General features: G+C 42.5%; 1 protein-coding gene and 1 non-coding gene across 2 annotated transcripts; one reads left to right on the forward strand and one right to left on the reverse strand.

The window, feature by feature from the left end:
• The first annotated feature begins 204 nt into the window (after positions 1-204).
• Ly96 (lymphocyte antigen 96) lies at positions 205-21,203 on the forward strand. The gene is made up of 5 exons (XM_021171107.3): positions 205-413; positions 3,670-3,759; positions 12,873-13,001; positions 17,703-17,755; positions 20,885-21,203. Exons 1-5 carry the CDS (start codon positions 302-304, stop codon positions 20,981-20,983), a joined length of 483 nt encoding a protein of 160 aa, XP_021026766.1. The 5' UTR covers positions 205-301; the 3' UTR covers positions 20,984-21,203.
• Positions 21,204-52,193: 30,990 nt separating this feature from the next.
• On the reverse strand, positions 52,194-52,300 carry LOC147006008 (U6 spliceosomal RNA). Its single transcript, XR_015048944.1, has one exon. It is a non-coding gene; the product is annotated as a U6 spliceosomal RNA (small nuclear RNA).
• Positions 52,301-72,089: the final 19,789 nt, after the last annotated feature.

Consider the following 72,089-nt stretch of genomic DNA (forward strand, 5'->3'; position numbering starts at 1 on the left):
AGACAGCTACAGTGTACTTACATATAATAAATAAATAAATCTTTAAAAAAAAAGTGCTGGATACTTTAGTTTACATTGAGTATAAAGAAACAGTATATTCTAAGTCATTTTTTTCTTCTCTTGCCTTACAGGAAGTGCTCAGATATTAAAACAAATGCACAGTCACATATGCAAATAAAAAGAGGAAACAGTTGGATGGGACCTTCTAAATCACATGACTGGTGACTAAGTTAAATCTGTCCTCCTTACTGTGGAGTCCGATGGTCTTCTGGCGAGTTTAAAGTATCGGAGATATTAAATCATGTTGCCATTTATTTTCTTTTCGACGCTGCTTTCTCCCATATTTACTGAATCTGAGAAGCAACAGTGGATCTGCAACTCCTCCGATGCAATTATTTCCTACAGTTATTGTGGTAAGTGGCCCGGCAACAAAGAGCTGCGGCGCCAACTATTTCCGAGAGAAAGTTTTCACTGAACCTGAAGCTGGAGGGCTGGCAGGAATGCTGCTCCAGCAGTGAGCCCGCTGCGGTGTGGGGTGGGGGTGGAGCAATGCCGACCACTTCCGGGTGCGGATCATCCCCTCTCCCAACCCCCCCGCCCCCCCCCCCGCGCACCCAACCTCCCCTCGCCCCCCCCCTACCCCCCCACCCCCGTTTCCCCAGGACCTCTGAATTGCTTTTTACCTCTGTTGCTGTCTTGTGGTTAAGCTCTCTCCACTCGGAGCTCAGTTTCAGGTTCTTCTGAGTTCTAGTTTGTTTCTGAGTACCATCCCCGACGCAAACTGGTTCCTCTTGACGAGGCTAACCCACAGTGCTTCCTGGTGGGGTTTCAGCTCCAGCCTGTGGTCCTAGAGTGCTCTTGGAAGCATCCTTCTTCCTTCCCAACTGTGTGACCTTGAGCAAAATACTTAGACATTCTCAACCTCACTTTTCTTTTTTTAATTTGCAAAATGAAAGTTATTTTAGAATTCACTGTATGAGTCACTTGACAAATAATGATTTTATTTGATTTCGAATAGTGATTTTAGATTTATGCAGTAATTATTACTCTATTGAAATCTGTTTTGAGACAGGGTCTTTCTATATAGCTGTAACTACCTGGAATTCACTACATAGGGCAGGCTGGGTTGGAAATTATAGAGATCTGCCTGCCTCTACCTCCTGGAATTAAAGGCATACGTTGCCACGCCCAGCTTATTTTATTATTTTTTTCAGTCAAAGTATTACTATATAACATTGGCTGGCCGGCAACTCATAGAGATAGATACACATGCCTCTGCCTTTTGAGTTATTTGCTTATTTTTTTGAGACAGTGTCTTACTCTGTAGCACAGGCTGCCTAGAACTGACTATATAGCCTATGCTAGCCTCCAACTCATGCTCCCCGTTGCCTCGACCTCTCCAGTGCTAGACTTGCAGATAATTTTCAGCTGAGCTAAATAAACTCTGGTGCCATTGGATCATAGTTAATGCTATTGCCACATTACAACTTTTCATTAACAAATGCCTGGGACAGAAGACCTAGTACAGGGCTTGAGAGTTGTTTCAATCTGTTTCCTCTTTCTGCTGCTCGCTCCGTTAGTTGTCCATTTTCTGCCCCTTCTAGGAATGTCTGCATGGTTGGAAGGTGGTGCCTTCCAAAATGACAGTTCTAGGAAAAGCAAGATCATAACCTAATTGTCTGAAAGTGGAGCAGGGAATTTACAAATGTACTTTGAGAACTCCTGCATTGCAAATTGGTTATTTTGGGGGACTGGCTTGTCCCCAAACATTCTGACTAGAGCTAATAACTATTCATCTCTGGGGCATTAGGAAGGTCCTCAGTCTGCTAACCCCTGTTTTCCTCTTCTTTTGGGCCCCCAGCTTTGTCAATTTATTTATTTACTTACTTACTTATGTGTGTGTGTGTGTTTTCCTGGGTGTATATATGTGTATATGCTGATGCCCTCAGAAGCCAGAAGAGGGCATCATATTTCCTGGAACTGCAATTATAGGCTCTTTTGAGCTGCCTGATGTGGCTGGTAAGAGTTGAATCTGAGTCCTCTGCCAGTGCTCTTAACCATGGAGCCCCCTACATGGTGACTCTTCATATGCTTAATTAGTAATATATAATAAATATTATTCTGTTTTACTCTTTTAAAAAAAGAATTATTTATTTTATGTATATAAGGACACTATAGTAGCCATGGCTGCTGGGAACTGAACTCGGGACTTCTAGAAAAGCAGTCAGTGCTTTTAACTGCTGAGCCATCTCTCCAACCCCTCACCTTTATTCTTTTAGTAACAATTTAGATGTCTTTGTTAAGGCCTAGGTAAAATGTTCAGGCCTAGGTAACTGTTACCTGTCTAGCCTGCCATGTTGTGCCTTTACTAATATTATAAGGAAACTTTCTTACATGCTGTTATTGCTGTTAATCGGTTGTTCTGTGCTTTGGTGTTCTTAGAAACGAATCACAATAGAAGTTAGTTAGAACTGTTTTGTATAATTAGCCACAATAAACTTGGAACCGAACCAACTACCCAGCAGCACTTCCTGAACAGGGGTATAAGCTTTTCTAGTATTTGCCTTTACAAGGTACCCTGGGATAGATTTCAGCGTGAGAGACGCCTGCACCTATTCCCATTTTGAATAAGCTTCAAATAAAGTTTAAGTTCCCAAGACCTCCCTGGGAACTGACATCCTACTTGGCAGAAGGAGACATGTACGTGGGTAGCTGACATCCTGGTTGGGAAGTTAAGACATGGATGTTAGATAAGGTAAGTCCCTTGCCACAGAATACCCCCAACAAAGAGGAGCAGGGCAAGTATGCAACAAAGACATGTTCCTAAGGAAATTTCCTGAATCCTGATTGGTGGAACAACTTGGCACAGATGTCTGTAGATCTCAGGCTTAAGAAACCCTATAGGATCTTGACCAGATGTTGCTGTCAGCTCCCAAGTCTGACCTGTGGTCCTGATTGATCAGTCCTGAGTTGTATGCTCAATAAACTATCTCTGTCTGACTGAGATCAGTGTTCATGTGGTTTGTGAGGCAACTCCTGGAGCCCAACATTTGTCTTTGTTTGTTTGGTTATTTTTTGCGATAGAGTTTCTGTATGTAGCCCTGGCTGTTCTGGAATTTGGTATGTAGACCAGGCTTGCCTCAGAGACCTGTCTACCTCTGCCTCCTGAGTGCTGGGACTAAAGACATGGGCTACCACACCTGGACTATATTTGGCTTCCTTTGTGTTTTTTTTTTTTTCTTTTTTTTTTTTTTTTCCTTTTTTTGGTTTTTTCGAGACAGGGTTTCTCTGTATAGCCCTGGCTGTCCTGGAACTCACTTTGAAGACCAGGCTGGCCTCGAACTCAGAAATCCGCCTGCCTCTGCCTCCCGGGTGCTGGGATTAAAGGCGTGCGCCACCACGCCCGGCTCCTTTGTTTTTTGATGAGATTTTTCAGAGGTAGAATCTGACCCTTAGCTCAGTAACACCAATAAATCCTGTGAACCTTCCCAAGAATCCGCTGACCCCAGGTCAGAAGAAAGCAACAACCCTATGACCCTGCATGTGACCAGAACAGAGTGTACCGGTCCTTATACAATTTTAATAAAAAGCATCTTTTTGTGCTGATATTCAGAATGCTATATTTATTGAAAGTTTTTTATATACTTGTATTTTCTTTATTCCTTTTAGATCACATGAAATTCCCTATTTCAATTAGTTCTGAACCCTGTATAAGATTGAGGGGAACCAATGGATTTGTGCATGTTGAGTTCATTCCAAGTAAGTACAAACTTTCACTCTTGTAGTCGGCTACAAAGGACTCTAGAGATTCAGAATAATTCTAGTCCACATATGTTTGTTATCTATTGCTATAAGTTACCACACTCTTAGATATATGTTTAACATAGCACATATCTATTGTGAAATGGTAGTCTGGACATGGCTTACCCATGTCATTCAGGGTCCCTTATAAAGATATGATGAAGATTGTGACCATGTTGTAGAAGTTGCTGCTTCTCAGTGCACGTGGTGGTCGGCAGTATTCAGTTTCTGGATTCTGGCTGTTGGATACATGGGCCTTATTACTTTAGCTGCTTGCTTCATCAAAGCTGGCAAAGGGTAATGATGAAAGGCTTGGACAAGGAAGTGGTACTGTCATTTTTTAAAAAAAAATATTTATTTATTTAATGTATGTGAGTACACTGTTGCTGTCTTCACACACACCAGAAGAGAGTATCTGATTCCATTACAGATGGTTGTGAGCCACCATGTGGTTGCTGGAAGTTGAACTTAGGACCTCTGAAAGAGCAGTCAGTGCCACTGAGCCATCTTTCCAGCCCAGTACTGTCTTTTTTTCTGTATTCTACAACTCAATCATATGGAGGGTTTTACAAAGATATAGGCTAGAAATGGGAATGACTTGAGCCTGCTAATAATGGGAGGTCTTTGTCAACTATTAGTTATTCAGCTGGTGAGAAGTAATTGAGTTTCCATTGGAGAATCTGTATATAAGCAAGCCAGTATTTTATTATTATTATTATTTAAAATTTTTATTCCCCCTCACTTCTTCTCTCCTTCTCTCCCTCCTAGCGCCTGTGTGTGTGTGTGCACATGAGTGTGCTCATGTGAGTATGAGTGCCTGAGGAAGCGAGAAGATGGTCTTGGCTCTCTTAGAATTGGAGTTACAGGTAGTGATGAGTTGCCTGGTATGGGTTCTGGGAAGCTAACCCCAGTCCTCCTAAGAGCAGCAAGCACTGCTACACACTGAACTGTCTTTCCAGTCCCAGAACTCTTTACTATTAAAGTTGACCTTTTGGGGGATGTGGTCTTGCATGTATGTGTGATGCCTTCCACTCAATCTCTAACATGAGGGAGGATATTTCTAGAAAACATATAGTGGTGATGACATGAGAGAAGGCACCGTGCTTGCTTTGTGTTCTAGTCTGTATTTCATTACTTCTCAGCGTGTGAAGGCCAACGATGGGAGCTCTGTGAAAATGCAAAGGCCCATCCTCTCCCATTAGCCAGCCAGTGCTGCTCTGCTTGCTTCCTCTAAGCCCTGGGGTTCAGAAAATGAATTCTTAGGATTTTGTTTGTTTTTTTTTAATTTGAGAAGAGCGTCTCATTTTGTAGCACTGACAGTCCTGGAACTCACTATGTAGACCAGGCTGGCCTCATACACACAGATCAGCCTGTTCTGCCTCCTGAGTGCTAGGTTTAAAGGCATGAACCACCACATCTGGCTCTCAGGAAAGGAATTCTAGTCTTTAGCACCATGGTCTCCATTTTCAGCACAGACTTGGAGCATGTTTTATATTTTACAAAGTGCTGTCATGTAAATAACAGGCTTTCATAAAGGACATGTTTTTATTATTTTACTTACGTGGATATGTGTATATCTCTTTGTGTGTTTGCCCTATGTGTGGATGACTGTGGAGACCAGAGTGTAGTGTTAGGTTGGTGTGAGCTGCCCAATATGGATGGATGCTGGGCACTGAACTTGGATCTTAGAAGAGCACTCTTAACTACTGGGTCATCTCTCGAGCCCCTAATGCTAATAATTTGTCCTTGTTCTCCTCTTTCCTTCTGCCTTAAGAGAAGGTTGCCACTAGGTAACCCGAACTACATAAAAATGACTACATAGCCCGAATTGCCCTTAGACTTGTGGAAAATTTCCTGTCTCTGCTTCTAAGTCCTTCATATATACATTTGTGTCATTTGAAACTGCCCTGTTAGCCTGAGTTGTATGTCTAAGTCCTGGGTTATATGTCTATTCCACTATGCTCAGTATCATGTTGATAAGCTTAAAGAAACATTCCTTCTTCCTCAGATTGTAGACCTCCATCTTATAAGAAAAAAAAAAAAAAGCAGTTAAGAATTTGAGAAAGAAGCTGAGTTGGTGGCACATGCCTTTAATCCCAACTCTTGGCCAGAAGTAGGTGGATGTCTGTGAGTTCAAGGACAACCCATGCTACATAGTAAAACCCTGTCTCAGTGAGAGAGAAAGAGAGAGAGAGAGAGAGAGAGAGAGAGAGAGAGAGAGAGAGAGAGAGAGAGAGAGAGAGAGAGAGAGAGAGAGAGAGAACTTAAGAATTGCCCTGACCTCCCTCCAGGGCAAGGGAGTGAGAGAGTGGGAGGGACAAGAAACACAAAGAATGAGAGCAAGTCAATTTCCTGATCAAGATCTGAAAAACTTTATTCAGGAGTGGCAATATAAACATAAGCAAGAGGAGGCTTCAAGGGAGCAGGGAAGAGCCCGGGGGCTTTCCAAAGGTCAGGTGGCAATCTTCAGCTCCTGGAACCAACAGTCACAGTGTCTTCTTTTCCCACAAACTTTCTTACTGTTATGAGAATGATTGTTCTCTCAGAATTGTTTATGTAAGCTGGAAAATTTCCACAAGGCCAGGGCTGAGGCCATGGCTCCTGGCATCTCCTTCCTTTTAATTATTTTCACTATGGAACTGAGGTGATCAATAGTCATCTCATCCTTGGATGAGTGGGAGTTAATCAGCAGGAGGGAGCATTGACCTGATTCCTCCCATGGGTACCATCACAACCCATAGTCATGGCTCTTGGTATCTTTTGGAGAGGAGAGGCAGAGCCTTAGAAAAATCCTTAGGATAAGGTTGAAAACAGATACCAACCTCCTTGCAAACCAGGTTTGTCTCATGGGGAATTTAGAGATGGTCCATGGGAGACCTTCCCCTGAAGTGCTTAGCCTCGCAACCCACGCTGGTGCCCATACTGGATTCATTTTATCAAGAACCGGTATGCACAGGTCTGAATCCTATGCAGCTTCTGAAGGGGAATTATCAACCTCAGGTTCAGCAAGGCCTCTGTCAGCCAAATCAAGTCTATGAATTTGCAAGGATCTCGATGCCAAGGAATCGATCTGCTATTTTATAAAACCAATAATTCTGTTAAAAATAAAAGGCCCCAAAGTTACTAATAATAAAATGCTTATTGGGTTTGTTTTGGTTGGCACCAGCCCTGCGTCAGCTTGGGTGCAAACTTGGCGGACAGTCCCACGGTCCCCTGAAGACTTTCCATGCCACGGGCGCCCTAGCACACCCAGGATCTTGGGATCACTGGTGAGTGGAATGCAACATCTGTTCCAAAACAGCTGGGAGTGGCCTGTTCGAGCAGGAACAGGGACACAGGAAACCCGCCAGACCAGCATCTGGAGATCATTCACACCTAGGATCTAAGGACCAATGAGGAGAGTTGGCCTCTAGAGAGGGCTATGACCCCAGGTCTCAGGTGAGAGCGTCATCTGGTATCCCGGGTCTCTCAGAGACCAATCAAAGCAGGAGAGCACATGCGGCACAGAAGCAACAGAGCTTCTTGGACAGGGTCCCTTTGGGCCTTCATCCTCAGCCAGGAGGTGGAGCTGAGACCCAGACCTCTGGGCACCTTCCCTGCAACAGGAGAGCTTGCCTGCAGAGAGAGAGAGCTCTGACCCACTGGGACTCAGGAGAGAGTTGGACTCCCAGGAGTGCTGACAGAGGCTAACAGAATCACAGGAGGAACAAGCTCCAGCCAGAGACAGCTAGAACATCTAACACCAGAGATTACCACATGGTGAAAGGCAAACATAAGAATCTTACTAACAGAAACCAAGACCATTCGGCATCATCAGAACCCAGTACGCCCACCACAGCGAGTCCTGGATACCCCAACACACCCAAAAAGCAAGATTCAAATTTAAAATCATATCTCATGATGGTGGTAGAGGATTTTAAGAAGGGCATTAATAACTCACTTAAAGAAATACAGAGAACACTGCTAAGCAGGTAGAAGACCTTAAAGAGGAAGCACAAAAATCTCTCAAAGAATTACAGGAAAACACTGCTAAACAGGTAGAGGCCATGGCTCCTGGCAAAAAATGACAAACAAGATTTGTTAGTTTCCTTGAATCTAATTGTAGATTTTTTTTTCTTTTTTGATTCACTGTCCTTGTACTTGTTCAGTCATTAGGAGGAATCTGTCAGGTTGTAGGACAACTAAAAAAAAAAAAATGTGGTAGTGTCAGTCATAAAGAGGGGCATGGGGAAGGGTCTAGAGGTTCTATGAAGTAGAACTACGTACAAGTCATGGGGCTGGGGTGTAGCTTAGTGGTAAAGTCTTGCCTAATATGTGAACCACCCTGCAAGAATCTGCCAGTTCAGCAGAAGAAACAAATCTTTTTTTTAATTAGATATTTTCTTCATTTACATTTCAAATGCTATCCCTAAAGCCCCCTATACCCTCCCCCTGCCCAGCTCCCTAACTCACCCACTCCCGCTTCCTGGCCCTGGAATTCCTCTGTACTGGGGCATATGATCTTAACAATACCAAGGGCCTCTCCTCCCATTGATAGCCGACTAGGCCATCCTCTGCTACATATGCAACTAGAGACACAGCTCTGGGGGTTACTGGTTAGTTCATATTGTTGTTCCACCTATAGGGTTGCTGACCCCTTTAGCTCCTTGGATACTTTCTCTAGCTCCTTCATTGGGGGCCCTGTGTTCCATCCAATAGATGACTGTGAGTATCCATTTCTGTATTTGACAGGCACTGGCATAGCCTCACAAGAGAGAGCTATGTCAGGGTCCTGTCAGCAAAATCTTTCTGGCATATGCAATAGTGTCTGGGTTTGGTGGTTGTTTATGGAATGGATCCCTGGGTGGGGCAGTTGAAGAGACAAATCTTGAGGGTAACTTGGACAGTTGAAATGACAGCCTGAAGCATCTGTGGCTGCAGAGCAGAAAATGATTTAACTCTGCTTGTTCTGCTTTCTTGGCCAAGAGCAAAAGAAACGTGAAATTTTGACCTGGTTAAGGCTCTGTAATTTCTCTTTTACTGTCCCCAGACTCTGGTGTGCCTCATCCTCAGGTGTTAATGGGAGATGATTACCCAGTGAGTGATCTCACTTTCAGAAGAATCCTTTCCTTTAAAAAAAAAAAAAAAGTTGTATTTCCAGACCCAAACACTGCTGTTGCTACTGTTGTTGTTGTTGTTGCTGCTGCTGCTGCTACTACTACTTCAGCACTCAGGGTTCACTGAAAGTCAGAGCCCAAGAAGGAACTAAACAAATAACAAATTAGGCATTTTGGGGGTGATGTTGAGGGACAAATGCTTGTGAGAGGAGATAGAGAAGACACGCAGAGGTTCAGACTGAAGTGCAGGTCTGATGCCTTATAAAAGAAAAAGGGTCCAACATGGTGCTCAGTTCTTGCAGTCACATGGGCAGAAGCAGGAGGATTGTTTGAATTCATGATCTTGAGGCTGGCCTGTACAATCTGGCGAGGCCATGTTTCAAACTCAAATAAAATAAAATAAAATAAAAACCCACTCAACCTATTAACCAGTCAACCAAAAAAGAAAAGGGAAATGGAAGAGACTTAGGACAATCATCAATCCAAAATGTACCTGAGAGATCCTCTCAGCTAAGTCAATGAGGATTCTGCAGTATAAAGATTGCCTGTCAAGCATTTCAAGGCAGGGGCTGGAGATGTGGCACAACCATTAAGAGCACTTGATGCTCTTCTACATAACAGAGTTCAGTTTTTAACTCCCTCTTGGAGCAGCTCACAACCTCTTGTAGCTCCAGCTCCAGGGTCTGATTTCTGGCACCTGTACACACATATGAATACTTTCACACAGACATGCATATAAAGACTTAAAATAAATTGACAGGGGCTGGAGAGATGATTCAGTGGTTAAGTGTGTTAGCTGCTTTTGCACAGGATCTGGGTTGGAGTCCCAGCACATACATGGTTACTAACAACTGTCCATACTCCAGTTCCAGGAGATGAATGCCCTCTTCTGGCCTCTGAGGTGCCAGGCAGGCAAGTGGTTCACAAACATAGGAAAAACATCAAAACATACAGAAAAACAAAATTAAATAATTTCTTTTATTAAAAAAAACTCAGGAGCTGGATGTGGTAGCTCATACCTTGAATCCCAGCACTTGAGAATTAGAGAGAGGAGGACCTCTGTGAGTTTGAGGCCAGCCTGGTCTACATAAAAGTTCTAGGCTAGTCAGGGCTTTTTGAGATTTTGTCTCAAAATCAGTCAGTCAACCAATCAATCAATCAATCAATCAATTAGTCAGTCAACCAGCTAGTTAGAAACTTATAAGAATAGCCTGTGTCAAGGGCCCTTGAGGTGTTTGATCATTTTAGGGTAAACTTGTCCAAGTCTAAGGTTGTAGTTGAATGATAAGTAGATCTAAGTTTCTGCAGTGATGAGCAGGCTGCCAACCACCTCCTTACAACAGTTTCTTTTGCAGGAAATTTGAGTGATAAACCTTCATTGCTATCATAAATATGTTAGTTATTCATTTAATATCACATAATAATCTATACTAATCCAGTAACAAAATAATTATTGAGTCACTTTCATAAAGTGTTTCACAATTATAATACCTAGAATTTACCATAATCTCTAGAAAGTATGGAGTCCATTCATAAAACCAGGTTCATTTTTATGGTTCTGTTTCTACCTAAATTTATTAAGAAAAATAAAGAAAAATTTATTAATTTTTTTCTACCTATAATTATAAGCATGAGTCAAAATTGAATAGAAATGTAAACTATATTTTTTAGTATTTCTCAGGGCTATTATTGAGTCTTTGTATAAAAGAAACAAATTGATAAACAACTCTGTGTAGTAAGTCCCTTTAGTGTTATTCCTGGCAGCTCCTGGAGTTGTCCTTGGCAAAAAAATCTTCCCTTTGTACCCTCATGATGGCCACTGTCTCTCATCTCTTCATCTAACACTCATGTTGCTGTCCTTGACTAGCTAAGTCTCAGAAGTGGCATGTCACTATATTCATTGATGATAATGTGACTATGGTCATATCCAGGGCCAAAGACAATTCAAGATAGAAACCACTGAGATATCAAAGCAGAACCTCCTTTCCTGGTGTCACCAAAGGTTTGAGTCATGATGGGCCTCATGGAGATTGTCACATGGGATAACAGTGCTGTCTACTCTGTGTGCAACACACAGCTTTAACTCCGTGTCTCATGAATTCCTTATGAAATCAGCTCTTGCACTCACACACATATAAATCCTGCTTTTAGAGAGTCCATAGAACCATTTCTTTGTAAAGATTAGCTGCTCCCATAGTAGCCTTTCCACACCTAACTCAGGAAGCAGCAATGTGGAGAAAACATAGGCTTGGATCAATCTGCTCACACTGTGGTAGTAGGGGTAAAAATGGGGGATGGTAAGATGGAGTAGGGCTCTACTGCCAGTGAAGTAGAATAAAGTAGAAAAGACCAATCACTATATACATTGATTTATTTAGTGATTTATTTAAGGTGTTTCTTGTCCTGCCTATTATAGGCCCAGCATGACTTCAGTTGTTTCCTGAGATAGGATAACATGGAGAATAGCTGAAACAATTGGTTGTTGCCCTTAACAACATTCTGACTGGCACATGTGCCTCTTGCTTGCTTACCTGCAACTTGTGGCTTTAAGGTATAAAATGAGGATGCAAATGGGAACCAGGATCGAAGCGTTTCATGAGCTGACTACAGTCCATGGGTGATAGCTCTCTTCCATTCTCATTGGTGTCAGGGTGCTTTTTCCAGAAAGACTTCTATAATACCAGTTTGATCATGATGATGAGGAAACGTGAGTTTCAATTTGTTGTGTGAGGGAACTGAGACACATTTGACTAAAGGTGTAGAATAAATATATGATCATATGGCACCTAAAGCCAGGGAGAATGTTCATGGTGAAAAGTGAGAACTGAAGATGAACCTTGAGAAAGAAGAGTCAATGACATAAAGAAGAATCAGAGACGTTGGGGGGAAAACTGAAAGAAGGTGGGAGAATCGGCCTCAAAGATGGCTGGGAGAGATCTGGCAGTTTGATCAAGCATAGCTGAGTTCAATCTAAAGACCAGAAAGTTGCTTTTGAGTGAATTGGAAGCTAACCTGATGTACCTAGTGGTTTCCAGGCCAGCCAGGGGTACACAATGAGACCCTATCTAATATATATTATGTTATGTATTACTTATCACATATACGTACACACACACACACACACACACACACACACACACACACACACACACACACGTATCTTTTCCCTTTGGGACAAATGAATAATTCTGGAGAGTCAGGAAAATGTATTTTTACTGAGATTTGCTATCATCTGTGTATCATCTTTCCTTCTATCTATCTTATTACTGGGTATTGAAATCAGGGATTTCTACTTACTATGACAAATGCTGTACCTCTGACCTATGTAATAAACTCTTTTTACTTTTTATTTTGTGACAGGATCTGTTATCAGGGATTTGCCTTGAACTTTTCTGTAGCCCAGACAGATGTTGGACTTGTGAGCCTCCTGCCTTGACTAAGTGTATGTTTGTTTGTTTATGTAGACTAGGCTGGCCTTGAATTCAGAGAGATCTGACTGCCTGTGCCTCTGTAATGCTGGAATTAAAGGCATGTGCCACCACACTTGGTCTTTAATTCTGTTTTTAGAAAATGTTCATCCAAACTCCAAAAGCTTATGAGCTCATTATTCCCAGTTTCTTCCTGTCCTTTGAGTTTTCTGGGTAAGCTTACCAAAACAGAAAAGTCTTAAGACTTTGGAAGTTTTCATGATCAAGTTCAAAGTATTTGTATTTTTCTGATTTTTTGTGTGTTTGGGGGGCAGATATTTTACATAGCTGTCAATATAGAACATTGAATTTTGTTACAAAGTTGCCTTCTTAAAACTTTTATTTTATCTTTGGAATAAAGATATTGACACTTCATAGACAGCCATGATGATCAAATGAAGCATCATAGGAAAAAAAGCACAAGGTACCCACTAAGGGTACAATACCCTGTATCAATGCATTAACATATTACTGGAGGGATTTAATGGGGTATTTTTTTCTTTCTAAGGAGGAAACTTAAAATATTTATATTTCAACCTATTCATCAGTGTCAACTCCATAGAGTTGCCGAAGCGCAAGGAAGTTCTGTGCCATGGACATGATGATGACTATTCTTTTTGCAGAGCTCTGAAAGGAGGTAAGTATTTGACTTGTACTACTTATAGACTAGACCAGAATTTTTTTTTTAAGATTTATTTATTTATTATATGTAAGTCCACTGTAGCTGTCTTCAGATACTCCAGAAGAGGGAGTCAGATCTCATTGTGGATGGTTGTGAGCTACCATGTGGTCACTGGGATTTGAACTCAGGACCTTTGAAAGAGTAGTCAGTGCTCTTAACCACTGAGCCATCTCACCAGCTCCTGGGCCATAATTCTTTATGAGGCTGTTAGGACAAAGAAACCCTGAAAACATGGAGCTCCCTTACTGATAATGCTTGGTTTCTCTCCAAGTTTTGTTCTCGGAAGTATAAGTATTTTATAGTTGTGTATCCACATGGTGCATCATGGATGCATTTGAAGGAGCATTACATTTTCACCTTTTCCAATGAAGATTTCACATTTACTCTTGGCTACAGATGTCTTTTTCTAAATATCAAATGTATGGCTTTCGGCATGCACTTGTCTTAAGTTTGCTCTGCACTTGTGTTGGTTTCTTTAATAATCTCTTCTTTTTATTTGAATCTTGGAATTGTTGTTACTACTACCATCATTATTGGCTTTTGGGGGGTAGAATGACTATTTAGCCCTGTATGGTATCAAATTCATTATGCAGTCAAGGCTGGTTTTGAACTTCTTAATCTTAAGGCCTCCCTCTCTCCTTTTTTGTTGTTCATATTTTTCAGATAGGGTCTTTCAATGTGGACCAGGCTGCTCTAGAACTCACTATGTAGACCAGGCTGCCCCAGAACTCACATGCTTGCTTATGTTTCCAAAGTGCTGGGATTGAAGGCACGTGCCACCATATCTGGATGTGCTTTTCTGGGGAAGGGCCTACCTTGAAGATTGGGTGCTTGCCGAGATGCGTGTCTAGATGCTGCATGTCTGTGTCCCATGTGTTTGCCTGGTACCCGAGTAGGCTAGAGAAAGGGGTTGGACCTTGAAGCTGGAGTTGCAGATGCTTGTGAATCAGTGTGTGGGTGCTGGGAATTGAACCTGGGTCCTCCGAAAGAGCAGCCAAGCAGCCAGTGCCTTTAACTGTTGAGCCATCTCTTGAGCCCCTTGTAAATTTCTCTAGCACAACTATTTTACAATGATTCCACACACTCTTTGTGGAATTGTATTGGCATTCTATTAGAATTTTCTTTCATTTTCTTGATATCTAAGTTGTGCTAGAATCAGCGTAGCCTGCCTGATTACTCTTTCTCTATTCTTTCCAAAAAACATCTGTTGAACATAATCTGAGCAGGCCATGATTTTGGTCCGGGGGATGTGAAGTTGTGTGGTCATGGATCCTTGTTTAAAAACTCACTGTCCTAGAAAAGACATTTTTCAGAGGAAGGCCACAAATAGGAATATGCTGTTAGTTTTATCTATGTAATTGTCTAATACTGGTGACAGAAAGACACATATAAATCTTCGGGGAATTTTAGTAGTGTGTTCAATCTGAGATCATCAGAGGGTGAGGGGGAACATTATGTGGCAAGGAAAGAACAGATGGAAGTCCGTCCAGCCACACTTGGAGAGTGGTTTCTGTCTCTTTTCTCTTTGTTCTGGAGCACAATATGCTTGTGAGGAATTGCTGCAGTTGAGGTGACAAAAGGGGGCAGAGTGAGGATGTAAGCCATGCCTGGAATGTTGGTCTATAGCGTATGGTGAGTAGGAAGTGATGACCCAGTAAGATTTCCATCTTTGTAAATAGTTTCTTCATGTCAGGAGGTGACTGTGGCAGACAAATTGCTTCAAATGAAGAACACTCAGGACGTTATGAGAGACCATTAGGGATTCAAACATAGCATCCCTGGGCTCAGAGATGAGGCTGTTGAAGAGCATTCAGGGAGGACTTAAAGGAAATGACATGGTATCATAAGATGTTTACTGTGGCAGTCAAAGATTAGGTGACACCAAGAACCACTTGAGGGCTTGTGATTTCTCATCGCAAAGTGTATTATCTGAGGTGATGTGTATCAAAGAAGGGACAGATTTTAAAAGAAAAAGATAACGAGTTCTGGTTTGGGTATGTTGAGCTCAAGATAATTTTGGAACATTCAAATAAACATGCCCATCTGGCATCTGAGCATGTGGGCCCAGAGCTTAGGATAGATTGAAAAATCACTGATGTGGGGGCTAGGGAGATGGCTGAGTGGATAAGAGCATTGGCTGCTCTTCCAGAGGACCCGGGTCCAGTCTCAGCATCCACATAATAGCTCACACCTGTGTGTAACTCTAGTTCCAAGGGTATGGGACCCTTTCACAGGATACATGCAGCCAAAACACCAATGCACATAAAGTAAATCCTGAATAACAAACAAAACAAAAACCAAGCACTGAAGGGATCCTAGAAGCCAGAGATTAGACTTTTCAAGTTCTGTGTGTCTATTTTTAAAAGTAACTCCATTTTGTTGTTACTTCTTTAGGATATGATATTTAGAAAATATGGTAAGTAAAAATAAAGTAAGAATTACAATCTTACCACTTTTTACACCTTCTTCCTTTCTTCTTTTAAAAAAACCACATTTATGTATAAATAAATGTCTATTTCAAGGATCTGAAACTCAATGAGTCTTTTAACCTTGTTAATACTGTAATCTTGGGTGTAAGGATGCTATAGCTAAGTGCCACTAATTGGTTGCTTAGTATAATACAGATTTAGAGGGCAGAAGTCTGCTGTTAGGTGCCAGCAGGGTCGTGGTCCCTCAGAGGGTTCCAAGGGAGAATCTATTTCTGCCCACTCTCCAAGTTTCTGGTAGCATTAGGTGCTTCTTAATTCACAGATAGCCATTTCCTTCTTAGCTCTTCACATTGTCTTCATTTTTGTCTTTTTCAGCATCCAGATTCCTGCCCCCATCCCCTATGAGCTTTTGGACCCACCTCAGGGACCTCATATTAACTTGATTTGTGGGCACCTTGCTCTGGATTAGGTTAAGCTCATCATTTCTTGGAATGAAAATGACCACATATCTTTTCTGGGAGATGCTATTCCGTTTATAGTACTATCTGAAACTTGGTTCCTACTACCTGCAGTGTTGCCAAGTGAGCTGGTCTGGGGCCACGGGTAATGTGTGTAGAACCTTTTGGAAGAAGACAGAGGGACCAGAGAAGGGCTTCTGTTTTTCTTTCATCTGACCCAGTTCGGATATTTTCTGGTTTCTTCAGTGAATTTAGAGGCCTCTAGCTAATTCTCTATCAACACAGAGGACAATTGCCCAGGATGGGCTCTGTCACAGACAGACAGACAAAGAGGCTTGGCCAGTGGGAGAGGCTGAGGCTCTTGCCTGATCTGCTAAATGCTCCTGTAGTCCACAGGACAAACCTAGTTGTCCCTCCCAATTTCCTTCTCAAGCCCCCAGGTCTCAGCCACTTCCTTTCTTAATTCACAGATAGCCGTATTCTTTACAATTGTGCTACAGTTGGCTTCCCAATAACACCGTGTGTACAGATGTGTTTTACAACCAGAGCTTAGTGGTTCATGACTTTTCTAATAATTTTTCCAGAGCGTTTTATAAGTAAAACTTGAGGAGACGATGATGTGTGTGCCCATCTTCCCTGCTGGGTGGGTTCTTTGTTTCTCACTGTTTACATGTCTGCTGGCACTTGGGGACCTGCATGGACACTTTCCTTCTCATTTCTATGTACCACCACCTGTCACCTGCTGCTGCTGCTGCTGGGTTTTGGGCACAAGGAGGGTCAGAATCAGGGATGAATGCTCTGCAATGTCAGGAGTGGGGCATGCCACATGGCAACCATGTGGTGTAGTAACCCCGAAGCAGGAACCTGGCAGAAGGGATGCCCAGCTCTGCCGGCGTAACACCATCTACACCATCTTAATCTTCACTGTGTCTTGACCACTGCACTCTTTTTTTTTTTTCTTTCTGTAACCTACATGTTAGAGGGAGAGAGGTGACTACCATAAGTTGTCTGATGAACCCACTTTCATGGCATGCTGTGCACATGTGCACACACAATTTTGCTTTTTAAAGGTCACTATTTCTTTTGTTTGACATTTAAACGTATGTTCCTTTCTGACCTTACCTCTACCCCGAGTTCACTATTTTGTTGTCTGGTCTTTCTTGTTTATCTGCATCTATGCCGGGTGACTTGTGCAGGGCCAGCCTCATGGCTGCTTATTGAAATAGAGGCTGAATTCTTAGACGTCTTGGTGGTGTGACTGGAAAGAGTATAAGTATTCTGTCTGTATTTGAACCTTCTTGTGGGGGATATAGTTCAGATGGAATTGTGCCAGGCCTCAGGGTCAATCCTCAGTGTTAATGAAAAGAGAAATGAAACAAAGCAAAAAGAAACATTTTTCCTGCCTCCAGGGAAATTCTTATCTGTTATATCCAGCTGTAAGGGCAGCAATATCTCTAAAAGTTAGGCATGCACATGTATAATATAGATTGATGCATATTTTCCTTAATTCACTGAGACAGATCTTAAAAACTGGGAAGCCCTAGGAGATAAGACATGGGCTAGTATAGCGAGAGGTGCTGGCATATCTGAGTGTCAGGGTGGGGAACCAAGGATTGTTTAGGAGGCTAGTAGGTAGAATATGGGGGTCATTTCTCTATATTTTTCCTCAAAAATGCTTCTGATATTATTAAGGACATTTCAGAAAACTAGACTCCATAATTTTAAAAAATCACCTAAAATGACTAATAATGTTTGTTTTTTGTTTTCAGAGACTGTGAATACATCAATACCATTCTCTTTCGAGGGAATACTATTTCCTAAGGTATTATTCAAGAAATATTTTGTGCTTTCTTAACCTTTTGCATGTTGTAGCATGTTGCATGTAACCTGTGGTAGTAGAAACATGGGTTTCTGTAAATAGACACCATGACCATGGAGCCATGGAAACAGTTATAAAGGATGATTTTCCTTGTGGCTGGCTTATAGGTTCAGAGGTTTAGTCCATAAGCATCATGGCTTGAAGCACAGCAACACACAAGCAGACATGATGCTGGAGAAGGAGCCAGGAGTTCTACATCTGGATTGGAGGAGCGGGCAGAGTGTGACATTAGGCCTGGCTTGAGCTTCTGAAACCTCAAAGCCTGCCTCCATAGTGACACACTTTCTCCAACAAAGTCACACCTTCTAATAGTGCTACTCCCTGGTGACTAAGCATTCAAATCTGTGAGTCTATGGGAGCCATTCTTACTCAAACCACCCCATGTGTCAAGATTGAAAATAGCAATTTATCACTTTAAAGAATAGTGATTCATTGATATTGGACAAGCTCAAGAGAGTGTGGCCACAGTCAAGAATAGTTATTTAAGTTAAGATGGTTAAGAGTTTTGGTTTTAGGTATCTGGGTATTTATTTATTTATATTTATTTCTATTGTAGAGCATGGGGGAAATTGCATATAAGGTAGTTCCTTTTCTTGTCATTCTTTTCCTTTAACATACATACTTAACGTAGTAAAAATGGTCATTACCGACTGATGGTTTTCATATTAATGTATTAGCCAAGGGCCATGGATAAATCAACTTCATTAGTTACTAGTTAATACTTGAATAGTTAACACACTATCTGTGTTATGCTAATATGTTGCATAATTGTTTAGAATTAAAAAATCACATAGATTTAGGGACTAGAAAGATGGCCCAGTGGTTAAGGGAACTTGTTGCTTTCTAAGAAGACCTGAGTTCATTTCCCAGCTCCCACATTCATGCCTCAGAACTGTAACTACAGATGCAGGGGATCTGATGCCTTCTTTTGGCCTTCTGGGTCATTGAATACACATGGGACACATGCATACATACAGACAAAATACTCACAAGCATAAAATAAAAGTAAACAAATCTTTTAAAAATATCACATAAATCATAAACTTATTTTTGTTTTCTTGGGCACTTTGCATTGTCTTAGTTAGGGTTTACTGCTGTGAACAGAGACCATGACCAAGGCAGCTCTTATAAGGACAACATTTAATTGGGGCTACTTACAGATTCAATGGTTCAGTCTATTATCATCAAGGGGGAAGCATGGCAGCATCCAGGCAGTCATGGTGCACACAGAGCTGAGATCTATATTTTCATCTGAATGCTGTTAGTGGAAGACTGGCTTCCAGGCAGCTAGGATGAGGGTCTTAAGCCCACGCCCACAGTGACACACCTACTCTAACAAGGCCACACTTTCTAATAGTGCCACTCCCTGGGCCTAGCATATACAAACCATCACAGGCATTTATGCTTTTATAAAAATAACTATGGCCTCAAAGAGTACCTTTTTGTTTTTTTGAGTCTTAATGTTTGAGGCTAGCCTTAAATTCACAGTAATCCTCCTGCCTAAACTTCCTGTTTGCTGGAATTAAAAGCTTGTGGCACCATGTTTGCTGATGAGTTTGCTTTTGTTTTTCACTTTTGGTGAGTTTTAAAAAAAAATTAATAGATGGGCATAGTGGTGCATGGCTTTGATCCCAGCACTCAGGAGGCAAAGGCAGGAGGATCTCTCAGTTCAAGGCCAGCCTGTTCTGCAGAGAATTCTATGACAGCCAGAGCTACACAGAGAAACATGCTCTTAAAAAATACATTAAAAGATTAATTTTCTTCATTTGTGTGTGTTTGTACAGTGTACTCTGTGTGTGTGTGTGTGCAGATGCACAGAAGAGATTTTCTTGTATCTTGCTCTATTACTCTCAGCCTTATTCCATTGAGACAGGTTTCTTCCTTCCTTCCTTCCTTCCTTCCTTCCTTCCTTCCTTCCTTCCTTCCTTCCTTCCTTCTTCCATCCCTTTCTCCCTCCACCCCCCTCTCTGTCTGTCTCTCTCTCTCTCTCTCTCTCTCTCTGTCTCTCTCTCTCTCTCTGTCTTCCAGCCCTGAAACTAGATCTGTAGAACACACTGACCTTGAATTCACAGAGATCTACCTGCCTCTGGCTCACCACCATGGCCAGGCCAAGAGATTGGGTTTCTTACTGAGTCTGGAGCTATGCTCATGGCCAGCCCCAACACTCTTTTCTGCATGCTGCCATGCTAAGGTTGATAGACATTTATGTAGATTCTGGGGATTTGTGCAGAGAGCATCCTTCTCTCAACCATCTCCCTTGGACCCTTGTAGGCAATTTTAAAGAGATTATAAATATCCTTGTTTTCTAATAGGAAAAAAATGAATTCTCTGCTCACTGAATTAAAAGGCAAGTGTGATGTCTGTGCTAAAAGGTGCTTACTTCCAAGATGATGTGAGTTCTATGGTTGGGATTCACAGGGCAGGAGGAAAGACTTGACTCCCATAAATTGGCCTCTGACTTCTACCTGAATGATGTGGCATGCTTAGGCACACACACACACACACACACACACACACACACACACACACAGACATGAAGATTTCATTTTACTGAAAAACTAAGAAAGCAGGTGCTCTTACCATAAGGAAATTACCAATTCAATTCCAATGGTATCTATAAAAAAAAAAAAAGTCCTTGCCATGCTCACATCTTCCATTTCTACATTTAGGAGGTTGAGTCAGATGGATCTCTGTGAGTTCAAGGCCAGCCTGGCCTACATAGTGAGTTCTAGGCCAGCCAAGGCTACATAAAGAAGCCCTGTGTCAAAACAAAACAAAAAGAAAGAAAAGAACAATATTTTTTTAAAGGGATTAAAATTAAGCATTTTTTAAAATTAAGTATTTTCTTCATTTACATTTCCAATGCTATCCCAAAAGTCCTCCGTACCACCCACCCACTCCCACTTCTTGGCTCTGGCGTTCCCCTGTACTGAGGCATATAAAGTTTGCAAGACCAAGGGGCCTCTCTTCCCAATGATGGCCAACTAGGCCATCTTCTGATTCTTACATAGGCCTTTGACATAGTGACACCTAACATTTAGTGTTTCTTGTCTTTATTATTCCTCACTTTAGGGCCATTACAGATGTGTTGCAGAAGCTATTGCTGGGGATACTGAAGAAAAGCTCTTCTGTTTGAATTTCACCATCATTCACCGCCGTGATGTCAATTAGAATATGCTGAGTATACACACACACACACACACACACATACACACACACACACACACACACACGTATATATGGATATATAATTTTTTCCCCCCAAACTGTGTTGTTTTTCTTTTGAAAACTTTCCCATTTATTTTAGTATGTGTGTGAGCCTTGGTTGTCCTGGAACTCAGATTTGCCTGCCTCTGTCTTCCAAGTGATGGAATTAAAGGTGTGTACCTGACCCGTCCAGCAGGTCCAGTTATTCCAGGGTCTTGAGGGGACCTTCTCCTAAGAACCAAATGGGGGGGTGTAGAGAGAGACGAGGGTCTTGTGCGAATAACGACACGGAAACGTTCTGGATTGCATCAAGACTCCAATGTTTTGAGAAAGGCCCAAGGCTTAAATGCATAAGCAAAGGGGAAGTACAGATACTTATCAGTGGGAGGGATGGGGCAATACAAGCAAAAGGAGAAGTACTTATGGGCGGGGCAATAGAAATTCTTTCTTTTGGCAGCTACACGGGGAAGCAGGAACTTGGTGGTATCAGGGTGTGGTCAGGACATCGGCGATGACTTAGGGCTGGAACATTCTGTGGTTGTTCTTGGAATCGGTGTGCCGATGGCCCGCTTTTAACCCTTTTCTTTTCAGGGGGAGAGGCCCAATTCAGAGATCAAGAGTTGTCTTAATAGCTCCCAGCATGTACCATGATGTCCAGTGGCAGGTGTTGCTACTTCTCCTGTTGCTCCTCCCTCCTCCTGCTGCTCCTCCCTCCTCCTGCTCCTCTTCCTCCTTTTTCTTCTGACTCAAAAGTCAGGTTCTCACTCTGTAGCTCAAGATGGTCTTGGATTCCTTACACTTCTGTCTTTGCCTCTTAGGTGCTGAGATTACAAATCAGATGTGTTGCTTGTATTTTAAAGATCTTAGTGTCTAATTTAAGCAGGTACTGGGAAATGTAAAAATACAGATATAACATCAAGGAAGATTATTTTTTTGCATTATAATTATTTATTTTTTCTAGTGTTGGGAATTGAATAAATGGCTTCACAGATGCTAAGCATGCATTCTACCACTGAGTTACATTCTATGTCCTCTTTTGATAACTTACAAGCTTATGTGAGCATTACTTTTATAAACTATGAGATAAATTATATTAAAAATAGAGTAAATTTACTATTGGTGCTTTAAAAATACTATTATCATATAATATGTTATATGATATTATATAAATATATTTTTCAATCAAAGTAGATCAAAGTAGACAAGAAGTCCCAAAGTCAGCTGTTTGTGACTATGGGGTAGGGGTGCCTTGCTGACCTTGAAAGAAATGCCCCGTCCCTATATATTCACTTTATATTCCTATTGCTGCCTCGTTCCTGGTCTCAAATTCACATAGTCCCTTTCCCAACTGCTCTGCTTTTCCTCTGAGAGGGTGGACCACCCTGGGTATCTCCCTACCCTGGCACATCAAGTCTCTGCAGAGCTAGGTGCATCCTCTCCTCCTGAGGCCAGACAAGGAAGATTTTCATAGTATGGATCCCTAGAAACAGATGGCATACGGTACCACACCCTGCAGATGGAAGAAGAGATTGGTTTCCAAGGGCACAGAACATAATAGAATATGTAATCAACTTGTGTTAGAAAGTTTTCTAATGACAACAGAAACATATTGGAAAGTTTCCTTATAATGGCAGACTAGCCAGGTAACAGTTACCTAGGCCTTAATATTTTACCTAGACCTTAACAACTCAATCAAACATCACTTTAAACATGGGTGCTTCCTTCTACAAACCAACTTTACCTTCATTGTTTGGGATTAGAGGTGTGTACTAAGGGTGTGTCTGTACTCCAGCTGGAGGGACTAAAGTGTATGCTAAGGGCCGAGCCACAACTCAACTAGAAACAGTTATTTTTTCTGATAAATAACACAATCTTGGGGTTCACAGTGTGATCAAATATCCTGCAAGAGTCTGGCCATCTGGGGCTGAAGAGTCAGCTTTGATTATCAAGAGACCAGCACCACTGAAATGAGTGAAACCTTTCAGTTACAAGGACAGTTGATGCTTGTCAGCTGGAACTGAGAAATTAGCAGTGATTAAGAGGAGACTAGCATAGCTGGATGGTGGTTATGCATACCTTTAAACTCTACTCAGGAGGTAGAGGCAGGAGAACCTCTGTGAGTTCAAGGCCAGCCTGGTCTACAGATTAAGGTCCAGGATAGCCAAAATTAAACAGAGAAACCCTGTCTCAAAACATAGAAGGAAGGAGGAAGAGTCCAGTATCATTGAGCTGAAACCTTCTGAGAAGTGTTTTTTTTTTTTTTTTTTTTTTAAAGATTTATTTATTTATTATATGTAAGTACACTGTAGCTGTCTTCAGACACTCCAGAAGAGGGCGCCAGATCTCGTTACGGATGGTTGTGAGCCACCATGTGGTTGCTGGGATTTGAACTCTGGACCTTCAGAAGAGCAGTCGGGTGCTCTTACCCACTGAGCCATCTCACCAGCCCCTGAGAAGTGTTTTGTGAAGGCACACAAAAGCTATGTTCCAGAGACAGCTAAGGTTATTCCTCATGCTGGCAGTGGGAGTTGGTGGTAGTTTAAAAGTCACTCAGGTCATACTGGTTTTGAAGAAATGAAAGGATCATGGAAAGCAGCTGAGACTTGGAACTGTGAGAGGCCAGGAGAGTCCATTGGTGAAGGTGCCTTAGTGGAGGTTATTGGTGAAGTGCAGCCCAGTTGCTACGGAAGACCCCAGCTTTTTAAAGATGTCAGGACAATGGGATGACCACCAAGAACAGCAGCAGCAGAGTGGGGGCAGCGAGAGCCAAGAAGACAAGCTGTGTGCATTGCAGAGGGCAGAGCTGGAGAAGTGATTTAAGCTCCTGAGCCCAGAAGATTGTGAGTGAATCCAAGACAACTGGACATTGAACTATTTATACTGTTGGATATTGGTTTTGCTTTGTTTAGGTTGCTACTGTGCCCTGGTTCTTTTCCCTTGTAGGAAGTATTTAACTTAATTTTGACTTTTATAGGAACTCATCATTGAGAGACTTTGAACTTTTAAATGCGATTTTGGATATTTTAAAAAAGACTGAATTTTTACTGCGTTTGAATTTGTAAAGACTGTGATAATTTTACAGTAAAATTTAACACAAGCTAAAGTCTAGCTCTAAGACACATGCATAACCCTGTCTGGCTCAGCTCCACATCTTCACTTTTCTTTACCTTCCCTCTCTGTAATGGGCGTTGATCTTCTGAGCCCCGCGTTACTGTCAGTAGTAGGTCAGCTAGAGCATGCTTTTGATACTGGATAGAAGCAATCCCAAGTGAGACTACGACCCTGCCACTCTCCTGTGGCTTCTCCACCTCCAGGTCTTTTCTCCCCACCAACCACTGATGCACTGGGGTAGAACCCAGCTTCACCACCCTCCCTCACTCAAGTGCTTGCCATTTGGTTATCTATTATTAAACTAAATTTCGTGAACCTGGTGGGGTGCTCAGCCTGTTTGCTCACAAGACATTAGGAGCAAAACCAGACCTGCATTTGCTCTGAATCTACATCTATTGGATGAATGAATATTTTTTTCTTATAAAAGATTCAAGTTATGTGCATGTCATCATTTGACTAATACTTACTGGTTACCTGCTGTATGTTCATCTGTTTTAAGCACTGCTGTTATAGCACTGAACAACAGAAAACATAACAAAGTAAATCTCTCTTACTGATTGATGTTAGTCATAGGTGGCATAGTAGAGCGAGAAGCTCAACAAATGCTAAGCCTTCATTTTCCAAAGGAGCAGAGAGGTTTAGCCTTCTTGGAAAAGACTGATACCCAGCTAGCTCAATCCAATTACTTTATTTAAACATCATACAAGGTTAATTTGGGCTGGGAAAGGTCCCAGCTACCAAAGTTAAGTTGCTCTTTGCTGCACACGAGAACAGACAATCCACACAAATCTCAGTCCCTTTTGATCATGGCTAGTTGTATTCCAGGTTTGCCAGGAGTGACTTAGGACTGAGGCTGGTGTAGCTCCAAGCTCTCATGTAGTACCATGTGCAGATTCTTTAACGAGACACTATTTCCCCAGGTTCAAACAGTCTCATAACAATTTCTCAGCCTCTATTGATTAACCCAAACATAGCAAAGGCTCTGCTGAAACATTTCACTCAAAGCCAGACACAAAGGCTTTACTATACATAGCAGTACATTCTGTCTTCAAAGAATCTATATTTTCAAGGAGAAAGTGTATGACAGGGTATTTTATAAGCAAACACATCATGTACATGCCACACTTACAGAAATGGGAGACATGGCAGCGAGAAAGGAAGTGACATTTGTAGTTTTATATAGGGTGACTGGAAAGACCTCACTCAGAAGGTGAAGTTTGAAAGAGTGGATAAGCAAGGCATGTGGTTTTCTGTGGGTAAAGGCATTGCAAGTTGAGAGAACTGTTGGAGTCAATGTCCTGGGGTTGGAGTGTGCATAGTGATCTTGCAGAAGAAGAGGGAGGTGCTTATGAGGCAAGAGGAGCCAGAGGTGTGTGGGGAGAGAGTAGGCACATGCTGGAGTTTGACAAACCATCCTTAGGACTTGGGCTGCTGCTTTAAGAGATGGAAAACCACTAGAAGGTTTTGTAGGGAATGCTATCACTCACACTTTAAAAAGGCATGGTCTGGCATCCATCTGTTGACATGGAAAGAAGTTGCATGAGTTTTGGCAGCAGTTTGGGTAGGGAAGGAAGTTGAGAGACTTGAAGTAATCCAGGTATTAGATGGAGGAGGTGTAAGAGTGATCTATGCCGAGTTTATTCTGAAGATATAACCAACTACAAAATCACTTCTGCTACTGATTGGATGTAAGATATGAAAAAGAAAAGCTGAGATGATTTAGTTGCCTCTGAGCAAATGTAGGGATGGAGTTATTGCTTGAGGTGGAAAAGTTGGGGGGAATGGGTTTTAGGACATAAGAGTCATGGAGCTTGCATTTGGAAATTTGAAAATATATACTAGGCATCTAAGTGGAGACTTTGAAAAGACTACAGACTACCTGAGTCTGAAGTTCAGGAATGAGTTCTGGACTGGAGATAAACATTTGGATGTTGTCAACAGAGGAAATGAGTAGATATAGAGAAAGCAAGAGGTCCCAGGACCAAAGTCTAGAGTACTCTGAATCTTAGAAGGACCTTCCAAAAGACTGAGTTGGAAGCTTCACCTATTGACTCAAATCTGTAATCCCAGGTAATCTATACGCTGAGTGAGATATGAGAATCACAAGTTCAGGAGCTCTGTGTAACTTGAAGGAAGCTTTTCAAAATGATAGGTATGGGTCTTGAGAAATATCTCAGTAGTTAGCAAGAGAATGTCCTGCTCTTCCAGGAGACCAGAGTTTGGTTCTATTTCAGGTAGCTTACATATTATAGACTTCCAAATGCCTATAATTCTGTCTCCAGATCCACAGGGTCAGGCTCCATACATTATTAAAAATAAAGCAGAATCAGACATCTTTGTCATGAACTAGAAACCTAGGGAAATGGAAACTCCAAGGAATCTATGAGGGTGACCCTAGCTAAGATTCCTAGTAACGAGGGATATGAAGTCTAAGCTGGCCATCTCCTATAGCCAGGCAAGACTTCCAAGGGAAGGATTGGGACACTAACTCACCCATAAACCTTTGATCCACAGTTTGTCTTGCCTACAAGATGCATTGAGGTAAAGATGGGGCAGAAATCGAGGGAACAAGACCCATGCCCATGAGAGGGATCCCACCCTGACACTGCTAATGATATTATTCTTAATGATATTCTGTTATTCTTGAAGACAGGAGCCTATCATAATTGCTATCTGAGAGACTTCACCCAAAAAAAACTGATGAAAACAGATGCAGAGGCTCATAGCCAAACATTATGTAGAACTTGAGGAATCCTTCAGCAGAGGGGGAGGAAAGGCTTGAAGGAGCTAGAGGGGTCAAGGACAACACAAGATTTAGCCACCAGTGGCTACATGTACTGGGTTCCTGAAAGGAAAGCTGGGGCTGTATGGGAGGGATGGTGAGAGAAGAATAAGACCAAGATAATCTTTCTGATCAAGGCCCAATGTTTACTTTTTGAGTCTGATCTAAAAAAAAGGTGGGGGGGGGGACCCATCCCTCACTACTGCAGGATCTTGTGGCTTGTCAGGATCGTCTTGATCTTGTCAGGAAAACAAGTTCAGACTCTCAATGGGTAGTGGTGTCTTGGAGGAAGCTGCAGATGTGGCAGGACAATAGACTTTACCTAGCTTGGGTACCTAGGAAGACTCCAACCTAGGTGGGCTAGCCACTCAAGGCTGGGGGAGGGCACAACAAGAAAACCTACAGAATCAACCAATTTGCCTGAACTACCAATCAGGGGTCCTGCATGTGAAGGAGCCAGAGGGGTCAAGAATACCACAGGAAAATCTACAGAATCAGCTAACCTGGGCTAATAGGGGCTCGCAGAGACTAAACTATCAATCAGAAAGCATGTGTAGCACTGACCTGGGCTCTCTGCATATATGAAACATACATTCAGCTTGGTCTTCATATGGGACTTCTAACAGGAGCAGAGGCTATCTCTGACTCCATTGCCTGCCTTTGGATCTCTTCCCCCTAACTGGGCTGCTTTGTCTAACCTCAATAGGAGAAGATGTACCCAGTCTTACTGCAACTTAGTAATACCAGGGTGGGTTAATCTCCATGGAAGCCTTCCCCTTTTCTGAAGAGAAATGGAGGAGTGGAAGTGGACTGGGAGGAGGTGGGGATTGCTGTTGGGATGTAAAGTAAATAATAAAAGTTAAAAACAACAAAAAAATCTAAAATCTTGAGACACACAGAGGCACACCTGCCTCCATGTGACATAATGCAGGAGAAAGAAGATATCCAGAGATCTACCTGCAGTCTTGCCATGCTTCATGGTCAGATAAGGGCTCCCAGAGACCTGTCTGCTGCCACTAGGCATGGTCAGCCTATAGACACAGAGAAGTCTGCCTGCCACCATACTACATGGTGTGAGCAGAGGAGGTCATTCAGAGGCTTGTCAGCCATGTGGCCTACCCACAGTGAGAGCCACTACAATGTAGAATTATGTAACAGTTCAAGCACTAAGAAGAGAGATAGAACTGGAAAAGAAAGAGTGGAGAGGAATAGCCTGTTGTAAATATCCAGCCTCAGCCACCTGAGGCCATGATGAAGTCCCAGCTTGTGCATCTGCTGAGGGTCTTTAAAGGCCGAGTCCATGGCTGTGCAGTGGCAGGGGTCTGTCTTAATGTCCATGGCTCACATTATCACTAGAGACCATGGGGACATCTGTGGTATGGGCAGGCTGTGCAGAACTGGCCCCACTCCTCACTGATTGAGTCACTCTGGAAAATGGGGACCCACTTCCCACCAGAGGCAGCACTCCACACAGCAGACCCTGGTGGTAGGGTGCAGGTGAGCCAGCCTCTGAAATTTGATCTCACCACTTACCTGCTGTGAGGTAGGTGCCTTGGGCCACTACTACCCTCCCTCTCCACTTGTGTTAGTTGGGAGAGCCACCTCCAGGGTCATGAGTTGGGGAGAGCTCCACTGCCCCCTACCAGCTGCAGCTCTTGGGAGAGTGGGTCCCAGCCTTAGCTGGGCAGCATAGTAGTGCTGCCTCTGGTGGTGTAGGTGCCACTGAGCCTACCTCGAAGGCATGAGAGCAAGTGAGCTAAGCCTGCTTCCTGCTGATGGCAGTGTTGGGTGGCCTAGCTGAAGCAGTGCTGGAGAGCTTGCCTTGGTAGTACAGCCGAGGGATAGCCCAAATCCAGAGCTTTGAGTTGGCCCACCCCAAAAATCTATTTGTAAACTGTTGGAACTAGTGAAACAGCCTATTCTGCTGACCAAAGCTGCAGGCTCTCCATGACATAGGGATAACTGGGAGGAGCCCTGGTGAGGAGCCAATATTGATGGTGTCACAGAAGCCAGAGGCCTAGAACCAAGCTGATGATTCATTGCAATGAACACCCTCAAGTGAAAATGTAGGGTATACCATGGGACACACTGTAGCACACTATGGCTTTCACAATGAGTTTTTTCTGTGACTTTATTTATTTGTTTGTTTTTTTATTTATTGCCAAGAACCTGCTTGGAGAGGGGTTCCGAGGAAGGGATGTCTGGGAGCAGCAAAAATAAACAAGTTGCAGTCAAATCATAGGTTACTAGCTGGAGGCCTATGCTCCGCTCAGGATAGCTTTCCAGATTGCTTTCTCTCTGTTCTGTTTTCTCTGAAGATCTCAGACCGCTCTCTCTATATTTTCTGCTCGAACCAGTTCTTCTCCAAGCAGTTCTCTCTTGCTATTCTAAAAAAAAAATTCTCTGGAGAGAATTTTTCTCATCTCTTGCAAATCATAAGCCCAGTCTTTTATTTTACATACCAGTCCATATCAATCACTCCAGGATTTCCCTTATTATCTTATGAACCAGCATCCCATGACCCCAGGCCTTTAATTCTTGAGACAGCAGGCACATATTTTCTTTTAACATTGCAAAAAAATTCAGAGATCTGTCTGCCTCTGTTAAGCACAGATGATAAGGTGGTTGGGTGGGACTCTGCCCTGAAAGTACCATTTCTACCCTCGACTGGGCCTAACCTTGCTCTGTCCCAGGTTGACCCTGAACTCAGAAATCTTCCTGTTTAGCTGGATAGATCTCCTGCAATCACCACTCCTTAAATCTCTTTATGCCCTTCCTTAGCATCTTTCTGACAAGTTGGCTCACAGCACAGCTGTTTTTGTTCCTTTAGATTTGTGAAGCCCCCCATATAATTCATATTTATTGCATCTTTATATTTTGCATAATTGAGAGACTATATATTTTCAAACTCATACATTTTGATTTCTTTTCCACAGCCTTAAGGGCTGTCCTGAAGGTCCCAGAATTTATCATTTTGCTGAGACATTAGCCATATCTTTGTCTCTTGGCTTTGTGCTATCTCTGATTATCATGGAGGACATTCCTTGAAAGAGGAATATAAAAATATGTATATTTTAATACAAGCCAGCCTTATGCCCACAGCAGCCATTGAGACTTGTGGAGGCCCCATGCCAGCTGGCTCTGATCCCAGGGGCAGGAACCATGTCATTTCCTCCATACTAAGGCCATGCAGGACTTAGCAATTCATATGTGTGTGTGTGTGTGTGTGTGTATATGTACGTGTGTTTAATTTTCTTCTGCAGGGGAGGTTGCAAGGGCAGAGGGCACACATGAGAGGACAGGAAGATTAGAGAGACTGGGGTACATGATGTAAAACTCATAAAGAATCAATAGAAAGTTGTAAGGAAAAAACCCCAAATCTTTAAAATAATACTTAAAAAGGAGGGTTATAGTAAGCATTTGTGTAGTAGGAGGATTATTCAATTCTCATTAAATCCTGAGTCCTCGGCAGAAGGGGGAGAGAGACAGACACAGAAAGAGACAGACAGACAGATAGACAGTGTGAGGTCATTTTGAGATTTGGTTAGGGAGCATGTACAATTTTTTTTAGGTATCAATTCTGGTTCTGTGCCTCTCAAATATGGAGTCACACAGCTCTGCGAACCGCCCTGTGGTAACCCACTAAGGCTTGAGGAGGGCACATTCTTACCCACCCTACTCGCCACTAAGGGGGAGAGGGGATCCTAACACAGACTTCCCTCAAAATGTCCTCCACAAACCTCATTTAAGTTATTTATGTATTAAGGATTCCCTAAGGTCTGGGTATGGTGGCGCATGCCTTTAATTCTAGCACTCAGGAGGCAGAGGCAGGCAGATTTTTGTGAATTTTGAGGCCAGCTTATTCGATAGAGAGAGTTCCAGGACAGCCAGAGCTACATATTAAGACCCTGTCTCAAAAAACCAAGATGAAAATAAAAAGTCTCTGCCCTATGCTCAATGTGTCGAGGAATTTGTTAGGTTTCTTGTTCCGTGATGTTGCTGTGTTTATATTGCATCTCTGCTGTGGGGTGGGCCTGGATTCACCAGGACAGTCAGTGTGAGCTTTCCCCAGGAACTGTGGCTGTCTAGGCTGGGCATGTGACAAGCACTGGCTCATCAGAAGGGGAGGGGAAAAATTCCTTGTCTGTGTCACTCTCTAGAGGTAAACCAGACAGCTTGACACCCTTTTTCTGTTCACACGTATCTGATTACCACAACAAAACTAGCCTCTGGGTAACTCTGAGGTTGTACATAAGGGAACGGTGAATCCAAAGAAACAGGAACACTGCTAAAGCCCTCAATTGGTCCAGCCTGCGTTCCGACTGGCTCTGTACCAGCCAGTGTCCTGGCTGGCTCTAGAATTACCATTTACTGGTTTACTGGGTTGAGTACTTCGTGTCTGTACCAAGAACATTCTAGTTGTTTCATTGCTACAGTGCTCCATCCCTGAAGCCAGGCTAACGTCAGCATCTAGCCCTTTGTGCTTTGCCCCTTCCTAGCTTCCTCAGGTGCTTTTCACTCTTCTCGCCCTGCCTGTCTTGTACCAAACTTAGGGCCTGCAGCACGCTAAGGAAGTTCTTTATCACTGAATTATAATTTACAGTTTTCTGTTGCTGATGTTGGCACGGTCAATTTACACACCAGACACCTTAGGTCCAGGGACTGCTTCTTTATTTTATTATTTATTTGTTTATTCATTTATTGAAATAAGCTCTTACTCTAGGCCTGACTGGTCTGGTTCTCATTTTATATAGTCCAGACTGCCCTTACTGTCTTAACAGTCCTCTAGTTTCAGCCTCCTGGGTGCTCAGATTACAGGTATGTGTCATCATATCCACTTTGTACAAATGCTTTAGTTTTAATTTCTTTTAAAATCAGAATTAAAAAAAAAAGACAATGTAGCTTCCTTGGAAGGCTGAAGTGGGAGCATTGCCCACTCCTTCTCTTTCCCCTTTTCTCCCTCGGGTATAACCCTCCTTCTTCCTCAGAAAAGGGGAGCCCTCACATGATTATCAGCCAGCCTTGACATAGCAGGTTGCTGTAAGACGAGGCATCTTCTGTTGAGGTTAGACAAGGCAGCTCAGTTAGGGAAAAGAGATACAGTAGATACAGTGACAGGCAATGGAGTCAGAGACAGCCCCTGCTCTCACGGTTAGGAATCCCACATGAACACCAAGCTGCACAACCGTTACATATGTGCAGAGGGCATAGGCCAATGTCATGCATGCTCTCTGGTTGATCCTTTAGTCTCTGTGAGCCTCGATGGGCCCAGGTTAGTTGATTTTGTAGATTTTCTTGTGATGTTCTTGACCCCCTGGCTTTTTCAGTTCTTCCTCTCCATCTTCCATAAGTTTCCCCAAGCTCTGACCAACATTTGCTGGTGGGTCTCTGCATCTGTTTCCATTAGTTGCTGGGTGAAGCCTCTTTGATGACAGTTATGCTAGGCTCCTGTCTGCAAGTACAGTAGAATATCTTTAACAGTATCCAAGGTGGGTTCCCTCTTGTGGAATGGGTCTCCAGCTGGAACAGTCATTGGTTGGCCATTCTCTTAATTCCTGCTCCATCTATACGCCTCAATATCTTTTCTTTTCTTTTCTTTTCTTTTCTTTTCTTTTCTTTTCTTTTCTTTTCTTTTCTTTTCTTTTCTTTTCTTTTTTTTTTTTTTTTTTTTTTAAATATTTTTATTACATAATTTCCTCAATTACATTTCCAATACTATCCCAAAAGTCCCCCATAGCGCCCCCCACTTCCCTACCCACCCATTCCCATTCTTTTGGCCCTGGCATTCCCCTATATTGGGGCATATAAAGTTTGCAAGTCCAATGGGCCTCTCTTTCCATTGATGGCCGACTAGGCCATCTTTCGATACATATGCAGCTAGAGACAAGAGCTCCAGGGTTCCGGTTAGTACATCATGTTGTTCCAACAATAGGGTTGCAGATCCCTTTAGCTCCTTGGGTACTTTCTCTAGCTTCTCCATTGGGAGCCCTGTGATACATCCAATAGCTGACTGTGAACATCCACTCCTGTGTTTGCTAGGCCCCGGCATCGTCTCACAAGAGACAGCTATATTTGGGTCCTTTCAGCAAGATCTTGCTAGTGTATGCAATGGTGTCAGCGTTTAGAAGCTGATTATGGGACGGATCCCTGGATACAGCAGTCTCTAAATGGACCATCCTTTCATCACAGCTACGAACTTTGTCTCTGTAGCTCCTTCCCTGGGTGTTTTGTTCCCAATTCTAAGAAGGTGCACAGTGTCCACACTTTGGTCTTCATTCTTCTTGAGTTTCATGCGTTTAGCAAATTGTATCTTATATCTTGGGTATCCTAAGTTTTGGGCTAATATCCACTTATCAATGAATACATATTGTGTGAGTTCTTTTGTGATTGTGTTACTTCACTCAAGATGATGCCCTCCAGGTCCATCCATTTGGCTAGGAATTTCATAAATTCATTCTTTTTAATAGCTGAGTAGTACTCCATTGTGTAAATGTACCATAATTTCTGTATCCATTCCTCTGTTGAGGGACATCTGGGTTCTTTCCAGCTTCTGGCTATTATAAATAGGGCTGCTATGAACATAGTGGAGCATGTGTCCTTCTTACCGGTTGGGACATCTTCTGGATATATGCCCAGGAGAGGTATTGCTGGATCCTCCGGTAGTACTATGTCCAATTTTCTGAGGAACCGCCAGACTGATTTCCAGAGTGGTTGTACAAGCTTGCAATCCCACCAACAATGGAGGAGTGTTCCTCTTTCTCCACATCCTCGCCAGCATCTGCTGTCACCTGAATTTTTGATCTTAGCCATTCTGACTGGTGTGAGGTGGAATCTCAGGGTTGTTTTGATTTGCATTTCCCTGATGATTAAGGATGTTGAACATTTTTTCAGGTGCTTCTCTGCCATTCGGTATTCCTCAGGTGAGAATTCTTTGTTCAGTTCTGAGCCCCATTTTTTAATGGGGTTATTTGACTTTCTGGAGTCCACCTTCTTGAGTTCTTTATATATATTGGATATTAGTCCCTTATCTGATTTAGGATAGGTGAAGATCCTTTCCCAATCTGTTGGTGGTTTTTTTGTCTTATTGATGGTGTCTTTAGCCTTGCAGAAGCTTTGTAGTTTCATGAGGTCCCACTTGTCAATTCTCGATCTTACAGCACAAGCCATTACTGTTCTATTCAGGAATTTTTCCCCTGTGCCCATATCTTCAAGGCTTTTCCCCACTTTCTCCTCTATAAGTTTCAGTGTCTCTGGTTTTATGTGAAGTTCCTTGATCCACTTAGACTTGACCTTAGTACAAGGAGATAGGAATGGATCGATTCGCATTCTTCTACATGTTAACAACCAGTTGTGCCAGCACCATTTGTTGAAAATGCTGTCTTTCTTCCACTGGATGTTTTTAGCTCCCTTGTCGAAGATCAAGTGACCATAGGTGTGTGGGTTCATTTCTGGGTCTTCAATTCTATTCCATTGGTCTATTTGTCTGTCACTATACCAGAACCATGCAGTTTTTATCACAATTGCTCTGTAGTAGAGCTTTAGGTCCGGCATGGTGATTCCACCAGAGGTTCTTTTATCCTTGAGAAGAGTTTTTGCTATCCTAGGTTTTTTGTTATTCCAGATGAATTTGCAGATTGCACTTTCTAATTCGTTGAAGAATTGATTTGGAATTTTGATGGGGATTGCATTGAATCTGTAGATTGCTTTTGGCAAGATAGCCATTTTTACAATGTTGATCCTGCCAATCCATGAGCATGGGAGATCTTTCCATCTTCTGAGATCTTCTATAATTTCTTTCTTCAGAGACTTGAAGTTTTTATTATACAGATCTTTCACTTCCTTAGTTAGAGTCACGCCAAGATATTTTATATTATTTGTGACTATTGAGAAGGGTGTTGTTTCCCTAATTTCTTTCTCAGCCTGTTTATTCTTTGTGTAGAGAAAGGCCATTGATTTGTTTGAGTTAATTTTATATCCAGCTACTTCACCGAAGCTGTTTATCAGGCTTAGGAGTTCTCTGGTGGAATTTTTAGGGTCACTTATATATACTATCATATCATCTGCAAAAAGTGATATTTTGACTTCCTCTTTTCCAATTTGTATCCCTTTGATCTCCTTTTGTTGTCGAATTGCTCTGGCTAGGACTTCAAGTACAATGTTGAATAGGTATGGAGAAAGTGGACAGCCTTGTCTAGTCCCTGATTTTAGAGGGATTGCTTCAAGCTTCTCACCATTTACTTTGATGTTGGCTACTGGTTTGCTGTAGATTGCTTTTATCATGTTTAGGTATGGGCCTTGAATTCCTGATCTTTCCAAGACTTTTATCATGAATGGGTGTTGGATCTTGTCAAATGCTTTTTCCGCATCTAAGGAGATGACCATGTGGTTTTTATCTTTGAGTTTGTTTATATACTGGATTACGTTGATGGATTTCCGTATATTGAACCATCCCTGCATCCCTGGGATGAAACCTACTTGGTCAGGATGGATGATTGTTTTGATGTGTTCTTGGATTCGGTTAGCAAGAACTTTATTGAGGATTTTTGCATCAATATTCATAAGGGATATTGGTCTGAAGTTTTCTATCTTTGTTGGGTCTTTTTGTGGTTTAGGTATCAGAGTAATTGTGGCTTCATAGAATGAGTTGGGTAGAGTACCTTCTGTTTCTATTTTGTGGAATAGTTTGTGAAGAACTGGGATTAGATCTTCTTTGAAGGTCTGATAGAACTCTGCACTAAACCCATCTGGTCCTGGGCTTTTTTTAGTTGGGAGACTATTAATGACTGCTTCTATTTCTTTGGGGGATATAGGGCTGTTTAGATCATTAACCTGATCTTGATTCAACTTTGGTACCTGGTATCTGTCTAGGAACTTGTCCATTTCATCCAGGTTCTCCAGTTTTGTTGAGTATAGCCTTTGGTAGAAGGATCTGATGGTGTTTTGGATGTCTTCAGGATCTGTTGTTATGTCTCCTTTTTCATTTCTGATTTTGTTAATTAGGATGCTTTCCCTGTGCCCTCTAGTGAGTCTGGCTAAGGGTTTATCTATCTTGTTGATTTTCTCAAAGAACCAGCTCCTTGATTGGTTGATTCTTTGAATAGTTTTTCTTGTTTCTACTTGGTTGATTTCACCCCTGAGTTTGATTATTTCCTGCCGTCTACTCCTCTTGGGTGAATTTGCTTCCTTTTGTTCTAGTGCTTTTAGGTGTGTTGTCAAGCTGCTAATGTGTGCTCTCTCTAGTTTCCTTTTGGAGGCACTCAGAGCTATGAGTTTTCCTCTTAAAAATGCTTTCATTGCGTCCCATAAGTTTGGGTATGTTGTGGCTTCATTTTCATTGAACTCTAAAAAGTCCTTAATTTCTTTCTTTATTCCTTCCTTGACCAAGGTATCATTGAGAAGAGTGTTGTTCAGTTTCCACGTGAAGGTTGGCTTTCTATTATTTATTTTGTTATTGAAGATCAGCCTTAGTCCATGGTGATCTGATAGGATGCATGGGACAATTTCAATATTTTTATATCTGTTGAGGCCTGTTTTGTGACCAATTATGTGGTCAATTTTGGAGAAGGTACCATGAGGTGCTGAGAAGAAGGTATATCCTTTTGTTTTAGGATAGAATGTTCTGTAGATATCTGCCAGATCCATTTGATTCATAATTTCTCTTAGTTTCACTGTGTCCCTGTTTAGTTTCTGTTTCCATGATCTGTCCATTGGTGAAAGTGGTGTGTTGAAGTCTCCCACTATTATTGTATGAGGTGCAATGTGTGCTTTGAGATTTACTAAAGTTTCTTTAATGAATGTGGCTGCCTTTGTATTTGGAGCATAGATATTCAGGATTGATAGTTCCTCTTGGAGGATTTTACCTTTGATGAGTATGAAGTGTCCCTCCCTGTCTTTTTTAATGACTTTGGGTTGGAAGTCAATCTTATCAGATATTAGAATGGCTACTCCAGCTTGTTTCTTCATGCCATTTGCTTGGAGAATTGTTTTCCAGCCTTTCATTCTGAGGTAGTGTCTATCCTTTTCTCTGAGATGAGTTTCCTGTAAGCAGCAAAATGTTGGGTCTTGTTTGTGTAGCCAGTTTGTTAGTCTATGTCTTTTTATCGGGGAGTTGAGTCCATTGATATTAAGAGATATTAAGGAAAAGAAATTGGTGTTTCCTGTTATTTTTGATGTTAAAGTTGGCATTTTGTTCTTGTGGCTGTCTTCTTTTAGGTTTGTTGAGGGATTACCTTCTTGTTGTTTCTAGGGCGTGGTTCCTGTCCTTGTATTGGTTTTTTTCTGTTATTATCCTTTGAAGGGCTGGATTCGTGGAGAGATAATGTGTGAATTTGGTTTTGTCGTGGAATACTTTGGTTTCTCCATCTATGTTAATTGAGAGTTTGGCTGGGTATAGTAGCCTGGGCTGGAATTTGTGTTCTTTTAGTGTCTGTATAACATCTGTCCAGGATCTTCTGGCTTTCATAGTCTCTGGTGAAAAATCTGGTGTAATTCTGATAGGCTTGCCTTTTTATGTTACTTGGCCTTTTTCTCTTACTGCTTTTAGTATTCTATCTTTATTTAGAGCATTTGTTGCTCTGATTATTATGTGTCGGGAGGTATTTCTTTTCTGATCCAGTCTATTTGGAGTTCTGTAGGCTTCTTGTATGTTCATGGGCATCTCTTTCTTTAGATTTGGGAAGTTTTCTTCTATAATTTTGTTGAAGATGTTTGCTGGTCCTTTGAGTTGAAAATCTTCATTCTCATCCACTCCTATTATCCGTAGGTTTGGTCTTCTCATTATGTCCTGTATTTCTTGGATGTTTTGAGTTAGGATCTTTTTGCATTTTCCATTTTCCTTGATTGTTGTGCCGATGTTCTCTATGGAATCTTCTGCACCTGAGATTCTCTCTTCCATCTCTTGTATTCTGTTGCTGATGCTTGCATCTATGGTTCCAGATTTCTTTCCTAGGGTTTCTATCTCCAGTGTTGCCTCATTTTGGGTTTTCTTTATTGTGTCTACTTCCCTTTTTAGGTCTAGTATGGTTTTGTTCATTTCCATCATCTGTTTGGATGTGTTTTCCTGTTTTTCTGTAAGGACTTCTACCTGTTTGATTATGTTATCATGTTTTTCTTTAAGGATTTGTAACTCTTTAGCAGTGTTCTCCTGCAATTCTTTAAGGGATTTTTGTGCTTCCTCTTTATTGTCTTCTTCCTTTTTAGCAGTGTTCTCCTGCATTTCTTTAAGTGTGTTATTAACGTCCTTCTTGAAGTCCTCTATCATCATCAGGAGATATGCTTTTAAATCCGTGTCTAGCTTTTCCGGTGTGTTGGGGTGCCCTGGACTGGGTGAAGTGGGGGTGCTGGGTTCTGATGATGGTGAGTGGTCTTGGTTTCTGTTAGTAAGATTATTACGTTTACCTTTCGCCATCTGGTAATCTCTGGGGTTAGTTGTTATCGTTGTCACTATTTAAAGATTGGAGCAGAAGCTGTGTTCCACTCACCAGCAGTCCCAAAATCCTGCGGCGGGGGTCGTGGGTAGCTGGCGGGTGTCAGGCAACCCTGCGCTCCAGCTACCCTGGCGCTGATCCGGCCGGGTGAGGCCTGTGGCCCTACTCAGGCCGGTTTCTGCTTCCCTAACTAATGCAGTCTCAGGTCCCGCGCAATTAGATTGGAGCAGAAGCTGTGCTCCCCTCACCAGAAGTCTTAAGATCCTGTGGCGGGTGTTGTGGGCAGTTGGCGAGTGTCAGCAGACCCTGCGCCCCAGCTGCTCAGGTGCTTTTCTGACCGGAAGAGGGTTGTGGCCCTGTGTGGGCCGGATTTCTCTCTCCCCAACCAGAGCAGTCTCAGGTCTCGCGTGATTGGACTGGAGCAGAAGCTGTGTTCCACTCACCAGCAGTCCCAAAATCCTGCGGCGGGGGTCGTGGGTAGCTGGCGGGTGTCAGGCTACCCTGCGCTCCTGCTACCCTGGCGCTGATCCGGCCGGGTGAGGCCTGTGGCCCTACTCAGGCCGGTTTCTGCTTCCCTAACTAATGCAGTCTCAGGTCCCGCGCAATTGGATTGGAGCAGAAGCTGTGTTCCACTCACCAGCAGTCCCAAAATCCTGTGGCGGGGGTCGTGGGTAGCTGGCGGGTGTCAGGCAACCCTGCGCTCCCGCTACCCCGGCGCTGATCCAGCCGGATGAGGCCTGTGGTCCTACTCAGGCCGGTTTCTGCTTCCCTAACTAATGCAGTCTCAGGTCCCGCGCAATTGGATTGGAGCAGAAGCTGTGCTCCCCTCACCAGAAGTCTTAAGATCCTGTGGCGGGTGTTGTAGGCAGTTGGCGAGTGTCAGCAGACCCTGCGCCCCAGCTGCTCAGGTGCTTTTCTGACCGGAAGAGGGTTGTGGCCCTGTGTGGGCCGGATTTCTCTCTCCCCAACCTGGGCAGTCTCAGGTCCCGCGTGATTGGACTGGAGCAGAAGCTGTGTTCCGCTCACCAGCAGTCCCAAAATCCTGTGGCGGGGGTCGTGGGTAGCTGGCGGGTGTCAGGCAACCCTGCGCTCCCGCTACCCTGGCGCTGATCCGGCCGGGTGAGGCCTGCGGCCCTACTCAGGCTGGTTTCTGCTTCCCTAACTAATGTAGTCTCAGGTCCCGCGCAATTGGATTGGAGCAGAAGCTGTGCTCCCCTCACCAGAAGTCTTAAGATCCTGTGGTGGGTGTTGTGGGCAGTTGGTGAGTGTCAGCAGACCCTGCGCCCCAGCTGCTCAGGTGCTTTTCTGACCGGAAGAGCTTCTTTTCTTTTCTTTTCTTTTCTTCTTTTTTTAAAAAAATAGTTAAAAAGATTTATTTATTTATTTTCATGCATGTGAGTACTGTAGCTGTACAGATGGTTGCGCACCTTCATGTGGTTGTTGGGAATTGTACTTATGACCTCTGTTGCTCTGGTTGGTCCACTCACTCTGGCACAAAGATTTATTTATTATTATACATAAGTACACTGTTGCTGTCTTCAGACACACCAGAAAAGGGTGTCAGATCTCATTACAGGTGGTTGTGAGCCACCATGTGGTTGGTGGGATTTGAACTCAGGACCTTTGGAAGAGCAGTCAGTGCTCTTACCCGCTGAGCCATCTCACCAGCCCACTCCTCAACATCTTGTATGCAGGACAAAAATTATAGGCTGAAGGTTTTGTGGCTGGGTTGGTGTCCCAATCCATCCATTGGAAGTCTTGCCTGGTTACAGGAGATTGCAGGTTCAGGCTCCATATTCCCCATTGCTAGGAGTCTCAGCTAGGGTCACCCTCATAGATTCGTGGAAGTTTCTATTTCCCTCTTTCTAGCTTGTTTCAGAGATGCACCCCTTCATTCCAGTTATCTTTCTCAGTACTCTCTCCCTCCATCCTCCCCCATCCCAGTCCTTCCCGTTTCCATCTAGCGGCGCCCCTGCCATCCACCCATGATGTCTATTCTATTTCTTCTTCTCAGTGAGATTCGCATGTCCCCCACTTGAGCCTCTTGTTAATTAGCATCTTTGAGTCTGTAAATTGTAATATGGCTACCCTTTACATGTTTGTCTTTCTGGGTTTGGGTTACCTCACTCAGGAGGATCTTTCCTAGTTCTGTCTATTTGCCAGCAAATTTCATGATGTCATTGTTTTTAACAACTGAGTAATACTCCATTGAGTAGATACACCACATTTTCTGTATCTATTTTGAGTTGACAGACTCTAGGTTGTTTCCAGTTTCTGACTATTATGAATTAACCTGCTCTGAGCATAACTTGGCAAGTGTACTCCCTGTGGCATGGTGAAGCATCCTTTGTACATATGCCCGGGAATGGTTTAGCTCCATATTTTTATTTCTTTTTTTATTAGATATTTTCTTCATTTACATTTCAAATGCTATCCCCTTTCCTAGTTTCCTCTCTGAAAGTCCCCTATACCCCCCCTGCCCTGCTCCCCAACCCACCCACTCCCTCTTCCTGGCCCTGGCATTCCCTTGTACTGGGGTATATGATGTTCCCAAGACAAAGGGGCCTCTCTTCCCAATGATGGCCAACTAGGCCATCCTCTGCTACATATGTAACTAGAGACACAGCTCTGGGTGATACTGGTTAATTCACATTGTTGTTCCTCCTATAGGGTTGCAGACCCCTTTAGCTCCTTGGGTACTTTCTCTAGCTTCTTCATTAGGGGCCCTGTGTTCCATCCAACAGATGACTGTGAGCTAGATCTTGAGTTAGATCTATTCACAATTTTCTGAGAAACCACTATACTAACTTCCAAAGTGTCTGAAAAAGTTTGCACTCCCACTGGCAACGGAGGGAGGAGTGTTCTCCTTGCCAGTTTGAGTTTTTGATCTTACACCTGATTCTGACAGGTGTAAGATGGAATCTCAGAGTCATTTTGATTTTCCTTTCCCTGATGGCTAAGGATGTTAAGCATTTTTTAAAGTGCTTCTCAGCCATTAGAGATTCCTCCATCAATTAATTACTTGTTTAGATCTGTACCCTGTTTTTAAATTGGGTTATTTGGTTTGTTGATATCTAGTCTCTCTCTCTCTCTTTCTTTCTTTCTTTCTTTCTTTCTTTCTTTCTTTCTTTCTTTCTTTCTTTCTTTCTTTCTTTCTTTCTTTTTCTTTCTTCCTTCCTTCCTTCCTTCCTTCCTTCCTTCCTTCCTTCCTTCCTTCCTTCCTTCCTTCCTTTCTTTTCTTTTCTTTTTAAAAAGATTTATTTATTTCATGTATGTGAGTACAGTGTCACTGTTTTCAGACACACCAGAAGATAGCACCGGATCTTCATTATAGATGGTTGTAAGCCACCATGTGGTTGCTGGAAATTGAACTCAGGACCTCTGGAAAAGCAGTCAGTGCTCTTAACTGCTGAGCCATCTCTCCAGCCCGACGTCTAGTTTTGGGTTCTTTATATATTTTGGATATCAGCCCTCTGTTGGATGTAGGGTTGGTGAAGATCTTTTCCCATTCTGTAGCCTGTCTTTGAATAATGTAGGACATTTTTAAAAATAGTGAATGGTGGGGGAGGACCCAGCCGATTGTGGGTAGTGCTATCCCTGGGTTGGTAGTATTCGGTTATAAAAGAAAGCAGGCTGAGCAAGCTGCAAGGAACAAGCCAGTAAACAGCACTCCTCCATGGCTCTACATCATCTCCTGCCTCCAGGTTTCTGCCCTGCTGGAGTTTCTGTTTTGACCTCCTTAGATGATGAAATGTGACATGGAAGCATAAGCCAAATGAATCCTTTTCCCTATAAATTTGCTTTTTGGTCATGGTATAGTAGCCCTAGCTAATGTCCATCTACTTTTACATGAGCTTCAGGAGTTGATCTGTTTCAAATCTCCACGTATACACAGAAGATCCTGTAGAGTTAGGGTAATGGCAGTCACTTTTCATTGTTGTGACTAAGAGTCAGACAAAAAGCAATCTGAAGGGGCTGGTGAGATGGCTCAGCAAGTAAGAGCACCCGACTGCTCTTCCAAAGGTCCTTAGTTCAAATCCCAGCAACCACATGGTGGCTCACAACCATCCGTAACAAGATCTGACTCCCTCTTCTGGTGTGTCTGAAGATAGCTACAGTGTACTTACATATAATAAGTAAATCTTTTAAAAAAAAGCAACCTGAAGATATATAAATTTACTGTGACTTGACAAGTCCTTTCTGGTCAGTGCCAGCACCGGGTCACCTTGGGTGCAGAGTCGGCGGACACCCCCAAGGTCCCAAGAGGACTCTCCACGCGATCTTAGGACCACCAGTGAGTGGAACACATCTTCTGTTCCATTCCAATTGCGCGGGACCTAAGACTGCATTAGGGAACCACCTTGGGTGCAGAGTCGGCAGACCCCCCCCCCCCCAAGGTCCCTAGAGGACTCTCCACGCTATTTTAGGACAACGGGTGAGTGGAACACAACTTCGGTTCCATTCCAATCGCGTGGGACCTGAGACAGCGTTAGGGAAGCAGTAAACCCGGCCTGATCAGGGTCACAAGTCCCTTCCGGTTGGCACCAGCACTGAGTCACCTGGGCGAGGATTCGGAGGACACCCTCAAGGTCCCTAGAGGACAGCTTCTGAGGCAGACCCCTTTTTGGGCTCCAGACATCCGGGCACATTCCCTGCCAGAGGACAGGTGTCCTCCCCGCCCAGGAGGGCTTTGCCGGAGCACCTGAGGAAGCCATCTTGGTTCCCAGATCCCTTTAAGACTAGTCTGCACAGGTGAGAGTGTGGACTACAGAAGCTAACAGCTTCTGGGACAAGCACTGTTTCAGGCCTTCATCTTCTGCCAGGAGGCAGGTCCGAATGCCAGATATTCGTGCACCTTCTCTGCAAGAGGAGAGCTTGCCTGCAGAGAGTACTCAGACCACTGAAACTCAGGAGAGATCTAGTCTCCCAGGTCTGCTGATAGAGGCTAACAGAATCACAAGAGGAACAAGCTCTAACCAGAGACAACTATAACAACTAACTCCAGAGATTACCAGATGGCGAGAGGCAAACATAAGAATCTTACTAAGAGAAACCAAGACTACTCACCATCATCAGAACACAGCACTCCCACCTCACCTAGTCCTGGGAACCCCAACACACCCGAAAAGCTAGACCCGGATTTAAAAGCATGTCTCATGATGATGGTAGAGGACACCAAGAAGGACTTTAATAACTCAATTAAAGAAATACAGGAGAACACTGCTAAAGAGTTACAAGTCCTTAAAGAAAAACAGGAAAACACAACCAAACAGGTAGAAGTCCTTAAAGAAAAACAGGAAAGCACATTCAAACAGGTAATGGAAATGAACAAAACCATACTAGACCTACAAAGGGAAGTAGACACAATAAAGAAAACCCAAAGTGAGGCAACACTGGGGATAGAAACCCTAGGAAAGAAATCTGGAACCATAGATGCCAGCATCAGCAACAGAATACAAGGAATGTAAGAGAGAATCTCAGGCGCAGAAGATTCCTAGGGAACATGGACACAACAATCAAAGAAAATGCAAAATGCAAAAAGATCCTAACTCAAAACATCCAAGAAATCCAGGACACAATGAGAAGACCAAACTAAAGATTTTCAACAAAATTATAGAAGAAAACTTCCCAAACCTAAAGAAAGAGATGCCCATGAAGATACAAGAAGCCTACAGAACTCCAAATAGACTGGGCCAGAAAAGAAATTCCTCCCGACACATAATAATCAGAACAACAAATACAGTAAATAAAGATAGAATATTAAGAGCAGTAAGGGAAAAGGTCAAGTAACATATAGAGGCAGGCCTATCAGAATTACACCAGACTTTCCAACAGAGACTATGAAAGCCAGAAGATCCTGGACAGATGTTATACAGACACTAAGAGAACACAAATGCCAGCCCAGGCTACTATACCCAGCCAAACTTTCAATTACCATAGATGGAGAAACTAAAGTATTCCATGACAAAACCAAATTCACACATTATCTTTCCACGAATCCAGCCCTTCAAAGAATAATAACAGAAAAAAAAAAAACCAATACAACTATGGAAACCATGCCCTAGAAAAAGGAAGAAAGTAATCCTTCAACAAACCTAAAAGAAGACAGCCACAGGAACAGAATGCCAACCCTAACAACAAAAATAATAGGAAGCAACAATTACATCTCCTTAATATCTCTTAATATCAATGGACTCAATTCCCCAATAAAAAGACATAGACTAACAGACTGGCTACACAAATAGGACCCAACGTTTTGTTGCTTACAGGAAACCCATCTCAGGGAAAAAGACAGACACTACCTCAGAGTGAAAGGCTGGAAAACAATTTTCCAAGCAAATGGTTTGAAGAAACAAGCTGGAGTAGCCATTCTAATATCTAATAAAATCGACTTTCAACCCAAAGTTATCAAAAAAGACAAGGAGGGACACTTCATACTCATCAAAGGTAAAATCTTCCAAGAGGAACTCTCAATTCTGAATATCTATGTGCTACAACTGCAAGGGCAGCCAAATTCATTAAGGAAACTTTTGTAAAGCTCAAAGCACACATTGGACCTCACACAATAATAGTGGGAGACTTCAACATATCACTTTCATCAATGGACAGATCGTGGAAACAGAAACTAGACAGGGACACAGTGAAACTAACAGAAGTGATGAAACAAATGGATTTAACAGATATCTACAGAACATTTTATCCTAAAACAAAAGGATATACCTTCTCCTGAGCACCTCATGGTACCTTCTCCAAAATTGATAATTGGTCACAAAACAGTCCTCAACAGATACAAAAATATTGAAATTGTCCAATGCATCCTATCAGATCACCATGGACTAAGCAACATAAATAATAGAAAGGCAACATTCACCTGGAAACTGAACAACACTCTTCTCAATGATACCTTGGTCAAGGATGGAATAAAGAAAGAAATTAAAGACTTTTTACAGTTTAATGAAAATTAAGTAACAACATACCCAGACTTATGGTACACAATGAAAGCATTTCTAAGAGGAAAACTCATAGCTCTGAGTGCTTCCAAAAAGAAACTAGAGAAAGCACACACTAGCAGCTTGAAAACACACCTAAAAGCTCTAGAACAAAAGGAAGCAAATTCACCCAAGAGGAGTAGAAGGCAGGGAATAATCAAACTCAGGGGGGAAATCAACCAAGTGGAAACAAGAAGAACTATTCAAAGAATCAACCCAACGAGGAGCTGGTTCTTTGAGAAAATCAATATGATAGATAAACCCTTAGCCAGACTCACTAGAGGGTACAGGGATAACATCCTAATTAACAAAATCAGAAATGAAAAGGGAGACATAACAACAGATCCTGAAGAAATCCAAAACACCATCAGATCCTTCTACAAAAGGCTATACTCAACAAAACTGGAAAACCTGGATGAAATGGACAAATTTCTAGACAGATACCAGGTACCAAAGTTAAATCAGGATCAGGTTAATGAACTAAACAGTCCTATATCCCCTAAAGAAATAGAAGCAGTCATTAATAGTCTCCCAACCAAAAAAGCCCAGGACCAGATGGGTTTAGTGCAGAGTTCTATCAGACCTTCAAAGAAGATCTAATTCCAATTCTGCACAAACCATTCCACAAAATAGAAGCAGAAGGTACTCTACCCAATTCATTCTATGAAGCCACAATAACTCTGATACCTAAACCACATAAAGACCCAACAAAGGAAGAGAACTTCAGACCAATTTCCCTTATGAATATCGATGCAAAAATCCTCAATAAAATTCTCACTAACTGAATCCAAGAACACATCAAAACAATCATCCATCCTGACCAAGTGGGTTTCATTCCAGGGATGCAGGGTTGGTTTAATATACGGAAATCCATCAACGTAATCCACTATATAAACAAACTCAAAGACAAAAACCACATGATCATCTCATTAAATGCAGAGAAAGCTTTTGACAAAATCCAACACCCATTCATGATAAAAGTCTTGGAAGATCAGGAATTCAAGGTCCATACCTAAACAGGATAAAAGCAATATACAGCAAACCAGTAGCCAACATCAAAGTAAATGGTGAGAAACTGGGAGCCTTCTCACTAAAATCAGGGACTACACAAGGCTGCCCACTTTCTCCCTACCTCTTCAACATAGTACTTGAAGTCCTAGCCAGAGCAATTTGACAACAAAAGGAGATCAAGGGGATACAAATTGGAAAGGAGGAAGTCAAAATACCACTTTTTGCAGATGATATGATAGTATATATAAGTGACCCTAAATATTCCACCAGAGAACTCCTAAACGTCATAAACAGCTTCAGTGAAGTAGCTGGATATAAAATTAACTCAAACAAGTCAATGGCTTTCTCTACACAAAGGATAAATAGGCTGAGAAAGAAATTAGGGAAATAACACCCTTCTCAATAGTCACAAATAATATAAAATAGCTTGGATTGAGTCTAACTAAGGAAGTGAAAGATCTGTATAATAAAAACTTCAAGTCTCTGAAGAAAGAAATTATAGAAGATCTCAGAAGATGGAAAGATCTCCCATGCTCATGGATTGGCAGGATCAATATAGTAATAATGCCCATCTTGCCAAAAGCAATCTACAGATTCAATGGAATCCCCATCAAAATTCCAACTCAAGTCTTTAATGAATTAGAAAGGGCAATTTGGAAATTAATCTGGAATGAAAAAACCCTAGGGTAGCAAAAACTCTTCTCAAGGATAGAAGAACCTCAGGTGGAATCACCATGCCTTACCTAAAGCTGTACTATGTAGCAATTATGATAAAAACGGCATGGTACTGGTATAACGACAGAGAAGTAGACCAATGGAATAGAATTGAAGACCCAGAAATGAATCCACACATCTATGGTCACTTGATATTTGACAAGGGAGCTAAAACCATCCAGTGGAAAAAGGACAGCATTTTTTTTAATTTTTAATATTTTTTTTTTTTTTTTTTTTGGTTTTTCGAGACAGGGTTTCTCTGTGTAGCCCTGGCTGTCCTGGCACTCACTTTGTAGACCAGGCTGGCCTCGAACTCAGAAATCCACCTGCCTCTGCTTCCCGAGTGCTGGGACTAAAGGCGTGCGCCACCACGCCCGGCTTAATTTTTAATATTTTTATTACATATTTTCCTCAATTACATTTCCAATGCTATCCCAAAAGTCCCCCATAGCGCCCCCCACTTCCCTACCCACCCATTCCCATTCTTTTGGCCCTGGCATTCCCCTATATTGGGGCATATAAAGTTTGCAAGTCCAATGGGCCTCTCTTTCCAGTGATGGCCGACTAGGCCATCTTTCGATACATATGCAGCTAGAGACAAGAGCTCCGGGGTACTGGTTAGTACATCATGTTGTTCCAACAATAGGGTTGCAGATCCCTTTAGCTCCTTGGGTACTTTCTCTAGCTTCTCCATTGGGAGCCCTGTGATACATCCAATAGCTGACTGTGAGCATCCACTCAGGTGTTTGCTAGGCCCCGGCATCGTCTCAAAAGAGACAGCTATATTTGGGTCCTTTCAGCAAAATCTTGCTTGTGTATGCAATGGTGTCAGCGTTTAGAAGCTGATTATGGGATGGATCCCTGGATACAGCAGTCTCTAAATGGTCCATCCTTTCATCACAGCTACGAACTTTGTCTCTGTAACTCCTTCCCTGGGTGTTTTGTTCCCAATTCTAAGAAGGGGCACAGTGTCTACTCTTTGGTCTTCATTCTTCTTGAGTTTCATGCGTTTAGCAAATTGTATCTTATATCTTGGGTATCCTAAGTTTTGGGCTAATATCCACTTATCAGTGAATACATATTGTGTGAGTTCTTTTGTGATTGTGTTATCTCACTCAAGATGATACCCTCCACGTCCATCCATTTGGCTAGGAATTTCATAAATTCATTCTTTTTAATAGCTGAGTAGTACTCCATTGTGTAAATGTACCACAATTTCTGTATCCATTCCTCTGTTGAGGGACATCTGGGTTCTTTCCAGCTTCTGGCTATTATAAATAGGGCTGCTATGAACATAGTGGAGCATGTGTCCTTTTTACCGGTTGGGACATCTTCTGGATATATGCCCAGGAGAGGTATTGCTGGATCCTCCGGTAGTACTATGTCCAATTTTCTGAGGAACCGCCAGACTGATTTCCAGAGTGGTTGTACAAGCTTGCAATCCCACCAACAATGGAGGAGTGTTCCTCTTTCTCCACATCCTCGCCAGCATCTGCTGTCACCTGAATTTTTGATCTTAGCCATTCTGACTGGTGTGAGGTGGAATCTCAGGGTTGTTTTGATTTGCATTTCCCTGATGATTAAGGATGTTGAACATTTTTTCAGGTGCTTCTCTGCCATTCGGTATTCCTCAGGTGAGAATTCTTTGTTCAGTTCTGAGCCCCATTTTTTAATGGGGTTATTTGACTTTCTGGAGTCCACCTTCTTGAGTTCTTTATATATATTGGATATTAGTCCCTTATCTGATTTAGGATAGGTAAAGATCCTTTCCCAAACTATTGGTGGTTTTTTTGTCTTATTGATGGTGTCTTTTGCCTTGCAGAAGCTTTGCAGTTTCATGAGGTCCCACTTGTCAATTCTCGATCTTACAGCACAAGCCATTACTGTTCTATTCAAAAATTTTCCCCCTGTGCCCATATCTTCAAGGCTTTTCCCCACTTTCTCCTCTATAAGTTTCAGTGTCTCTGGTTTTATGTGAAGTTCCTTGATCCACTTAGACTTGACCTTAGTACAAGGAGATAGGAATGGATCGATTCGCATTCTTCTACATGTTAACAACCAGTTGTGCCAGCACCATTTGTTGAAAATGCTGTCTTTCTTCCACTGGATGGTTTTAGCTCCCTTGTCGAAGATCAAGTGACCGTAGGTGTGTGGGTTCATTTCTGGGTCTTCAATTCTATTCCATTGGTCTATTTGTCTGTCACTATACCAGTACCATGCAGTTTTTATCACAATTGCTCTGTAATAAAGCTTTAGGTCCGGCATGGTGATTCCACCAGAGGTTCTTTTATCCTTGAGAAGAGTTTTTGCTATCCTAGGTTTTTTGTTATTCCAGATGAATTTGCAGATTGCACTTTCTAATTCGTTGAAGAATTGATTTGGAATTTTGATGGGGATTGCATTGAATCTGTAGATTGATTTTGGCAAGATAGCCATTTTTACAATGTTGATCCTGCCAATCCACGAGCATGGGAGATCTTTCCATCTTCTGAGTCTTCTATAATTTCTTTCTTCAGAGACTTGAAGTTTTTATTATACAGATCTTTCACTTCCTTAGTTAGAATCATGCAAAGATATTTTATATTATTTGTGACTATTGAGAAGGGTGTTGTTTCCCTAATTTCTTTCTCAGCCTGTTTATTCTTTGTGTAGAGAAAGGCCATTGATTTGTTTGAGTTAATTTTATATCCAGCTACTTCACCGAAGCTGTTTATCAGGTTTAGGAGTTCTCTGGTGGAATTTTTAGGGTCACTTATATATACAATCATGTCATCTGCAAAAAGTGATATTTTGACTTCATCTTTTCCAATTTGTATCCCTTTGATCTCCTTTTGTTGTTGAATTGCTCTGGCTAGGACTTCAAGTACTATGTTGCATAGGTATGGAGAAAGTGGACAGCCTTGTCTAGTCCCTGATTTTAGAGGGATTGCTTCAAGGTTCTCACCATTTACTTTGATGTTGTCTACTGGTTTGCTGTAGATTGCTTTTATCATGTTTAGGTATGGGCCTTGAATTCCTGATCTTTCCAAGACTTTTATCATGAATGGGTGTTGGATCTTGTCAAATGCTTTTTCCACATCTAACGAGATGACCATGTGGTTTTTGTCTTTGAGTTTGTTTATATACTGGATTACGTTGATGGATTTCCGTATATTGAACCATCCCTGCATCCCTGGGATGAAACCTACTTGGTCAGGATGGATGATTGTTTTGATGTGTTCTTGGATTCGGTTAGCAAGAACTTTATTGAGGATTTTTGCATCAATATTCATAAGGGATATTGGTCTGAAGTTTTCTATCTTTGTTGGGTCTTTTTGTGGTTTAGGTATCAGAGTAATTGTGGCTTCATAGAATGAGTTGGGTAGAGTACCTTCTGTTTCTATTTTGTGGAATAGTTTGTGAAGAACTGGGATTAGATCTTCTTTGAAGGTCTGATAGAACTCTGCACTAAACCCATCTGGTCCTGGGCTTTTTTTAGTTGGGAGACTATTAATGACTGCTTCTATTTCTTTGGGGGATATAGGGCTGTTTAGATCATTAACCTGATCTTGATTCAACTTTGGTACCTGGTATCTGTCTAGGAACTTCTCCATTTCATCCAGGTTCTCCAGTTTTGTTGAGTATAGCCTTTGGTAGAAGGATCTGATGGTGTTTTGGATGTCTTCAGGATCTGTTGTTATGTCTCCTTTTTCAGTTCTGATTTTGTTAATTAGGATGCTTTCCCTGTGCCCTCTAGTGAGTCTGGCTAAGGGTTTATCTATCTTGTTGATTTTCTCGAAGAACCAGCTCCTTGATTGGTTGATTCTTTGAATAGTTTTTCTTGTTTCCACTTGGTTGATTTCACCCCTGAGTTTGATTATTTCCTGCCTTCTACTCCTCTTGGGTGAATTTGCTTCCTTTTGTTCTAGTGCTTTTAGGTGTGTTGTCAAGCTGCTAATGTGTGCTCTCTCTAGTTTCCTTTTGGAGGCACTCAGAGCTATGAGTTTTCCTCTTAGAAATGCTTTCATTGCGTCCCATAAGTTTGGGTATGTTGTGGCTTCATTTTCATTGAACTCTAAAAAGTCCTTAATTTCTTTCTTTATTCCTTCCTTGACCAAGGTATCATTGAGAAGAGTGTTGTTCAGTTTCCACGTGAATGTTGGCTTTCTATTATTTATTTTGTTATTGAAGATCAGCCTTAGTCCATGGTGATCTGATAGGATGCATGGGACAATTTCAATATTTTTGTATCTGTTGAGGCCTGTTTTGTGACCAATTATGTGGTCAATTTTGGAGAAGGTACCATGAGGTGCTGAGAAGAAGGTATATCCTTTTGTTTTAGGATAGAATGTTCTGTAGATATCTGCCACATCCATTTGAGTCATAATTTCTGTTAGTTTCACTGTGTCCCTGTTTAGTTTCTGTTTCCATGATCTGTCCATTGGTGAAAGTGGTGTGTTGAAGTCTCCCACTATTATTGTATGAGGTGCAATGTGTGCTTTGAGATTTACTAAAGTTTCTTTAATGAATGTGGCTGCCTTTGTATTTGGAGCATAGATATTCAGGATTGATAGTTCCTCTTGGAGGATTTTACCTTTGATGAGTATGAAGTGTCCCTCCCTGTCTTTTTTAATGACTTTGGGTTGGAAGTCAATCTTATCAGATATTAGAATGGCTACTCCAGCTTGTTTCTTCATACCATTTGCTTGGAAAATTGTTTTCCAGCCTTTCATTCTGAGGTAGTGTCTATTTTTCTCTGAGATGAGTTTCCTGTAAGCAGCAAAATGTTGGGTCTTGTTTGTGTAGCCAGTTTGTTAGTCTATGTCTTTTTATCGGGGAGTTGAGTCTATTGATATTAAGAGATATTAAGGAAAAGTAATTGTTGTTTCCTGTTATTTTTGTTGTTAAAGTTGGCATTCTGTTCTTGTGGCTGTCTTCTTTTAGGTTTGTTGAGGGATTACCTTCTTGTTGTTTCTAGGGCGTGGTTCCTGTCCTTGTATTGTTTTTTTTCTGTTATTATCCTTTGAAGGGCTGGATTCGTGGAGAGATAATGTGTGAATTTGGTTTTGTCGTGGAATACTTTGGTTTCTCAATCTATGTTAATTGAGAGTTTGGCTGGGTATAGTAGCCTGGGCTGGAATTTGTGTTCTTTTAGTGTCTGTAAAAATATGGAACGCTTCATGAATTTGCGTGTCATCCTTGCGCAGGGGCCATGCTAATCTTCTCTGTATCGTTCCAATTTTAGTATATGTGCTGTTGAAGCGAGCTCAAGGACAGCATTTATTAAAATATATTTTTTATTACATATTTTCCTCAATTACATTTCCAATGCTATCCCAAAAGTCCCCCATACCCTCCCCCCCCACTCCCACCCATTCCCACTTTTTGGCCCTGGCGTTCCCCTATACTGGGGCATATAAAGTTTGTGTGTCCAATGGGCCTCTCTTTCCAGTGATGGCCTACTAGGCCATCTTTTGATACATATGCAGCTAGAGTCAATAGCTCTGGGTACTGGTTAGTTCATGTTGTTGCACCTACAGGGTTGCAGATCTAAAAGACAGCATTTTTAACTAATGGTGCTGGCACAACTGGCGGTTATCATGTAGAAGAATGCAAATTGATCCATTCTTATCTGCTTGTAATAAGGCCAAATCTAAGTGGATCAAGGAACTCCACATATAAACAGAGACAGTGAAACTTATAGAGGAGAAAGTGGGGAAAAACCTCGAAGATATGGGCACAGGGGAAAAATTCCTGAATAGAACAGCAATGGCTTGTGCTGTAAGATCGAGAATCAACAAATGGGAACTCATAAAGTTGCAAAGCTTCTGTAAGGCAAAAGACACAGTCAATAAGACATAAAGGCCACCAACAGATTGGGAAAGGATCTTTACCTATCCTAAATCAGATAGGGGACTAATATCCAATATATATAAAGAACTCAAGAAGGTGGACTACAGAAAATCAAATAACTTCATTTTAAAAAAATGGGGCTCAGAGCTAAACAAAGAATTCTCAACTGAGGAATACTGAATGGCTGAGAAGCACCTGAAAAAATGTTCAGCATCCTTAATCATCAGGGAAATGCAAATCAAAACAACCCTGAAATTCCACCTCACACCAGTCAGAATGGCTAAGATCAAAAGTTCAGGTGACAGCAGATGCTGTCGAAGATGTGGAGAAAGATGGACACTCCTCCATTGTTGGTGGGATTGCAAACTTGTACAACCACTCTGGAAATCAGTCTGTCAGTTCTTCAGAAAATTGGACATAGTACTACCGGAGGATCCTGCAATACCTCTCTTGGGCATATATCCAGAAGATGTTCCAACTGGTAATAAGAACACATGCTTCACCATGTTCATAGCAGCCTTATTTATAATAGCCAGAAGCTGAAAAGAACCCAGATGCCCCTCAACAGAGGAATGGATACAGAAATTGTGGTACATTTACACAATGGAGTACTACTCAGCTATTAAAAAGAATGAATTTATGAAATTCCTAGCCAAATGGATGGACCTGGAGGGCATCATCCTGAGTGAGGTAACCCAATCACAAAAGAACTCACATGATATGCAGTCACTAATAAGTGGATATCAGCCCAGAAAATTAGAATACCCAAGATATAGAATACAATTTGCAAAGCAAATGAGACTCAGGAGGAATGATGACCAGGGTGTGGATGCTTTACCCCTTCTTAGAATTGGGAGTGGAACGCCCATGGAGGGAGTTGCAGAGATGAAGTTTGGAACTGAGACGAAGGGGTGGACTGTCTAGAGACTGCCATATCCGGGGATCCATCCCATAATCAGCCTCCAAATGCTGACACCATTGCATGCACTAGCAAGATTTTGCTGAAAGGACCCTGATATAGCTGTCTCTTGTGAGACTATGCCGGGGCCTAGCAAACACATAAGTGGATGCTCACAGTCAGCTATTGGATGGATCACAGGGCTCCCAATGGAGGAGATAGAGAAAGTACCCAAGGAGCTGAGGGGATCTGTAACCCTATAGGTGGAACAACAATATGAACTAACCAGTATCCATCCGGAGCCCGAGTCTCTAGCTCCATATGTATCAGAGGATGGCCTGGTCGGCCATCAGTGGAAAGTAAGTCCCATTGGTCGTGCAGACTTTATATGCCTTAGTGCAGGGGAACACCAGGGCTGGTAAGTGGGAGTGGGTGGGTGGGGGATTGGGGGATTTTGGGGGATTCTTGGGATAGCACTGGAGATGTGAATGAAGAAAGTACCTAATTAAAAAAAAATTACTGTGACTCAGAGTGAGGGTAGTTTTTGGTGGGAGAAACTTTTGGCAGTGTCAGTAGGAGTGTGAGGTTAACTCCTCACATCTGCACAGTTCAGAAAATAGAAAGCAGAGAGAAGTGAGCCCTCAAGGCCTTGCCCCTGTGGTTTTTTTAGTTAGTTGTCTTGTGCAAATTGTCCCATAAAAGCAACTTACAGAATAGTTCATTTTGTCTCATAGTTTCATAGTACAGTCTTCCAGATAGGAGTGATATGACAGGACCCCAACCATGAGTCGTGTTGCCCACATTACAGTGGACCTTGTCACATCTGTTAACCTAGGAAAACTCTCATGGATACACCCAGAGTTTTGTTTTTATTTTAGATGCTATTCTAGACTGTTGTTATTCTAGATTTCACCAAAGATCAAGATTACTCTCTCTCTCTCTCTCTCTCTCTCTCTCACACACACACACACACAACTAAATCTCACATCCAACATAATCTATATCCGTTAGCAAGGCCCCCGTTCTTTAAGGCTCAAGAACTTCCTAAAATGATGCCATCATCTAGGCTCAAGTGTTCAAACAAATGGTGTCAAGTATGTGAGGCCATGGGAATCATTTCACATTCAAATCATAGGATGATGACAGAAGTGTGGTGCTGGCATCAAGGTCAAGCCATGGAAACAGCAAAGATAGCTCAACCCCTAAAACTCCTGTAATGAGACAATGTTTGTATATATCCCAGAAGCATCTATGTTGTTACCTACTGCTTTCACTGATGGATCTGCTCATTATTCTGAGTTTCAACTAAAAAAGTGCAGCTCCCCCCACCCCGTCCTTTGACATCTTCCTTGAATACAAGCCAAATTTCAGCATTTGAGGGGCCAAGGCAGAAGTATTTTGAATTCTTGGCCAGTCTAGGCTACTCAGTTTCAGGCCAATGTGAGCTATATACACTTTATACATGCCACTTCTTAAACTTTTTTTTTTCAGCAAAGTTTAATAGGGAAGATCAAATATTTCAATTCTAAGTCAGAGGAAGATATTTAGGCATACAAAGTTAAAAACTACATTGTAGCATTTTAAAGTTGAAAAGACCAACTATGTGAAGAAGTACGAGAAAACTAAAAACCACCTAGTAAGCAAGATGGCAGTATCTATTTAGGAGAGTGAAAAACAAATGCTTAGCTTAGCTATGGACAGTGAGAATCTAAAGGGAACTTGCTTGTAGTGTTATATAATTTTCTTGTCTCTCATTTTTGCCTTTTTATTTATTTTGAGACCAGATCTCACTACATAGCTCAGACTGGTCTTGAACTTTTAAAGATTTATATATTTTTGTTTTATATGTCTGAGTGCTTTGCCTACATGTATATATGAATACCACATGTGTGCCTTGTGCCTGCAGAGGCTAGAGGAGGTGATTGAATACCCTGGAATGGCATTATAGGCAGTTTGAGGCATCACATGGGCGCTGGGAACTGAACCTGGGTCCTCTGCATAAGCAGCAAGTGCTCTTAACTTCTGAGTTAGTTCTCCAGCCCTATTATCTCAGAATTTGACCCTCCTGCTTCTGTCTACCAACTGCTGACATAATAAGTGTCCCCATCTGTCTTAGTCAGGGTTTCTATTCCTGGACAAAACATCATGACCAAGAAGCAAGTTGGGGGAGGAAAGGGTTTATTCAGCTTACACTTTCCACATTGCTGTTGATCTCCAAAGGAAGTCAGGACTGGAACTCAAGCAGATCAGGAAGCAGAAGCTGATGCAGAGGCCATGGAGGGATGCTCCTTACTGGCTTGCTTCCACTGGCTTGCTCAGCTTTCATTTATTTATTTATTTATTTATTTATTTATTTATTTATTTATTTATTTATTTTTTCAGCTTGCTTTCTTATAGAACTAAAGACTACCAGCCCAGGGATGGTCCCACCCACAAGAGGCCCTCCCACCTTGATCACTAATTGAGAAAATGCCTTACAGCTGGATCTCAAGGAGGCACTTCCCCAACTGAAGCTCCTTTCTCTGTGATAACTCCAGCCTGTGTCAAGTTGACACACAAAACCAGCCAGTCCACCATCTATGTCCTAATTCTTCACTAAAACTTCTAAGATTAGCATTGTTTATGGAGAAGGCCATGGAGCAGTCATCTAGTCTCCCATAGAAGGCCTCTTTGTGCTCCCAGCCACAGCTGCCACCAAACTGAAACCTGCAGCCGCCAAGCCAAGGACTCTCCTGGAGGGGACTGTAAGGCCCTGTCCCTCAGTCAGTGGTACTCGAGACACTGAGATGCAGATCGATGCAAAAGGAAGAAGTTTATATTCCAGAGAGTCAGGGTCAACCTTCAATCAGTCCCTCAAGGCAAGTTACTAATACAGCGACCCGAATGGCCATTACAAGCAGATTTTATACTTTTGGGGGGCACAGGTTACATCAGCAAGGTTGCAGTTCAAACTTATTGGCTAAGCATATTGACCTTTTTAATTTACTTATTTAACTACACACTGTAGCTGTCTTCAAACATACCAGAAGAGTGTGTCAGATCTCTTTATGGATGGTTGTGAGTCACCATGTGGTTGCTGGGATTTGAACTCAGGACCTTCAGAAGAGCAGTTAGTGCTCTTAACCACTGAGCCATCTCTTCAGCCCGGATATTGACTTTTAAATCTACTGGCTAGCAAGCATGGCATGCATTTGAACTCTACTTGGGACTTTCCAGAGGGTCAGGTGACCTCTGTCAATCAGTACAGTCTGAGAATTTTTTACTCAAGAATATTCTTGTGGGTGGAGAATGGAAGTTGGCCTAGCCTTGACTCCAGGTGGGAGGGGGAAACTGTAAGGAGGGTGTGGGACTGGGAAACCCCTTAAGATTCCTCAGGACCAGACAGGCGTGCTGGCGCAAGCCTTTAATCCCAGCACTCGGGAGGCAGAGGCAGTCGGATTTCTGAGTTCGAGGCCAGCCTGGTCTACAAAGTGAGTTCCAGGACAGCCAGGGCTACACAGAGAAACCCTGTCTCGAAAAAAAAAAAAAAAAAAACCAAAAAAAAAAAAAAAAAGATTCCTCAGGACCACCTGGAGCTCCCTCTTCTCCCCCCACCCTGCCTCGGCTAGATCCAGCCCACAGGCCCTGACTCTGTTCTTAGCTCGTACGCAGCTTCTGCCTGGGTGTCCAAGAACCTGAAAAGCAGACGCCCCTGGCCTCATTGCAGGACAGGGGCCTTCCTCCTCCCTCCAGCAGCTCCAGCTCTCCTGCACTTCAGACTGTGCTTTCCCACTCCCGAGCGGTGTCCTGGGGCTTTCCTATGGCCCAAGATTTGCCCGGTGACAGCTTGGAGTAAGGTTGGTCAACTCCTGCTTCCCAACTCCCCCAGCGGCCATGCCCCGTGGCAGAGCAGACTCAGGACACACATGATCCCTTAGATGGATTTTTATTGTTTTCTTTCCAAAGCTGTCTTCTATTGTTTGGAGACAGTGTCTTATGCATCCCATAATAGCCTTAAACTGTCCATGTACCTTGAACTTCTGATCTTTCTGCTACAGCTGTCTTCTATTGTTTGGAGACAGTGTCTTATGCATCCCATAATAGCCTTAAACTGTCCATGTACCTTGAACTTCTGATCTTTCTGCCACAGCTTCCTAAGTGCTAGGATTACAGGCATGTGGTACTAAGGATCAAATCCAGGGTATCATGTATTCCCAACAAGCACTCTATGGACAGAGCAACATCCCTGTCCCCAAAACTTCCATCCTAGTAGTTAGATCTACTGCGGAAACAGAAACTAATAGTGACTTTTATAAAATTTCTTTCTGGCTTTCAATAGTACAAAGTTAAGCAGCCCAGGGCCTGTCTGAAGGCTGCATTATTAAGGAACCATTTGCTTTTGGGCACAGTCATCCCTGTGGACCTCACCAGGGCATTCTGAGAGGACTCCATATTACTTCTACTTTCTAGTAGCTGAGAGGGATGGAGGACACATCCACTTCTTATAAGAGCATGGCTTAAGTGAGTTTGCCCTAAATACTTTTACTCACTTCTTACTTATCAAAACTTGGTTGTGTGACTATATTTAGCTGGAGAGGAGGCGGAAAATGTCCTTACTGGGGCACAGAATATAAACTAGGAGCTCTGAATGGATAATGGGGACACCTAGTGGTCCCTTACAGAATGGCCCATCTAGATTAATTAGTGTGATTAATATTTAAATGGTTCATTAGACTGCAATCAATACAAGAGTATGGGCCTTTTTGTTTTTAATCATCACTGTGTTCTTCTCCTTTATCCCAGTGCCTGGTACTCTTAATAAATATTTGATGAAAATGCGTCTGTATTGGTTTGGTTTTGTTGTGCTAGGAAGCATTCATGAACTCCAAAAGACCGCCAAGGAGTTGACTCCTATGCAATCATACTTAAGTTTGGGCTTACTTACTGTCCCAGAACTCTCATCGGGAAAAGGTTTAATTGGAAAATAAGAGCAAACAAGGGGCTTTCCAGCCCGGCAAGCATCTAATTGAATGTCTATCGACAGGTGGGTGCTCTGAAGCAAGACCATATACAATTAAGAATAGTCTGAAAGTACATTTGAAACAATCAGACAAATCTTTGATTAACTGTTGCTAGGAAGTAGCTAGAGAGCTAGCCAAGGACAAGCCATGGGGTCCTTCCTGGTGTGTGTGTATTAATTTTATTTTATTTTTCATTTAAGATGGAGGCCGATTCCAAGCTGGAGTAGGGTTGGCCTCTCAGTTTCTTACTCCTTTTTGCATTTCTCTGTCTTAGAGTTGAAACTACAGCCATATCAAACCTCTGTGGTTACAATGACACTTGTTCATTATCAATGAAGAAGACTTTTCTAATCTCTTAAGTAAAAGCAGTTGCCTTGAATTGAGTGTGAAGCTAAGGGTGGAATACATGCTTTGTACAGAGTGAAGCACTGGGTTCAGTGTCCAGTATCTGCACTTGTCTGTATGACCACACACACACACACACACACACACACACACACACACACACACACACACCATTTTGCTGTTGTTTAAATTTCGTAGATGACTTTTCAAGTTGTAATACATTTTTTATTCTTGAGACAGGGTCTCATGTATCTTAGGATGACCTAAAATTCTGTATGATAGCCAGTGCTAGTGCTGAACTCATAATCTTCCTGCCTCAATCTCCTGAGTGCTGTGATTACAGGCATGTACCACCACACCCAGTTCTCTAATCCTCTTAAAAATATCTACAACCTATAAGATGTTAGCAGTAATAGAGAAAAGGAGAGGGGAGCTGTTCTAAATATAGGCACAAATGTGGTTAATGTGTGAAAAAATATAGGCACAAATGTGTGAAATCTGTATGAGATTCAATTATGAGTCTGAAAGCCAAGAGGTGAAGCAATAATTTTAGGCAAGGGAAGTGAAAAGTTTCTGTTTCCTTCATGTTCATGAGTGGGCCTGATGGAACCAGACTGCTAATGAGAGCAGCTTTTAGGCAAGGAGGACACACCACATCAGTCTTCTGTGTGCAGAGAAGTGTGTGTGTGTGTGTGTGTGTGTGTGTGTGTGTGTGTGCAAACAGGAAGTTAAGCCTGGAACTGGTGGCAAGAACTGAAGCAAAGATAATGGAGGAGTACGGCTTTCTGGCTTGTTCTTCCTGGCATGCTCAGACTGCTTTCTTATGTAACCTGGGACCACTGGCCCAGGGTGGCACAGCCTACAGTGGGCTGGATACTCCACATATTAACAATTTTAAATCCAGGAAATGCCAAATAGACTTGTTTACAGGCCAATCTAATGGAGATATTTTCTCAATTAAGGTTCCCTCTTCCCTCATGAACTTGATTCAAGTTGAAAAACAAACTAACCAGTACAATGCCATTCTACTTGTTTGTTTGTTTGTTTTGTTTTGTTTTGTTTTTTTTTTTTTGAGACCGGGTTTCTCTGTGTAGCCTTGGCTGTCTGGCAGCTAGCTTTGTAGATCAAGCTGGCCTTGAACTCAAGAACCTGCTTCTGCCTCCCGAATGATGTGCACCCACAACCAGTGGCATACAGCTGTCAGATCTGCATTTGTCTGCATGATCTCTTAGCAGTGCATTTGTCCGTAGGCTCCTCAGTGCACATAAACTTTTTATTTTATCTTGTGTGTGTGTGTGTGTGTTAACTTTGTATTGATTCCTTGTGACTTTTATATCATACACCCCAATCCCTCTCATTTCCCCATCTCTTTGTATTTACCCTCTGCCCTTGCAGCCTCCCTCCAAAAGACCCCCCCCCCAAAAAAAAAAAACCCAAACCCAAACCAAAGATCTTGTTGGTGGTGCTGTTCATCATCAGTGAGGAGCAGATGACTGTCCTTTGTTCATCCTAGTTTGATGCCTGGCTTGGTGGCTGTCATGGTTTGTATATTCTTGGGCAAGGGAGTGGCCCATTTGGAGGTGTGGCTTTGTTCGAATAGGTGTGACCTGGTTGGAGTAGGTGTGTCACTGTGGGTGTGGGCTGAAGATCCTCACCCTGGTTGCCTGGAAGTCAGTCTTCCACTAGCAGCCTTTGGATGAAGAACATAGAACTCTCAGCTCTGCTTGTGCCATGCCTGCCTGGATACTGCCATGCTCCCACCTTGATGATAATGGACTGATCCTCTGAACCTGTAAGCCAGCCCCAAGTCTTTTTATAAGACTTGCCTTGGTCATGGTGTCTGTTCACAGCAGTAAGACCCTAACAGTGGCCAAAGCTGTCTTCTGCCTAGGTCTCATAAAAATCAAATCAAATCCAGGCAGCACAATGTAGGATGAGGAAGACCGACCAGAAAGAGACCTGCAAACTGCCATGCCACCCGCAAACACCTGCTTGCTTCCACACCACTAAGGGCTGACAGATGATGCCATCTAGGGGCCTGCCAGCTATGTGGCTACCCTGCAGCAGGAGCCACCACAATGTGCAAGTACCTGGTGGTCAGATAAGAGAGAGATGGAGCAGCTTGAGCATTGTGAAGAGAGATGGAAACTGGAGACTCCAGGGTGGAGAGAAGTAGCCTGTTGTGAGTGGACAGCCTTGCCACCTGGCCATGGTAAAGTCTTAGCTGGAGCTGCCACTGAGAGCCATGTCTGAATTTCTTCTATAATTTTGTTAAAGATATTTACTGACCCTTTAAGTTGTGAATCTTCACTCTCTTCTATACCTATTATCCTTAGGTTTGGTCTTCTCATTTGGGCTAGGAGTTTTTTGCATTTTGCATTTTCTTTGACTGTTGTGTCAATGTTTTCTACAGTATCTTCTGCACCTGAGATTCTCTCTTCTATTTCTTGTATTCTGTTGGTGATGCTTGCATCCATGATTCCTGATCTCTTTCCTAGGTTTTCTATCTCCAGTGTTGTCTCCTTTTGTGATTTCTTAATTGTTTCTATTTCCATTTTAGATCCTGGATGGTTTTGTTCAATTCCTTCACCTGTTTGGTTGTGTTTTCCTGTAATCAATCCTTCCTTCCTTCCTTCCTTCCTTCCTTCCTTCCTTCCTTCCTTCCTTCCTTCCTTCTTTCCTCCCTCCCTCCCTCCCTCCCTCCCTCCCTCTCTCTCTCTCTCTCTCTCTCTCTCTTTCTTTCTTTCAGATATATTTATTATATGTAAGAATACTGCAGCTGTCTTCAGACACCAGAAGAAGGCATCAGATCTCATTATGGATGGTTGTGAGACACCATGTGGTTGCTGGAATTTGAACTCAGGACCTCTTGAAAAGGTCAGTGCTCTTAACCACTGAGACATCTCTCCAGCCCTTAATTCTTTTTTTTTATATTTATTTATTATTATATCTACACTGTAGCTGTCTTTAGACACACCAGAAGAGGGTGTCAGATCTCATTACAGATGGTTGTGAGCCACCATGTGGTTGCTGGGATTTGAACTCAGGACCTTCAGAAGAGCAGTCAGTGCTCTTAACCACTGAGCCATCTCTCCAGCCCCAGCCCTTAATTCTTTAAGTGATTTTTGTGTTTCTTCTTTAAGTTCTTCTACCAGTTTACCTGTGTTCTCTTGTATTTCTTTAAGGGCGTTATTTATGTCTGTATTAAATTCCTCTATCATCATCATGAGATGTGATTTTTTTTTTTTGGTTTTTCAAGACAGAGTTTCTCTGTGTAGTCCTGGCTGACCTGGAACTCACTTTGTAGACCAGGCTGGCCTCGAACTCAGAAATCCGCCTGCCTCTGCCTCCCTAGTGCTGGGATTAAAGGCGTGCGCTACCACGCCCGGCTCGAGATGTGATTTTAAATCGGAGTCTTGCTTTTCTGGTATGTTGGGGTAACCAGGGTTTGCTGTGTTGGGAGAACTGGGTCCTCATAATGCCAAGTAAGTCTTGGTTTCTGTTGCTTATGTTCTTTTGCTTGCCTTTCACCATCTGGTTAACTCTGGTGTTAGCTGGTCTTGCTGTCTCTTAATTTGGCTTCTCCCTCCTGCAAGCCTGTGTGTCAGTGCTCCTGGGAGACCAGTTCTCTCAGGGAGGAATTTTGGTATGGAGAGCTGTGGCACAGGCTCAGCTCTGGGGTACAGACACAGATCAGAAGAATCCTGTCCCCAGCTGATCCTTGGTTCCTGTGTTCTGATGGCTCTGTGAGGGTCCCTCTTGGGCCAGGAATTTGAAGAGAAGTGGTGATATTACCTGTGATTTCAAGTTTGTAGGTACTCCTGGGAGACCAGCTCTCTCCTGGTGGTATCTGTGTATGTAGCTCTGTGTGGCACAGGATCAGCTCTGGACACAGATGGAGACTGGAACACCTCTTCCATACTTCTTTACTGGCAAATGTTCATTGCAATGAGTCATTGGTCTGGTTTGAGGTCTCTGGCTTTTGTTACTCTATCAATTTGGGATCCCACTGGGACTACTTTCTGCTGTCCTGTTGTTGCCCAGTGTCTTGGATATCCTGCAGCTTTGAATTTGCAGTACTGGCCCCTTCATGTGCTCCAGCAGTTCAACGATAGGGCAGATGTGGGGATGAGCCAACTCAAAGCCCTAGATCTGGGCCTGGGTGGCAGCTGAGCTGGTCAGCCCACCAGTTTTCCTGCACCCACACCATTATAGCAGGTTCTGCAGCACTGCCATTGCTAGCAAGAGGCATAGCCAGCTCTCCATCCTGCCACAGGTAGCAAAAGGAAAAGTGGGGGAATGGAGGAACAGAGAGTATCTCCCTCATCCACACCATCACATGGAAGAGGCCAGCTCTCCTGCATTCACCCTTGCCCATGCCACCAGAGCCAGCTCTACTGTGATGTCCAGGTGAGATGCAAGGAGAGGGTATCCCTCCTAAATGCTGCAGCCAACAAGGGCCGCTCACATCCGGCTGCTCTCTTATAGCTCCAGTTCCATCTCTTCATTGTGCACACACTGTTCTGCTTCTCTTCCATCTCTCCCCAACTTACTTGCTCATCTTATTGGTGCTCAGAACCTCTGGGTGTCTGGGGTCCTCTTAGGAGTGATATTCCCTGCCCTTTCCATGTAGCACCAGGCAGGGGAGGGCATCCTGCACATATAGTTTTTATTCATCATCTTATTCAGCAAGCTTCTCTCCAATAAGTCTAAAATCCTTAGAAGATAGATGCCCTGGATGTTTATGTAGCCCTCACCCCAAATGTGGAATCTCGAGTCTCCAGTGATATGGTATTGGGAGGTGGTGTGATTCATCAAGAGATACCAGGTTTCCATCCTTTTTTGCTATACAAAGACAACTTTTTTTTGATTAAATTTTTTTTAATTAGGTATTTTCTTCATTTATATTTCAAATGCTAGCCCAAAAGTCCCCCATACCCTCTCCCCAACTCCCCTGCCCACCCACTCCCACTTCTTGGCCCTGGTGTTTCCCCATACTGAGGCATATAAAGTTTGCAAGACCAAGGGGCCTCTCTTCCCAGTGACATATGCAGCTAGAGACATGAGCTCCGGGGGTACTGGTTAGTTTATATTGTTCAAAGACAACTTTTAAATTAAAAAAAAAAATTGTTTTAAAACTCTTGAAATAGGATTTTGCTATGTTTCCCAGGCTGGCCTCAAACTCCTGGCCTGCAATTACTGTTCTTTTACAACCACCTTTGTAGCTAGAAGCCCAAGCATGCCACCATGCCTGGCCTGATGACTTACTGTAGCCCAGATGGAACAAAGCAGCAAAGTTCAATTTTACTCACTTCAGTATCTCAGTTCAAGTTGAATTTTTTTTAACTGGCTTTAAACATTCATCAGGGTGCCACACGAGGGATCTGGGGTGAGAGAATTGTTACATGTGTGAAACTGGGATGCCCTAAGACACAAAAAGGGAACCCATATGTCAAGGCTGCTGGGGTGCCCCCACCCCTACCACAAAACAAGAGAGTAGACTAGAGGCCCTATGTGAAGGTGTCAGGGCTATGTAGGAGCCAGTCCTCCCTCGGAGGTAGATCATCCAGGAGGGAACTGAGAAGCGGCTCCCACGGTGGCAGGGACAGGCAGCGGCTTCCTCAGTGGTACTGCTGGTAGTTGGGATAACCTGGGGCCGGAACTCCCTCTTTAGGGTTTAGCTGGCTGGGGTCCTGCAAGAATGGGGGTGCATTGTGGAATTGCTGGGCAGTATAGCGGGTGGGAAGGATGCCAATACCCTCAATGAAGGCCAACAGGATGCTCCCCCCCCCCCATCATCGCAGAGCTTACCATGGCCAGTGGACCACTGCGTGCAGCCAGCACAGCTCCAGTCAATGCTCCACTGGTGATGGAGTTCCAGGGGTCTTCTTTATCCCGTAGCCGGACCAGGCCACAGTCGATGGTGGAAAACAGACCTCCGCACACTGCAAAGCTACCTCTAATCTGGGGTGCTCAGATCTCACAGCATTGACATTACCACTGAACCAGTGTCGAATTCCCAAGGTTCGCGAGCATACTCCTCCATGGCACCAGTGTCCGGCCTGGAGCAGTCGGTGGCGCGGGCAAGACGTTCTCCCCCTGCCCCCCGAAATGTCCCTCAAATTGAATTTTAAAATCCAGTTTCATTCTGAATCAAGTTCCTCCCAATAGATTTTTGGTGAAGCTGAATATGCACAAAAATGAAAAAGGAAAAGAAAAGGAAAAGAAATAGAGGGAAGAAAGAGGCTACTTTGGAGGGCATATGATTTGGGTAGCTGGGAAACTTTGGCCCGGGAGGGTGCTTGCTTGGAGAACATGTGCTGCGTGTGTGGGAATGGTGTGTGAGGGTGGCAGGGTTTGGTGGAGGTGATATATAACAGGGGCTAAGAAAAGAAAGCAGAAATGTGACATACCAGCCTCCACGCTGGCTTGCTGGCTTGCTGTAACAGCTTCTTGTGTGCATGTGCATCTATCTGGAAGGCTGAAACCTTCAGCTCCCAGGTGGCTGCATCTAGGTCTAATGTTCTTGTATAAGAAGGAAGAGGGTCGAAAGAGGCAAAAAAGGAGGAAAATGCTGAGCTGGTTATGGGTTATGGTAAAGTCTGATATTTCCTTTGCAGCAGGTAGTGATCAGCTTCATGGCAGGAGGAAGGGAACTGGTACCAGTGTGAGTCTAGGGTGGTGGCAGAAGCTTCAGATGTCACTGAAAATGTACCTAGAAAAAATGTTATGCCTGGCAGTGATAGAAACTTGGTTCAGGGGACATCCAAGGACATCAGTTCCATGGCTCTCTCTGTGTGTATGGCGGATTCAAATAGAAGAAAACCATATGAGAGTAGGCTGGGTGTAGGTTAATAGAGAGGTATATGATTATAATGAGTAAAGTGTGTACACACAATTTGAATTTACCATATATGGTTGGACAGATGGCTCAGTCAAGCAAGCATAAGGACCTGAGGATGGATTCTTAACAGCCATGCAAAAGGTCTGAGTATGACTTCATGGGCCTGTGTCTTAGGGTTTTGCTGCTATGAACAGACACCATGACCAAAACAATACATATAAGGACAACATTTAATTGGGGCTGGCTTACACGTTCAGAGGTTCAGTCCATTATCACTGAGATGGGAACATGGCAGCATCCAAGCAGGCATGGTACAGGTGGAGCTGAGAGTTCTACATCTTCATCTGAAGACTGCTAGTGGAAGACTGACTTCCAGGGCAGCTAGGGTGAGGGTCTTAAAGTCTACACCCACAGTGACATACCTACTCCAACAAGACCACACCTCCTAATAGTGCTACTCCCTGGGTCAAGCATTTACAAACCATAACATCCTGTAATCCTAGAGATGATGGTGGATGGAGATAGGATTGCTGGGGCTCATTAGCCAGTCAGTTTAGTTGAAAAACTAGGGAGTTACAGGTTCAGAAACAAGAGCATAATGCAGAATGATGATAAAGGAAGATATCCAATATCCAATCTAGGTCCCCAGGTGTGAGCATCTGCATATGCATATACATGCACACATCACACCCACCCACCCACACAACACTCCTACATGCATGCCTGCACACATGTATACCACCCTACTACAAACATACCAACATACACACACACACACACACACACACAAACACCTTTACCATATGGAATAGTGGCCAAGTAGCGTCAGATATGGTCAGATATATTTTTTTCAAGAAAATAAGTAAAATAAACTTTTATGAAAAATATACTCACCTGACTTTGCCATTGATATGAAAAGTTTGAAAGCACTTCCTGTATCAGTTCCTTCCACCAGCCACCCACCTCTCACCTCAAAGTCAGTGGTACCTAGTCAAGCAGGTGAGCAGTTTTCATGCCAGACTGAGTTATGACATAGCATGTTATGACTTTTGTTTTCAGTTCTAACATCCAGAATAGTAGATCTCAATTTCCTGACTATAGCCTAACGCAGCTCCCCAAATTTGCCCTGCCAAGTGATAGTAGAAATTTCATTAACTAGCTTTCATTTAAATATCTGCCTATATCCACCTCACTGCCCATTTCCTTTCTGAGGCACATTGACAGATAAACCATCCATTGGAACACCAGGTACTCCCTAGTACACCCACTCCCTTCTGCTCCCTGGAGTAAGTTAGGTGTATGCTTACTCCAAATCATTGTGCTTGTTTCTGTACATGCCTTGTAATCGGAATGGGGACTGTGCTAGGTGGAAAAAAAAACACCCCAGATGTCCACATCCAAATGTCCAAAATTTGGGGTTGTGTCATCTTGTATGGCATCAGGAACCTAGAAAGGAAATAGACTTCCCAAGGCAGACAAGCTCTTTAGACAGGGGTCAGCACAATGTGAGACCTGTGTTAGGCTCTTGACTTACAAACTGTATCATCATAAGTTGATGTTATTCTAAGCCACTAAAACACAGTTTAAAAGCACCATGTGGGACAATATTTTACCCGCCAAACAACCCTTGCACATCCCACAGCCCCTGATACTCAACATGTCAAAAATGGAACTCCATCTGTATTCCTCATGTCAACAAATGGTGCCACCAACTGCCAGAAACCCAATCGGAGAGGTGGGCTGAGCCCAGACCCCTTCCTCTCCCTTACTTCCTACACCCAGCAGGTAACAATAACCACAATAAAAATAATCAAGTCATTTTCCTTGTAAGGCAGGGAGATAAAATACTATAACAATTCTTTGCCAGGCATAGTATTATATACCTGTAAAGAAAGACCTTGGGAGGCAGAAGCAGGGGGATTGCTTCAGTCTTGGCTAGAGTCCACTTCATAATGAGTTCAAAGACAGCCAGTGTTGCAGAGGAAGACTATGTCTCAAAATAGACAAACAAGCAAGCAAACAAACAAAACTCCCCAAATAAACAACAACAAACCAACAAAGGCCCAGGAAGATGGCTCTGTGGATAAAGGTGCTGAAGATCTGTGGGTAAGAGCCTTAAGATTTCAGTTTGATTCCTGGGGACCCACATGTTCTCTGACGTCCACATGTATGTTTTAGCATGTACTCCTTTAAATAAACTCCAAAGGGCCTGGAAAGATGGCTCAGTGGTTAAGAACACTGACTGCTCTTCCAGAGGTTTTGAGTTCAATTCCCAGCAACCACATGGTGGTTCACAATCATCTACAGATGCCCTCTTCTGGTTTGCCTGAAGACAGAGATAGTGTATTCACACTCATAAAATAAATAAATAAATAAATAAATAAATAAATAAATAAATCTTAAAAAAAAAATCCCCCAAAGTGTAACTATCCTTCTCCTAAAATAAAACCAGTTAACATCCATGTTACATAGGGTGACTTTCTGTTTGAGGTTAAGGTGGAAGAAACACCATTATCATGCCAATTGAAGCTGAATTATTTGACCAATGACGGTTGTCACTGTAACTTTGATCTCTTAGTTATATTATCAGTGTGTGGTATCAATTTGCTGATGTGGAACTTCAATGTGAATGACACCATTTTTATTCTTATTTGTTGTTTCCTACTGCAAGAGTCTTATGTAACAATGGTAAAGAAACAAACATAAGATAACTGAGAACAGACCGAATTAGTATAATAATTAAATTACTCCTAGAAAATGCAGCTTCAATGGAGGAGTTCATCTACTAGGACTAGGACCTGCTATGAAGATGTGCTGAGGTTTCCCAGTGATGAGTTTAAGAGCTGATCACTGTGGAAAGTTTTATTTTGCTGAGGAGTTTGCTTTACTTTGCGCAGCATGTGAATGAATAAATTTTTTTCAGTGGGGTTTGGGGAGAAGTCGAGAAATTTAAAAAGTTTTATTAAAATTTTTCCTATAACATATTTTGTTCATTCTTTCTTCTCCCTCAGCTTCTCTCAGATGATAAAATGTTTATGATTGGGATCCCGGGTCCCTCAGAGACTGATCTGCACAGGTGAGAGTGTGGACTACAGAAGCGACACAGCTCCTGGGACAGACCCTGTTTTGGGCTCCAGCCATCCAGGCACCTTCCCCACCAGAGGAGAGGTGTCTGTTGCCAGGAGGGCTCTGACCTACAAAGCAGGTGAGAGAGTCATCTTGTGTCCCTTGTCCCTCAGAGTCCAGTTTGTGCAGGTGAGCATGCATATTGCAGAGGCAACACATCTTCTGGGACAGGCCTTGTTTCGGGCCTTCATCTTCAGCCAGGAGGGAGGTCTGAATGACATATGCACCTTCTCTGCAAGAGGAGAGCTTGCCTGCAAAGAGTACTCTGACCACTGAGACTCAGGAGAGAGCTAGTCTCTCAGGTCTTCCCAGAGAGGCTAAAAGAATCACAGGAGGAACAAACTCCAACCAGAACAATGATAACAACTAACTCCAGAGATTACCAGATGGTGAAAGGCAAACATAAGAATCTTACTAAGAGAAACCAAGACCACTTACCATCAGCAGAACCCAGCACTCCCACCTCAGCCAATCCTGGATAACCAAACACACCCGAAAAGCAAGACTCAGATTTAAAATAGTATCTCATGAGGCTGGTAGAGGACATCAAGAAGGGCATTAATAACTCACCTAAAGAAATAAAGGAGAACACTGCTAAAGAGTCCTTAAAGAATTACAGGAAAACACAACTAAACAGGTGATGGAATTGAACAAAACCATCTAAGACCTAAAAAGGGAAGTAGAAACAATAAAGAAAACTCAAAGTGAGACAACGCTGGAGATAGAAACCCTAGGAAAGAAATCTGGAACCATAGATGTGAGCATCAGCAAAAAAATAAGAGAGATGGAATAGAGAATCTCAGGTGCAGAAGATTCCATAGAGAACATGGGCACAGCAATCAAAGAAAATGCAAAATGCTCCTAACCCAAAACATCCAGGAAATCCACAACACAATGAGAAGACCAAATCTACAGATAATAGGAGAAGATGAGAATGAAGATTATCAACTTAAATGGCCAGCAAATATCTTCAACAAAATTATAGAAGAAAACTTCCCAAACCTAAAGAAAGAGATGCCCATGAACATACAAGAAGCCAATAGAACTCCATATAGATTGGTCATTGTTTGTGACTTTTGAGAAGGGTGTTGTTTCCCTAATTTCTTTCTCTGCCTGTTTATCCTTTGTGTACAGAAAGGCCATTGACTTGCTTGAGTTAATTTTATATCCAGCTACTTCACCGAAGCTATTTATCAGGCTTAGGAGTTCTCTGGTGGAATTTTTAGGGTCACTTATGTATACTATCATATCATCTGCAAAAAGCGTTATTTTGACTTCTTATTTTCCGATTTGTATCCCCTTGATCTCCTTTTGTTGTCTAATTGCTCTGGCTAGGACTTCAAGTACAATGTTGAAGAGGTAGGGAGAGAGTGGGCAGCCTTGTCTAGTCCCTGATTTTAGAGGGATTTCTTCCAGCTTCTCACCATTTACTTTGATGTTGGCTACTGGTTTGCTGTATATTGCTTTTATCATGTTTAGGTATGGGCCTTGAATTCCTGATCTTTCCAAGACTTTTATCATGAATGGGTGTTGGATCTTGTCAAATGCTTTTTCCGCATCTAACGAGATGACCATGTGGTTTTTGTCTTTGAGTTTGTTTATATAATGGATTACATTGATGGATTTTCATATATTGAACCATCCCTGCATCCCTGGGATGAAACCTACTTGGTCAGGATGGATGATTGTTTTGATGTGTTCTTGAATTCGGTTAGCGAGAACTTTATTGAGGATTTTTGCATCAATATTCATAAGGGAAATTGGTCTGAAGTTCTATCTTTGTTGGGTCTTTATGTGGTTTAGGTATCAGAGTAATTGTGGCTTCATAGAATGAATTGGGTAGAGTACCTTCTGATTCTATTTTGTGGAATAGTTTGTGAAGAACTTAATTAGATCTTCTTTGAAGGTTTGATAGAACTCTGCACTAAACCCATCTGGTCCTGGACTTTTTTTGGTTGGGAGACTATTAATGACTGCTTCTATTTCTTTAGGGGTTATGGGACTGTTTAGATCATTAACCTGATCTTGATTTAACTTTGGTACCTGGTATCTGTCTAGAAACTTGTCCATTTCATCCAGGTTCTCCAGTTTTGTTGAGTATAGCCTTTTGTAGAAGGATCTGATGATGTTTTGGATTTCTTCAGGGTCTGTTGTTATGTCTCCCTTTTCATTTCTGATTTTGTTAATTAGAATACTTTTCCTATGCCCTCTAGTGAGTCTGGCTAAGGGTTTATCTATCTTGTTGATTTTCTCAAAGAACCAGCTCTTCGATTGGTTGATTATTTGAATTGTTCTTCTTGTTTCCACTTGGTTGATTTCACCCCTGAGTTTGATTATTTCTTGCTGTCTACTCCTCTTGGGTGAATTTGCTTCCTTTCGTTCTAGAGCTTTTAGGTGTGTTGTCAAGCTGCTAATGTGTGCTCTCTCTAGTTTCTTTTTGGAGGCACTCAGAGCTATGAGTTTTCCTCTTAGAAATGCTTTCAATGTGTCCCATAAGTTTGGGTATGTTGTGGCTTCATTTTCATTAAACTCCAGAAAGTCCTTAATTTCTTTCTTTATTCCTTCCTTGACCAAGGTATCATTGAGAAGAGTATTGTTTAGTTTCCACGTGTGTGTTGGCTTTCTATTATTTATTTTGTTATTGAAGATCAGTCTTAGTCCATGGTGATCTGATAGGATGCATGGGACAATTTCAATATTTTTGTATCTGTTGAGGCTTGTTTTGTGACCAATTATGTAGTCAATTTTGGAGAAGGTACCATGAGGTGCTGAGAAGAAGGTATATCCTTTTGTTTTAGGATAAAATGTTCTGTAGACATCTGTCAGATCCATTTGTTTCATAACCTCTGTTAGTTTCACTGTGTCCCTGTTTAGTTTCTGCTTCCATGATCTGTCCATTGGTGAAAGTGGTGTGTTGAAGTCTCCCACTATTATTGTGTGAGGTGCAATGTGTGGTTTGAGCTTTACTAAAGTATCTTTAATGAATGTTGCT

This window comes from Mus caroli, unplaced genomic scaffold, assembly GCF_978045245.1.
Source record: "Mus caroli unplaced genomic scaffold, Mus_caroli_1 scaffold_1, whole genome shotgun sequence".
Taxonomy (NCBI): Eukaryota; Metazoa; Chordata; class Mammalia; order Rodentia; family Muridae; genus Mus; species Mus caroli.

What these genes read in the sequence shown, in the direction of transcription:
- Ly96 (XM_021171107.3), top strand. Translation starts at nt 302, where the DNA reads ATGTTGCCATTTATTTTCTTTTCGACGCTGCTTTCTCCCATATTTACT. An exon ending in GCATGTTGAGTTCATTCCAA is followed by an intron (nt 3,760 to 12,872) that starts GTAAGTACAAAC and finishes TTTCTTTCTAAG; the next exon opens with GAGGAAACTTAAAATATTTA. An exon ending in TTGCAGAGCTCTGAAAGGAG is followed by an intron (nt 13,002 to 17,702) that starts GTAAGTATTTGA and finishes TTTTGTTTTCAG; the next exon opens with AGACTGTGAATACATCAATA.